The following is a 51308-nucleotide window of genomic DNA, read 5'->3' on the forward strand; positions in this document are numbered from 1 at the left end:
TACAAATGAAATTATGTCAAAGGGTTTTTAAATTTAAAGAATTGCTATATAGTAATAATGCCAAACTCTAGTAGGCCTATTCCTTACTGTGATAATAGTAATAATAAAGATGAAATTACATGTAACAATGGTGCTGATGTCTGCTGTTGTTGTTTTGTTTTGACCTTCACCATTGAGGCTGTTGTTGATGTGTTGTTTTGTTTGTCATGTGTCTTTTTTTCTTGATATATTAAAAAAGAAATTTGTTTCACTTGTTTCTTTATTTTGTTTTACTTTCCTTATTCTGAGGAAGGTATGTTCAGGGGAAAATATAAAAAAGGGAAAGAAACATGGAAATGTGATTCTTCTATAACAGATTGTCATGAGTTGAGTTTTTATAATTTACTGAATTATTTCACTATATACTGTACTTTTCTGTATTTATTTATATGCATTAATTATTCTAAAATATTCTTTATATCTTTATTGGCTCATAAGTACCATACTTCTAAAATGTACTCATGTCCAATTCACGGAACCTTTATCTTGTAGCTTCAGTTGGTTTCAGGGGACTTTATCGCAGACGGACTGTCAAAATGACATAAACACAGTAAGGTGAGTCTCGATTTGTGTTTTATTGCTTGTTAACGGCACCAGTTTCACCACAATACCAATACAGAGCCACCGACACATGATGGCTAAGACGTGAGTGAGCGAACAGTTTTATCTTGTATCAAAGTGACATTGATCAAGGATGGAGAGAGAGGCTAGCGTTAGCTGCTAGCTAACTAGCCCCCGGCTCACATCACATTAGCTGGGGATAAAAACAGGCCTTATTCAGTCATCTTTCAGAGTAGCTATTTTATTTATGCCGCTATATACATTGTGTGTGTCGTGATAAACAGCGCAAATGAACGAGGGTAGTTTACGTAGCAAGTTTAATGTAGCTATCAGAAAGACTGACCGTGGCTTCACCTCTGCCAGTGTTTACTGCTGAGATGCTGACTGTGTGTTTATTGATACAGGAACAGAGACAAACAAACAACAGGGCTGAGCCTTGAACCCTGTCGTTTTTCATTTCTGGTTGCTCTTAGCCATATTAAACTCAAGTATCATCATTGTGTAACGTTACTTTACTCTAATCACCCATTTCATGTATAAATATATTTAGATCTATATCTTTATATCAATTTAATATGCATTTCTTTGCACTATTTGTATTATTTACAAATAACAGAAACACTTGACTTGTGTAAAGACATTACATTTTGTTGGTCATTGTTGCTTTTTATATATACTATTTATATTAGTATATTAGTTTTTTTAGTTTTCCTTGTTTTTAGCTGTATGTTTGTCTATCGTCCTGTACATTTTTCTGTGTGTAAGTACATTGAGAGCAATTTTACACCCGAGTCAAATTCTTTTGTATGTGTACACACGCTGCTTCTTAGATAAGCCAGCCGTAGAGCTGAGGAACAGTGTTAGGTTCAGAGTCTTAATGTAAGCTTACTACTTTCTATTTTAAAAGTTTAAATTACATTTTGAGGTGTGTTGTCATTCCAGCTTTAAAAATTACAGCTTAATGAAGAATAATTGCTCTTAACGCCAAACCAAATATCAAAACATATTGTTGACTTGAAGTTGTATGTAATTTGAGTGTGAACATGTATACAGCATAGTGAAAATATAAAGCAACATATACAATAGAAATACATACACATGTGTATGAAGTAGCAATACAAATGGGGTGATGTGTGTGTGTGTGTGTGTGTGTGTGTGTGTGTGTGTGTGTGTGTGTGTGTGTGTGTGTGTGTGTGTGTGTGTGTGTGTGTGTGTGTGTGTGTGTGTGAGTGTGAGAGAGTGGATGGCTATAAGGTGTTCAGCAGCCTGAGAGTAAGACTTAATTATACATTTTAATTAAGCAGTAAACCATATAACCATTACCATTATGAGCTTAAAAGGCATAACTGATACAATTGTAAATGGTAAATACAGCTTGAATATGAGTTCAGGATAGCATAAAAGATTAAAAGGTGATCAAATATTTGTTGTGGAAAACGTAGGGCAACTGGAAACCTTTTTTTCCTTTCATGTGCGTTATATTTCTGGCCTACCTAAAAGTAGAAATCATTTTTGTTTGAAGAAAATACTGTATAGCTCTCACATAAAATAAAAATGTATTTTGTTGCACATGAATCTGCACAAAAACCCAAACAGATGTAGCCTTGTTACAGACCCCCAAATAGCTGTCCACATCTCAGATATTCTTAATGGTTTAAATATATTCAAATAATGAAGTATATCCAAAATGTCAGTTCAGGCTGATTTTCAGGCCAAATTAGATGTAACCTATGCAATGCTAACCCTAGGCAATAACTATAATGGCGTTTTTCCATTACATGGTACCTGCTCGACTCGGCTCGACTCGGCCACGGTTCCCCGTCCTCCTTTTTCCATTGCAGATTTAGTACCGCCTCATGCGTGAGGCGAGCGCGGCTCGTCGTCATAGCGCCGCCACAGGAAACTGCCGTGACATAACGCGACACACACGCAGAACGTCGAAGGTGTGTTGTTGTTGCCACAGCCAACAGACAAATTTTGTTTCAAAAGAAGCTGGAGGCAGCAAAAAAACCCACAGTTGGCTAAACTATTTATTTAAAAAGGCCGGGTTTGTTCAGGACACCCCCGTCTGTCGCTAGCAGTGATGACGCAATGACTAGTGACGATTCTCTCCGACCAATCAGTAGTCTGCAGGTTTTCACGTCACCTTTTGGTATCACCTCAGCTAGCTTGGAACCTTGACTGAGGTGGTACTAAAAAAAGTATCTGTTAGCAGGTACCAGGGACTTTTTTCTCAATGGAAAACCAAAAAAGGCGAGTCGAGGTGAGTAGAGCAGGTACCATGTAATGGAAAAACAGCATATGAGTGAAACTTGGGATAACAAAATGAACCAAATCAGAACTTGATTCAGTGATTTTGTTCCTTCATCTGCTTTCCTTGGGATGACCACAGTCCCTTTATGATACGTAAGACATAGTTTCAAAAATCATCATTTCATCAGCATCTAATGTGTGCTTTTCTGGCTATTGTTGCCTGTATTTGCTTGACAGCATGTGTGAGTCAACATGAGTTCAGTGGGAAGCTCGATGAGTAACTTGATGATGATGCTCATGTTAGGTCAGAGCTGTATCTGCAGGCAGATGATATCATGGTAAATATGTTGGTGTAGTACTGATCAGTCCTACAGTGGACATTTAAGCAAAGCTGCTACACTTGTATTTTTGCCACTAATGGTTTGTAATTTATAAAAAGTGACAGGTGAGTATAGAATAGATAGAATATTTATTAAAATGTAATGGAGTTTTGGCCCCTTTTATTATCCTGACACACACTCACATAAAGAAACTGCATTGCTAACTATGTCATCTAGGGATTAGTGCAATTTCTCAATCTTATTATTAAAAAATAATTAAAATTGAAACAATGAAACAATTGAGTGGCTCAGCAGTTTCAGTGTAATGTTGGAACTGTTTACCAGCACTAAAGTTCCTGCTGCTATGCAACAGTGGACTGTATGGTCTTACTCGTGTGTGTGTGTGTATAATGCATATAAGTTAATAAACGCCTAAATTGAATCCATAAAGAGCATTGAAGTTAGTGATATCTACGATAATATCTTCCTTTGTATCTCGCAACAAATGATCATCAATAAATCGTGAATAATCAATGAATCGCCTGGCCTGTCTAATTTAATTGCAGTGATGTAATGGTCTTTAAATAATTCATATGTAGAGAAAAGTAAAACAGACTGAGCTGTGGAGGAGAAGAAAATCAATGACGGTGAGAGAGCACACATGAAAAAGAAAGGGGTTTAAAGAGAGAGAGAGAGAGAGACAAAGACAGAGGAGTGGAGAGAATCAGAAGAGACAGGCGGTCAGGCAGATAGATGGGAACCCCACCCAGGCCTGCTTCCTCTCTGCCCGCTCAGACCAGTGATAAACAGCTGAGGAGGAAGTCAAGTATGATTTCATCAGGACATGGGAGGTAGAATGATCGTTTCTGTTTGCTGAGAAGGAATCTGTGAAGCGTCGGCTTCAGTCTAATGAAGATACTGTAGGTGGGTCGGTAGTTTGATGCTTAAAGTTGTTAAACTCGAGGCTTAATTATGTGACTTTTCTCTTGGCAAAGCCTCTATGTAGAGTCCGTTTTATGTATAATTTAATCACCGTATTCTCTCTTTCAGCCGTGCTTCCATTCTTTGTTTTTGTTCGGCATGCTTCCTCTTAACCATTTCCTCTTTCCATCTTCTGTTTGTTATAGCCAAGCCGCAAACCGTCTCCATCTGATGACTTCACAGCCACCTGACGGGCCAAAATTACCAGCCCCTTGAACATCGTAGTCTGTGCATGGGGATTTGACTGTTTTTTCTTGCCCAAACTGTGTGTATCTGGCTAAGTAATGTAGTTTGCCACCCAAATTGGCTCAATTTGGGGGTCCTAGGCTGCTGCCAGTCCTGTTTAGCTCTGGCATTAAGCCGCAGAAGCTTTCCCCCAAGAGAGGTAGTCGACTTTCCCTCCAGAGCTCGAGGCACACCACTGAAAAGGAAGACTGTAACCCTGGATGAAGGCCCTGTCTTGAGGAGGAGAGCAGGACTTGGCTTCAGACAACATTTTGTGAAGACTGCAAGGCTGCTTGGATCTTTCTTACCCCTTTCTTAGCTTGCATTTGACCAGCTGAAAGCCAGTTTGTTTTGTTGGACATGTGGATGCTGCTAACTTGGTTTTTGTGTCCATTTTGGAAAACTATCTAGTTGTGAGACTTGTAGCTCAGGGGCCTGGGCACAGCCATGGAGGGTCTTGAGCAGCTTGACATGGTGGGTGATATCAGCCCGGCTCTTGAGGCCACAGAGGACTTCATCCACTGCATAGATGGGATACAAGGCCAAGGTCCGAGCCGAGCTCAAATAGGGACCCTCCAGCCTTCCAGGAAACCTAAGCAGCTGCAGGAGGTGTCCAATGCGGCGCTGGGGAAGCTGAGCTCCAGCGGCGTGTGGGGCCTGCTGGCCAGAGAGCAGCCAGAGGTGGGGCCTCTAGGCCTGGCCTGGGCCGACAACTTCAGCGTGTTGGGGCTGGGGATGAGCTTGAGGCACGGCAAGAGAAGCCGAGCGCGCTCCACCAATGACCTGGCAGCCCATACCAAGGAGTGCACAAACAACACTGCCAACTCCTCGACCAACTCAGCCTTCAAGAAGGGACACAACCGGTCCAGGTCGGACGTCAACTACCGGCCGTCTGCATACACCGACAACGGCCTACCCACTGTGGACTGCAACACTCTGAAGAACATGATCCTCAACAACCAGCCAGAGGGTGAGTTCACATAGCAGTGGGAGTGTGATATGATGTAGAAAGTGGCTGTTAGGAGTTTGTCAGTCCAAATTTTAGTCTATGATAGAGCTAAAACGATTTTTTTTATCTTTGGGGTTTAGACAGTTGATCAGACGGAAGAAACATTTGTGATATTGGGCGATATGAAATTGAATGGATTTAACAAAACAAGCAATTTGAAGACTTTTGTTCACATCGCCTGTGGAAAATATTTGCTATTAAAGTTAAAAGAAACAGGGAAATCTTTTCACAGTTAGGTCCCTGGATTAGTCTTTATGAAATTGTCATTTCATAGCATTTTTACATACAGGCTACTTACTTCCTCAAATTTTTTTCTGGTGGTGATTATGACGTACCATGTGGTCAGAGCTTATACTGAGTACATGCAGATCCACTATATTACACATATTGACACACTGACCAGAGACATATGGCAGTAAAACGAGACTTTACCCGACACGATTACACTTTGGTGTTTTGTCTTTGGAGCATAATTTGCAGACATCTCAGCGGCAGATATAAATGTCCTCAACTACCATCTGCATCACTTAAGTGAAGTGGGAAATTATACATTTTCTTATTTGGGTGAACTGACCCTTTAATCGCATTAGATTTGCCTAATTAAGCATTTGTGACATGAAGAGCCGTATTTGCTTTGACTCCCTAAAGATGATGTCATGTCCTCTGGTGACCAACAGACCGGTCCCTACCTGTTAGAGACATGCACACCTCCTCCTCTGCTCTGATTGACCGTCCATTCACCATTCTCAGCCTTTGAGAGGCTTTGGAGAACAGAAGTCTGAGACTATTTGTGCTGCAGATTGGGGCGTATGCTGTACTTATGTTGAAGCATCCTCAGAGAAAGCAATAATGATAGAAGATGATGATAACTTGAAATGACACAGCTGTGCTATGACAGTCAGTATTGAGGCAGAGAGCCCAACACACACACACACACACACACACACACACACACACACACACACACACACACACACACACACACACACACACACACACACACACACCCCATTTGTTTGTGTGTTTTGGTCATCTGAAGGCCTAAGGAGATCCTAAGGGATCCTGAGGGATAATAGCCTGTAATCCTGTCAGCAAATGGACTCAAATGAGGCGAGAGAAGAGGCAACCCAATTACCCGGCCCCTGATACTGGCAGGATTATTTAGTATTAGCATATGTGTGAAAAGGCATCAGGCTATTTAGTTTGGCTCGATGTGCATTGAAAGGAGAGAAGTAGGAAAAGGACGGTAATAAGCAGAAGGCAGAGTGATTTTAGCTCTGCCTCGCTATCTTCATTCACATTGAAAGAAAAAAAAGTGGCCTGTTTGCCTATCCATAAGTGACAGCTGGGGATGTTTAGATGGTAAATAGAAATAATGATCATCATTATATGCACAATATTCATGTTTATATGTGACCAAAGAAAAGCTGTATGTGTAGCTTTTTATTAAAGCTCATATTTTGTAACATTGCCCACTGAAATTTAAAGGCGGCGTTCATCTGTTTGTATATTATGATTCTTGTAAATAATTGGTCTATTTTTGGTTGCACATTTCTCAATGCTTTTATATTCATAAAAGTTCAAGGTCCATGCAAGGAAATAGCTTTTAATGTCAGCAGTAAAAAGGTAAGCTTGTGAAAAAAATGGTTAACTCATCACTCAAGTTACTTTATGTGCTAAGGCAGTTATTTAGATGAATTCGCCAATCAACAAAATATAAATCACCATGAATATGCTGAGTGTGCGTGCGTCGTGCGTGCATGCATGTAGTACACAGTAACAGTACGTGTGCAAACAATAGTAATAAAGTAAAGGGAAGTCTCATCTTAGTCGTCCAAAGCAGTTGATTCTCTAATTTTTCCACCAGCCTGTCTGTTTTTTTGCCCCTGCTTCTTTACAATAATAGTAGGTAGACTTATTTTCTGCTTTTGAAATTTCAGTTTGCATCGTCATCATAGTTTTAGCTGCCTAGAGTCAATGTGGGTGATGTGTGTGTGTGTGTGTGTGTGTGTGTGTGTGTGTGTGTGTGTGTGTGTGTGTGTGTGTGTGTGTGTGTGTGTGTGTGTGTGTGTGTGTGTGTGTGTGTGTGTGTGTGTGTGTGTGTGTGTGTCCGGTGTCTGTGTGTGTGGTCCGGTGTCTGTGTGTGTGTGTGTGTCCGGTGTGTGTGTGTGTGTGTCCGGTGTCCGTGTGTGTGTGTGTCCGTGTGTGTGTGTGTGTGTCTGTGTGTAGCCTCCTTCTGCGGTCTATTTGTACATTTGTATCCAGGAAACGTGGGAGTCTGTTTGATTGTAAAACGGCATATAATATTTAGATTTTCTCCCTTATCAGTGGGTAAGGTTGCTTATTTAAGGTCTTGATTGACTTGAGGGCAGCAGTACTGGTTAGTTTGCAGCCCTGAGGGAAAAGTGTTAATTCTGGTTGAAGGCTTGTATGTGTATATTGGACTATTACCAAAGTGTGATGTCAAAACCTACCAGGTGGAGATGAAGGCTAATTGAACAGAGCAGTTTTCCTCGCCACAATGCCTAATTCTCATCTCAACCTTCCCAAGCGTGAAGACTGCCAATCAGCCAGTCTTGATTCCAGCTAAAAACTTATTTGCATATTCATTTGTTCCTTTAGCAAAAAGGTTTGTTAACATGCAAAGTCCGAGACCTGGAGTGACACCATGTCTGCTGCTGTTTTGATAAGATTGATGAGGCACTTGACTCGCCACCGGAGCTCTGAAGGATTTAGCGTTTTCCTTTTCCCTCCTTGAGTGATTTAGTATGTTACAGAAACAAAATGCAATATCTGCCAATTAGACTGCTCCTAGTGGGGGTTTAATAAGTTTGTGGGATTTGTTTAGGGGATGACGATTTTTGTTATTTTTAAGAAAACCTGTCTACCCATTAAAAGATGTCTAGATATTAAGGTTAAAACTGGGCTAAATTAGACTGTAAAGTTTTGACTTATTTTTTAAATGTCTAGGTTACATATAACCATTATTTAACTGCATTTCAGTAGTCACTATTTCAGTGTGAAGCAGGTCTTAACTGCATGTTGAAATATAGTAGATGAAATACTGTCATAATAATGAATTGTATATGGTCTTCTTGCAAATTATCAAATTCGTTGACTTGCAGACAGCTTATAGAATATGTCCCAGTTTATGAGTCCTTGCTGCCCAATCTTAAGTCCTAAAGATTCATGTGTTTTTCACCAATTTCATATATTTCACATATAGCTTGTGGTTTTTGCTGGCCTGCTCTGTGTAACCAGTGCTTCTCTCTCTTACTCTTTTTTTAGTGGACAGGAATAGCCAAAGTAGGGATTGGGCGTGGCTCCGGTCTTCAGATTAAGAAAGTGGGCCCAGTGGCCTCCTTAACAATACTGTGTCTTCCTTCCCTGGTGACAAGGAACATTTTAGGAGAAGCACCCACACATGGCTATCTCTTACCAAAATACCAACACTTATGTCAGAGCCGCAAGCCCCCGATAAGTTACCTTGTGTAGGAAACGGGCCCATCTAGATTAAGGTTTTCTGAGATCAAGTAGTGGTGTAAGGATTTAGGCGAACTGGGTGAAAAAGCTGCGTAATTCAAACCAAGAGGACAAATGATGCAGTTCATTGCAATAGATTCAGTCTTGATGTCCAAAAAAATGTGACTTGCAGTGAACCCAAGTGTTCTCTTAAGTCCAAGCAATAGATGCACTTTTTTAAAGGAATATGCCATGGAAAATGTCTTTTTGTATCTTGCTGCTTCACGTAGCTTGGATTCACAGCAGTTAAAGTGGATTCCAATGGAGACCCAGCGTCATGGCAAAAAGCATAAAAATGTCTATATAATTTCTCACATTACCTCTGCAGCATAATACAATTTTAAAATATTCCAAACACTCATAGTTTCTTCACAACAGGCCTAAATACACAAATTCTGTTGAGTGCTATTGTCTCGGCGTTGCCCTGAAGCTCTACTGGAAACACTTGGCCAGTATCTCAGTGTCTCTTATGCTGTCAAATTCAATTTCTTAAGTATATGTTATGTAACCAATTCCATTTCCACATGGATAAAAAAATATGTCAAGAAACCATCAGAAGATGCATGATTGCACAGAAGGATAAAATATGTACTAATACCATTAGCAATTATCCTGTATGTGGTTATCCTGAACACACACACCTTACTCATCTGTGTCTCATTTCTCCCTATTTCCCATCCTCCTCTGCATTTCTGTCCAGCTGATAAAAGCAGCAGTAGCAGTGTTTTGAAGCAGGGTGCGATGGAGCAGCGTGAGGGGCCTCGGGGCCGCTGGACACCTTGCCATGTCGAGCTGACACCCTGTGAGCTCCGGCTGTACACTCTGGACAGCAGCGCCAACCGCCAGCTGGGCACCGCCTACTCTCTGTCACACTGCCAGAGCATCATCTTTCCAGCACCCTGCAGCCAGCCCGGCCAGATCACCCAGCCTGCCGATCAACGCACGCTCCAGGCTTTGTTCTTCAACAGCACGCGTCTCCAGCTGAGGGCAGCCAACCAATGGGAGGCCATGGAGTGGAGACGACTGATGTGGGAGAAGGTGCAGGCAGTCAGACCTGGGAGAAAGGAGAACCACCAGCGTAAACCCGGAGTGGAAAAGCAACAGGTTGTCAAGTTTCCTGCACCCATGTCACCGTCCTCGTCGCCCTCTCCGTCAGGGCTTGACACCCGGCCTGATGGGGACAGCAACACCCCCACCTCAGCAGAGGCGTCAATCTCTCTCCAGTCTAATTCTTTCATCCTTAGCAGACCCACCACCCTGCCACTGTTCACCCAACGCTGCCAGGACGTCCTCAAAGCTAGTCTGCTCCACCAGCTGAAGGATCAGAACAACTGGCGGCCCTTCAACTTCATCCTGACCAGATCTGCTCTCAGGGCCTTCCCTACCGAGGGCCGTGGGTCTGTGTCCCAGCCTGTTCTTCAGTACTCCCTAGCCTCCTGCTTGGCCGTGCGGCATGATCAGGAGCCAGAGAACAGAGAGCCGTGGACAGAAAGAGGGGACTGCTTCCAGGTAGTTTTTCCCAAAGAGGTACTCAGACTTCGGGCGGACGATCAGCTCAAGGCCCAGGAATGGGTGAAGGCCCTGCGGGACGCCGTCGGAGCGCAGAGGCCTACCCAAGAAGAAGGGGGAAAGTCAGGGGAAGGAGCTTCAGCCCTCCAGGGAGTGCTGTTGAGATCAAAACCACCCAGGGAGAGGAGACAGCGGGAGGCCCAGAGAGCCAAGCGGCAGTCCGTCACTACCAGTTTTCTCAGTATTCTCACCTGTCTGGCTGTGGAGAAGGGACTGACTGCTCAGAGCTTCAGGTGTGCAGGTAAATGACACACACACACACACACACACACACACACACACACACACACACACACACACACACACACACACACACACACACACACACACACACACACACACACACACACACACACACACACACACACACTATTTTGTGTCTGTGGTGCTTCCACACGCATACAAACTTGAAAAAAAAACAAAACATCCATGCTGTTTTGAGTGAGATACGGGTTTCTGAGTGTATCCTGCCTTCAGTCTCCGGGTGAACTGGTAAGAATCGGCAGGGCCGTCTACGTCATCGGCCGAAACATTTGGTGTGTGCTAACCACTTTAGCTAATACCACATCAGCTAGCTGTTTCTCAAACTTCGGTCAGTACAAGGCTGGATTAGCTGGGAGACTTCTTCTAAACGAGGGCACACTTCCAACTTTAAGTGGAATACCTGCAGACGAGGGACATGTAAGTAGTTCTATAGTGTTGTCTAGCTAGTAGTCCTTACATAGCTACTGCGCATGTGCGTCTCCCAACAAAGATGGGATAGAAGTGTGATGCCTCACTCTGTAGCTAAAATAGAGAGCTCAACACACAGTGTAAAAGAGGAGCTGCAGCAATGTGCATTACAACAAAAATATGGTGTTATTGAAAATTAAACCATGTAAACCTATTCTGGTACAACCTCAAAATACAATTATGAACCTGAAAATGAGCATAATATGGGCGCTTTAACTCCTTATTCAAAGGGATTGTTTGGATTTGTTTAAAGGGGTTATATAATGATTATATAGGGTATTTCACACTGTTCCTTAAGGTCTCCTAATGGGGTATGTAACATTGGTTGGGCTGAAAATGTCCCAGGTGTTATTCTTTTGGCCCTTATGCATCCCTGTGGAATGTCTCTATTTGGAACGACAACTTTTCTTCCAAATATGGTATGCTCATGAATATTTAGATGAGCTGCGCGCTGATTGGTTGAGCGAACTACATACACATACATTGGAGACAAGACAGCAGGTCTCCTATTTCAGACACTGCAACGTTATACATTGTCTGCTATTTCGTTATTAAATTCACTTCTGAGACTTTTTTATGCGAGAAATCAACTATATAAAGCTCAAATATGGGCCGTTTTACGAAAATGTATGGCTAATTGCAAATTTGGTAAGATGTGTCTGACTTCAGGAGCTCCACACAGTCTGCCCCTGCTGGGCTCCATACCCAGGGAAAAGTCACTGTTTCTGGGTTACTGGACTACCGGGGCTCTAAAAGGTATACCACTAAAAAGGTTCAAAATATCCGCACACTTCAACGGTTGCATAATGAGGGTCCCTACATGTTAACCGCAGCATTGAGAAAAAGATTGAAGAAAGATAGATTATAAAGACAGTCGTGTTCTCGTATACAGGCGGCCGCCGTCTTGGGAGCTACTGTCTTTATAAACTATCTTTTTAATAAACTGTACACTTACAATGTTCTCAATGCTTCGGTTAACATTTAGGGACCCTCATTATACTACCGTTGAATTGTGGTGATATTTGAGCCTTTTTAGTGGTATGAATGGCGATTTGTTTTTACTTTCCCTGTGCCCCGAATACTAGCGTTGTAAGTTAATCAGCGGTCCGCGCTAGCTTCAAGCTACAAACTCATTCGATTAGCATGAAAACGTTTCCCAGAGAGCGATCGAGTGGGTACACATCACTGTTATAAAGGTTAGTTTTGCGCCGGAATTGTCCTTAAGATGATTAAAGGCAAGACGGAGGCTCAGCGTTTTGTTAATTGCTAAAAATATAAGCAGGAGAATGTTATCATTGCAAAGTGTTCAGGCTAATGTCTTGTGTTTATTATACTTATGGATAAGCTGTTTGATTTATAATTATTAGATTATTTTCAAATTTCACTTACCCTGCTGTGCATGAACATAGCTTCCCATTGATGGTGCTTCCACACGCATACAAACTTTTCCCATTTGTTTCCCATTTGAATGGTCCGCGTATGAGGCGGCTCACATTATGGCATGACCTATAGGCTTTAGCTTCAATTTTGATGAAAATTATTCTCTAATGGGTTGCATATTATGTCGTGGATATATCCCTCAAATGCATACTGCAGTCCCCTTTGTCTTGCTCTCTCAGATATTTCAACTGTTTGCCAAAAATGACTAATTATCTCCTTGGGAATGTCTGACACCGGTGCATACATACTTTAATAGACGTGCCAGGCACGAAAGCTTGTCAGGCGTGAATTTAGTGATAAAATAGCAGATAAACAATGTATACAATTTCTGAGATCTGCGTGAACTATTCAGAAGACTACCTGATCTCAGATCAGTGGTGTAGCCTACGTAAATGTAGGGGCGTGACAAAGATAGAGACTAGAGCCAAATAAGGAGGAGCCACCGAGTAGACGTCAACTCGGTGGTTCGTTGAGATTTGCCCGTTTTCAGAGGCAGTTTCAAATAGTGAGATTTGCAGAGGAAAGAGGTGTCAATGAGATTTAGAGGTTCTATGTATGTCCAGTTTACCCACCAAACTGTCGTTATTCAAATATGACAAGGTAAAATCGGTTTTGCATTCTATCACCCCTTTAAAGTGGGGTTGTATGAGGTACTTATCCATAGTCAGTGTAAAAAATGTGTTATAGCAACCTAAAAAAGGCCCACCTTAAAAGATCAACATCGATTTAAGTGTATGCTATATTTAGAATATTTTAACAATTCAATCTTGCTGTCAAACATCCCTGTGGGGGGGGGGGAAACTGGAGCCGTTATCTATGCTCTTGTCAAAGGCACTCCATTTATAAAACCCCTAATTTTACCTTGCAGAACATGCGAGTTGCTGGTCTAACGCTGCCTCTATTGGTTAGTTTGTAAGTTTTCTTAGTTCCTAACCCTTTTGAAACACAGAAGTCACACAATAAACAAAGGACTGTCTGACGACAAGGTAAAGCGGTGTATTTATTCTAAATATAGTATACACTTTTATATATTTATATATTTATATATATATATATATAGTGTACACTTTTTTTTTTTTTTGGTGGCTAAAATACGTTTTGCTGTTGCCCCCCACCCACAGCAGTATTTTCCTTTGCCTCCGTGTCGGTACTCCTGCCTGCTTCTCCAAACTGGGGGCGTGCCGACTGCCAATTACTGTAGGTAATACAATGACTAGGATAAAAAAGCTGGACTATCTTATTTAATATGAAGCCAAAAAGGGTGGGTTGAAGTGTTTGTATTATTTTCATCCTGTTGAACAGATACTGTATATGAAAGATGCTGCCTCTTTAAATGCATCTACCTATTCGATTTTGGGTGTTTCTTAGTATTTAGACCCTTTTTCATGTCCTGAACCATTACAGCCTCTTTCCCTCCTTTTGTTATCACCCCTGTTAGTTTCCATACCAGGCCCTTGGACAGCCCCATAAATGGCAGGCAGTGCTTTTGCTCTCCCTGGGTGTGAAATGTGGGCTCTCTTTTTTTTTTTTTTTTTTTTTTTTTTTTTTTTTTTTTTTTTTTTTTTTTTTTTTCTCTCTCTCTTCTCTCTCTAGGAGGGCTTTGAATAATCACCGCTCACCTCCCTTTTTTATTTGTAACAACTGGCTTATTAATGCAGGGGCTGTTTGAAAGGCCAGCTGAAACAGGAACAAGGACAGAGGCCGTCTGGGGGCAACTGATGATAATTGGTAGGCTTAAAGCACGGGAGGAGAGGAAAAATGGATGAATGAATGAATGAGAACGAATGAAAGCGGCCTGGGGATGCTACAGTGGTCAGGCTTGATCGTAGTTGTTTGATTGAAGGGTTTCTGGGTAAAGCTGGGTGGGAGGGACAGCTGGATATGTCCATTTTCTATACAGAGCACACCTTTGCTCACTCAATCCGTTTATTTCTCTCCTTTTCCTCCCTTTCTTTCTTTTTCCTTTCAACAGTTCATTCAGACCCACAGCTTTTCCCTCTTTTTGTCTCCCTTTCTTCCTCTGTCCCTGCTCTCATTTATTTGACTGTATCCCTTCTTAGTCTCCTGCAGTGTCAAAAGTCTTTTACACCCTTTCAATTCAAGGCCTAAAATTGCACTAAGTCTACTAGTTATTGTTGGACTTCTTGTGTCTATAAATCTATAATTTCATTTTTGTGGGGTTTTTTTCAGTTGGAAAATTGGTCTTTAAATTTCATTTTCACCAGCATTAAAATAAGAATCTAAAATGTAACTGTAGACAACCTATCTCCCTCTTTACTGTTTTTCTATCCAGGAGTGAGTGGATTGAAAGAAAAGTTTTGCTGATATTTTGGGTCAGTGATACATTTGCAGTAAAACTTAATATACCTGCTAGTCATTGCTAAAATTATTAGTTAATTGTTTATGTATCAATCGAAAGTGCCAAACATTTGCTGATTCCAGCTGCTCGATACTATTGTAAATTAAATATCTTTTTGGTTTATTTGACATCAACTTGAGCTCTGGAACTCTTATCACGGCAATTTTGTCTATTTTCTTACATATTTTATTTATTGATGGAATATTTATTAGAAAATAATCAACATATTTATTGATGACAAAAATAATCGTTGGCTGCAGCCCTACTGGTTTGTCACTGTCACCCGCCTGTTATGATTCAGTTTGTTACACTATTTATTGTACAATGATTATTACTGTCATTTTTAAACATATAGCTATATATTGATAAGCTGTTTTTGAAGATTTGAATCTTCAGTAGGAACCAATGGGCTTGGGGCTGAGTGCCACAGACAGGGTTGGGAAGTATTTTAGAGACAGACTACGGTTTCTTTTTTTGCCATACTTTGTTCAACTGAATCCAACCTAAAATTTAATTTTACGTGTATCGCAGACTTGAGTGCTGAAACCATTAAGTTGATAAACCAAGTAGTTGATTTGTTTGTTTTGGGCTTTTCATGGGATTTGTTGAGACTTTGAAAAGTACAATAATGTCAGCCTTATTTTTAAACTTGGCACAATATTCAGGTCAGTAAGTGAATGGATCTAGACTTGATGCTTTGATTGTTATTGTCTATTATTGATCAATATTTGCAGAATAGAACCACTATGCAAAGTGTGGCATGGGTGTTAAGGCCGTAGATAGCCAGTTAATACTTCCATCGGCCCTCAAAACCCCATAAGACTAATTCATCAAAAACATGAATCTTCTGTTGTTTACCTGAATGCATATCGGATTATTCATATATGAAGCCACTAATCTAAACGAGATCTTTTGATGTTCAGTATCCTACTTCCTACTTTCTTTTCCACAGGTTTCTCTTTGAACTTGTTTCAAGTCTGCCCTCTGCATATGCATACTACGTCCCATCCATACATATCAAGAGATTGGTTATTTAACATCAAAATGTAAAATGTATTCAACTAATTACAGATGAGATTTGCTGCTTTTTCTTTTTTCCTTTTGAAGGAAACGGTTAGTGTTCGTTTGAAGAGCATGTATCCCCATCACCCCTCATCTCACACACACACACACACACACACACACACACACACACACACACACACACACACACACACACACACACACACACACACACACACACACACACACACACACAGTGCAAAGTGTGTCCTCAGGTTTGGTGACCCCTATCGTTGCATTGGAGCACATTCTCAGGCCCCCAGGCTTTGGGTGAAGTGGAAATCAGTAGATATGAGGGAATTGAGGAAGTAGGAGGTGGTCTCACATCAAAAGATAGACAGTCTCTCTCTCTCTCTCTCTCTCTCTCTCTCTCTCTCTCTCTCTCCTCCCCTCGCTGTCTTAGTCATAGTACTCTCCATTTGTGCACATTTTTTTTGGTGTTTGGTCGGTGTAAATGAGACACATCAAAGCTTAAGATTCTCTCGTCTTTTCAGTTTTAATTCACACACACACACACACACACACACACACACACACACACACACACACACACACACACACACACACACACACACACACACACACACACACACACACATACACACACTCAGAGGTGTGGTGGTTTAAAACCAGCGGCGGGCAGATGAAAGCGCAAGCCCCTTTTTTGCCCTGATGCCATCTCTCTCTCTTTCTGTGTCTCTCTCTCTCTCTCTCTCTCTCTCTCTCCACCCTACACTCACCCCCGGGCAGGACAAAGTGACCCTCTCTCACTACAGAGAGCCGCGGTACAATCGGTAGACCTTTGAGCTACCTTTGAATTCCCATTCATCTTTTCCCTCTGTCCCGCTTTCTCTCCTCCCAGAAAGACCCATAATAGATCAGACGAGTAGAGAAAGCAGTTGTTTCTATGTGCTGATAATAGAGGAAGTAGTTAACAGCAGAAAGTAATAATAGTACACTAAAATTATTCATGAGGGCTGGAGTAGTTGTGTATCAGTTGAAAATTGAAAAATAAAAAGTAGTGGTTGCAGTTCAATGTTTATTTCTGAGGTCATAGTTAAAGGGGGTGTCGGAGTGGACTACATTATATTGAGAGTTGTTTTTAATTTTTTGTCTTTTCCATTTACATACGTGGGCAGAGCAGTTGCATTGGACTGCTTTAGACTATACAGGTATACCTAATAAAGAGGACACTTGGTGTTTATATACTTTATTTCCTTGTACTTCTTATACGTATAAACTTATATACTTTGTATATGCACTTACAGTATATACTTGATGTATTAACACACTTGCTTAATAGAGGGCACATATAGGGCCCTATCTTGCACCCGGCGCAGTGCAGCGCAAAGCCTGATGCAAGTGTCTTAGACCGACAAAGTTGTCATTTTCCCGTCCAGCGCCCACGTCGTTTAAATAGCAAATGCACCTGCGCCCATCTGTGCGCATCATGGGCGTGCTGATCTTACAGGGAGGTGTGTTCAGGTGTATTCTTGGCTTATGATTGCTCCATTGACCAACAAAAACTTGGTCTAAAGTCAATAATGCAGCATTTCATTATTTTAACAGCGCATTAGTAAAATAATGCACCTTTTGAGATTGTTTTACTGCTTGTTAAGGTTTTGGTCATTTGATTGGTCATCAAATGTATATTCTTGGTGTTATTTTATCTTCTTCCGTAGTCCCACATGCATAATCTGTTGAGGCTTTACTGCCCTTTTTTCCCTCCTGAACAGAGCTCATTATAGACTCCCTCAGCTTTGATAGAAGTACATTTACAGGATCTCTGTGTGTGGGTACGTGTGGGTGTGTTCTCTTCTTGTCTCATGATATAGAATTTGAGGTTAAGGTTAAAGGTTGTTATTTAGTTTGCAAATGTTTTCAGGCTACAGATGTATGTGTCTTTGTTCCTCTGGTCCCAACAGCAGCAGACCAAAATCAAGGCCACAGTTGGCCAGAAAGCCTGTCTGGTGGTCAGCTATTTCCTCGAAGTGACACAGTGTTTCTCTGACTGTTGACCATCCCCTCTGCCTGCTGGCTCCCAACCAGTGGACTGTGGTTGTTTTTGAAAGAGTATCCACCCCAACAACAGCATGAACTCACTGCTGTAATTAGCCTACAGAGTTACACACATGTATTCGATCACGGGTCCTTCAATGAGATAAGACTTTGTTGACTTTTTTTCATGTTATCCACAAGCTATAATTTTATCCAAAGGAAAAAAAACAAATATTCATTGTTTAAACGTTTTTGAAAGGGATGAAAATGGATGATTTATAGATTGCTGCCACGTTTGGTTTTAGTAAAGTGTTTTAGGGATACAGTGAAAATGGCAGAAAGTATCGCAATCAGAATGCAATCGGAACAGCCAGCCCAGACCACATCTGGAGGTGGTCCGACTCACACTGTGATCAAATGTCTGACGGATATAAAAGCAGTTTGTACAGTTTAGCCACATTCTTCAAGAAAGAAAAATATTCAAGTTAAAAGGAAACCTAACTCAAGCTGGCCTTCAAAAAGTTCCAGACAACCCTGTCCTTGGCAAAGGGAAAGTAAGTAGAGCCCATAGAGAGACCAATATGATGTGCAAGACGAGCATGTGACTGAAAGGGGCTGCTGAGTTTGCACACTGTAGCGTACCTTGCATAGCTTCCCTTGGCCTGGGACACATCATGTTTATAGACAAGTCTCCAGATCTTCCCTTGGCCTGGGACACATCATGTTTATAGACAAGTCTCCAGATAAATATGACTCTTATTATACCAAGTGTAATAAGGTTTATAGGCTTGTGATCCAGTGTCCATACGAGCTGGACATTTTTTATTTGAAAATAAACTTGCCAGTTCTCGCCGTAGGATAAACTATGTAAAATAGATGCTGTGTATTTTACACATTTTACAAATATTACCTGAACCATGTCTTTATACTTATCGACCGCCATTAAAATCAATACCGATATATTTCTAATAAGATTAGCCAATTTACCAACCTAGCTGATTTATTGGTCAGTCTGCATTGGTTAAGCAGTATACTGTTATATTCAATAAATATGGATGGCCAAAACTACAAAAATAAAAACCCAAATTGTAATTAACCGGAATTACCATTGTGGTTTTGGACTACTGCACGTACAAATCAAACAATTTACTTCATTTTAATTCACTTTCAACAAAGGATAAATCAATAATCTACAGTATAAATAAATCAACAGGTTAATTGATAGTTGGGGCATTCCTTTCGATCTGTATGATGTTTTTTCCCTACATGGTAGAGTGTGTCAGAACGTGGATTGATTCAACAAAATGAGCCACAATTTGGGAAACAGGCCCTCAAAGGTAACCCATATTGGACAACCACACCTCTTAAAGACACAGAAATTGGAGTTTAAACTTTTTTGTAAATTAAGATTTAAAGAAGACCTATTCAAATGTTTAGGTTCATACTTGTACTTTGGGTTTCTACTAGAACATGTTTACGTGCTTCAGTGTTAAAAAAGATGATTTTTCCTATAGACCTTTTCCACAGCAGACATGATGACATGTCATAGGAAATGGACAGGTGTATTCAAAACCATTAATGATGGCTGCATACCACTTAGGAGAGGCCCTGGTATTGTGCATGCTGACTCACTGAAATAGCTTACTGGGACACTTGATGGAATTGAGCCATCGTTAAGGTTATCAATTTCAGCTGTGCTTTTCCTACTAGGACAAGGCAAGGCAGCTTTATTCAGTCCCTCCAGGATTTTTCTTTTTTTGAGATTGTTGCAGCCCAAAATGCCTGATTTCGCAGGAGCTTTTGTAAAAAATTGCAATTAAAGTTGCGATGTCTTTTGTATGTTTGTTGCAATGAAGGGAGACCGTGAAAGTTGCAAAAAAGTTGCGTTTTGTTTTTGTATAGTTCTTTAAAAATAAAAAGGAAACTTGTTTTGGGGACAATAAAACTACTCTGGGCTGAGTTTTCCTAGTAACCTTACCAAAAAGGCTCAGGATGCTGCAAATGTTGGTATAATATGAAAAGACAAAAAGTAATAATTTATTACGGTTTGATAAAGTACTGACTTTAACTTATCATTGCACTTACAATAACGAGCGTAGCTGTCCTCAATTTAGGTCATTGTGTTGTCTCATCTCTGTTTTTTCCTGCATCCACCGTGTTGTTTGTGTGTGTGTGTGTGTGTGTTGTGTGTGTGTGTGTTTGTGTTTGTGTGTGTGCAAACGTCAGTCGCGGGGCAACGGAGCAGCAGCCCCGCAGGCTGCAGAGAGCCGACAGCCAGGATTGACATGCCAGCAACAACGACTTCTAAATCGTTACGGTCTACATTGATGTTAAAATGGATACAGGTTGGCAGGACGGTCTGAAATGTTTTGCATGGTCTTTCGCTGTACATCTTGTTGGTAAATGTGAGATGTTAGAGTTACACACACGTCTCGTACTCATATCACAAACGAGGAAATAATCATCCCGTGGTCATTGGCTCTCAGAGTGCACGTGGGACTGCTGTGATTGGTTGAAGTCACGGGAAACTTCAGGTTATTGGTCACATTTGTGGAAAAGTTGCGAGTCGCACCAAATTTGTGTTGAATTGGCGCGATCGCGACATCGTGAAATCCTGGAGGGACTGTTTATCCGTATAGCCCATTTTAGCAACAGGGCAATTCAAAGTGCTTTACATAAAAACAATAAAAAAAATTATAAAATACGAGAATAAAAGTTACAGTGCAGTATAAGAAATTAAACATTAAAGAGCAATTAAAAACAGTTAAACATATAAAAGCAGATAAAATACGAGATTTTAGGCTGCTAGCATGGGACAATGTATAAGCCGTTGCTCTATACACGCAATCCACCCGCAATTCTTGCCGTTTCCAGAACGGGCCGGTCCCACCGGTCTTACTTTTGAATTCTCTTTATATGCTTATATAGATTGTCATACAGTTTCAACAATGCAACTTCAGTATAAGAAATTAACAATTATTTAAAGAAAGGCAACATAAAAAAGTTCAGCCTTGATTTAAAAGAACTGAGACTTGCAGAGGACCTGCACTTTTCTGGGAGTTTGTTCCAGATATTTGGAGCATAAAAACTGAACGCTGCTTCTCCCTGTTTAGTTCTGACTCTGGGGACAGAAAGCAGACCTGACCCATACGACCTGAGAGGTCTGGGTGGTTCATAGTTTACTAGCAGATCAGAAATTTATTTTGGCCCTAAACCGTTTAGTGATTTATAAACCAGCTAAAGTATTTTGAAATTAATTCTTTGTGGAAGCCAGTGTAAAGACTTCAGAACTGGAGTGATGTGATCCACTTTTCTTGGTCGAGCAGCAGCATTCTGAATCAGCTGCAGCTGTCTGATTTGATTTTTTTAGGGAGACCTGTGAAGACGCTGTTACAGTAGTCAAGTCTACTGAAGATAAAAGCATGGACAAGTTTTTCCAAATCCTGCTGAGACATAAGTCCTTTAACCCTTAATATATCCTTAAGGTGATAATAGGCTGACTTTTTAATTGTTTTAATGTGGCTGCTGAAATTCAGGTCTGAGTCCATGACTACACCAAGATTTCTGGCTTTGTCTGTTGTTTTTAACATTGTCGTTTGAAGCCGAGCGCTGACTTTAAATCATTCCTCTTTTGCTCCAAAACCAACCACCTCAGTTTTTTTCTTCATTTAATTTAAGAAAGTTCTGGCACAACGTCATTAATTTGTTCAATGCACTTACTCAGTTTTTGTATTGGACTATAGTCCCCAGGCAATAAGGTTATGTAAATTTGTATGTCGTCCGCATAACTATGGTAAATTATTTAGTTGTTTTCCATAATCTGAGCCAGTGGAAGCATGTAGATGTTAAACAGAAGAGGCCCCAGAACAGAGCCTTGGGGAACTCCGCATGTCATATTTGTATGCTCAGATGCATAATTACCTATAGACACAAAGTAGTCCCTATTCTTTAGGTAGGCTTCAAACCAGTTTAGTAATGAGCCAGAAAGGCCAACCCAGTTTTCAAATCGGTCTAGTAATATGTCATGGTCGACCGTGTCAAATGCAGCACTGAGATCAAGTAATACTAAGTTTGAAGTTTTGCCACTATCTGTGTTTAAGTGGATGTCCTTTAAAACTTTAACAAGAGCCGTCTCAGTGCTGTGGTGTGGTCGAAAACCCGACTGGAAGGCATCAAAACTGTTGTTTAATGACAAGAAAAGGTTGAGTTGTTGAAAAACCGCTTTTTCAATGATTTTATTTAAAAATGGGAAGTTTGATATTGGCATATAGTTGCTCATTAGTGATGTGTCTAGATTGTTCTTTTTTAAGAATGGCTTGATTACTGCAGTTTTCAGGGCCTGTGGGAAGATACCCGAGAGCAGAGATGTGTTGACAATCTGTAGAAGATCTGAAGCCAAACAATTCGAAACATTTGAAAACACCTTTTGGTAGAATATCAAGGCAACAGGAGGAGGTTTTCAGATGTTGTATAATGTCTTCTTTCTGTCATTATAAATGTGAAGTCTCTCTATAGGTGTTATAATGGACCTGGAGATTAGTTTTTCGCCACCTACGTTCAGCTTTTCGACATTCTCTTTTTTTCTGTTCTCACCAGTATGACATTTCTCCATGGAGATCTTTTCTTACCAGAGACAGCTTTGACCTTAGTGGGAGCAATGGCATCAATAACATTTGTAATTTTACAATTGAAATTATCTACAAGCTCAGTGACTGAGACCCCAGAGAGGGCGGGTGTGGAGGAGAAAAGCTTCAGTTTCACTGGTGTTTTCAGTGATATAACGTTTTCTGATTACTTTTGTTTGGACACTTTTGTGCACAGAGATAGTGCCGTTAAAGAAAACACAGGAATGATCAGAGAGAGCAACATCAGTCACCACAAGTCAAAATATCTGCTGTGAAAAAGGTCGTTATTGTGTCTGAATATACCCTCCATCTGAAACGCTCTGTTTTAGCGCCTGTCTTTAAGCCCCCCTCCTGAAAAAGTCCAGTCTGCTCTGATTAAAGGACCTGATTGATTGGCTTGCCAGAAAAATGTGGTGCACCATTGCAAAGGTAGTTCTCAAGCCGTATACTCAGGTATATTCTAATGAGCCTGTATGTGACATAGGAAGGGGAGCCGGATCTGACTGGCTTGTTGAATCCCATGTTTTCTGATCAGCCCACAGAAAACTTGACTGGGTTGTCTTATTTCACAGTTTGTGTGTTGGTAGGCACTCCAGATACCCATATGTATGTGCACAAACACTGAAAAAGTGAGTTTTGTCATGAAATGTCCCATTTTAAGCACAGGATGGACTGAAAGTGTTGACATTGTGGATGACATTGTTTGTTAGCTTTCCGATGATCAGGGAATCATACTAATGTGTTTTTAAGAGGAGTAGTTGTCCAATATGGGTCAACTTTGAGGACCTATGTCTTTCCTCATCTGGTTAATCAAACCATGTTCTAACACTCTCATATAGGTTAACATGTAGGGAGGGAAAAATCGTTCAAATCGAATAGGGGTGAGGTCAGAAAGTGATTTTCTGATGGAATGCCCCAGTTAAAACTCAGTCGGTGTGGCTGACTGATGCTCCAACATGACTATTTTTTTTTCTTTAAAGCAGGAATCCAGCTCTCAGTGCTGATTAGACCATTGTCATTTTTTCAGACGATCAGATTCTCATCTATGATAGAAAAGTAGTTGACCTAACTTCTCTTTATTGTCCGCCTTCATCCGTCCTTATTTGATCTAACTCTTCTCTTTCACGCAGTTCCTTCGTTCCTCTCATGTCCCGATAGCCTTTTACTCATTCTGTCTTTTTTGTCTGTTTCCCCTTTGTTAGTCTGTGTTTCTTGTGTTGAAGCACAAACAGGCTGACACACGTCTCTCTTCCTCTGTCGTTCTTCTTTTCTTTAGCTTTCCATGCCTCTGTTTTCCAAAACCTTGATAACAATCTTCCGTTTCTTTTCTTCTCTACCTCTCTTCACTTGTTGTTTTCCTCCAGGCCCCATGTCCAAGGAGATTGTGTTGGATAAGGGACACCTGTCGCAGTGCTGTGGCGCTCAGCTGTTTGTGTGATCATAGACCAGGTCCGGGTGTTTGGGTGAAGAATGAACTTTAAAGAGTTGAGAAGACAATGCAGACAGTGGGGCAGATATCAGGCTGAATAGAGCTGAGGATCTGTTGGTCTTTTAGGTCTGCAAAACACTTTTCTATTGAAGTCTGCTTTGTTGTGACTACTGGAACAACCAAGACTCTGCTATCTAAGGGATTACTTCAAGGGAATTTGGCAGGTAGATTTAGGCAAACATGGATATTAATAGTAAAAGATTTACTAAACAAGAATATGAAAATAAATCGGTAAAATATTGCTCATAGTTTTGGACATTAAAGGAAAATGAAGGACGTACATGTGGTTTAAGAGTTTGAGGGCGTGGATGGAAACATTAAAATGATGTGGTTTTCCCCCCAAAAAAACAAAAGTTATGTTATTTAAATTTCCTGCATCTCCAGCAAATAACACATCATGATGAGATTGCTGATCATTGGTAGTTAAACATAACTTTATTTACGCACTTCTCAAGAACACCACATTTAGTTTTGTGACTTGAGATATAAAGATAGATTTATAACTCAAAAATACAGCAGACTTAAATAGTGTTTATAGCTTTTCCTAAAGGCCACACTTGAAGATGGGGAGTAAAGCCAGCAGTCATAAAGAGGGGCAAGAAGCAATAGATGTTTAAAAATGGAGATTTTTAAAGATGAGCAGTAAGAACACACTAAATCAAAAGACAGTGAAAGCACACAACCCCTAAAAAGCTGTTAATTATCACCACAAAGACTGCTGAAGAACCACATTTTGACATTTCAGTGTCAGGAAGTCACCTGTAGTGAATGTGGAGTTTACTGTTTTGATTTTTGCTCATGTTCTGTCCAGCATCCATTTATTGTTTTGTGTCATGTGCATTTTTTCTATCCCAACTGTAAAACAGGTTGGAAATTAAACCCGAGATCAGAAGAAAAAACTCAATTTAAGGATTTCTCTACAATTCTCTAATCAGTGCTAATCAAATCATAAAATGTCCCTAGTTTTTGTGGGTCATGATAGAACATATTATCTTTTTAGGGTCAGGGTTCCTTTTTAAACTTGTACTATCTTGTTTATTATCTACAGGTTTACTCGGCTGGATTAGTGTGGTATTTAGTGAGGGGCAATAATCTGACACATATTAACGGAAAGTTAAATGTTCTACAGCCTTTGTGTTCTCCTGATCATGACTCCAGCAGTCTGTTAACACCAAAAGATGACTTGTGCAACACCTTAAGACACATACATGGACACATAGAGCAGTTCTTCATTGATGCCATCATTTAGTGTGCAATAAGTCTGAGATATATATACGTACTTGTTTCACATTAAGAGTGTTGGTTTGAATCCCACTTTTGACACTTACTTAAAAGTGGTTTAACTGGTTTCTTCATAATTAAAGACGTTCAGAGACCCTTGGGTATGATATATGTATTTATTAATAAGATATACTGCATGCACACACATAAATACTAATACTTACCCAATGGCTTCCTCTTCAGGTTGTCAGCGTCCAGTTGGTCTCTCCAAAGGAAAGGCAAAGGTCTGCTACTACAGCGGCTGGTACTACTGCCAGAGCTGCCATCAGGACAATTCTTTCCTCATCCCAGCACGCCTGCTGCACAACTGGGACACCAGCAAGCACAAGGTGGCAAAACACACACAAACACACACACACACACACACACACACACACACACACACACACACACACACACACTACATGAAAACACTCGCCGTCTAAACATACTTACTTTACTAGCTTTGAAAATTTCTTATTCTGACCGAGTGGAACATCAGCAGGGTATCTTTGGGTTTTATAAAAGCCTTGTATTGTTTTCAAGTATTTGGATGCAGAATCAGAAAATGATTTATTGCCAAGTAGGTAACACTTATAAGGAATTTGCCTTGTTGGTTGGTGCATACATAAACAAACATATTAAACATTAATATGAAATGTAAACATTAGGGCACATCAGTGTGTTAAAATAAAGGTAAAATAGTTTTCTGAACAAATTACCTAAACTTTTCTATGGCTGTGTTCACAAACAAACTATAGTGCTCTCATCCATTTCAATGAAGCCAGTTTGGTGACACAGCAGGGATACCAATGCAGGGGGCCTCGCAAAAAAAAGTTTAACCTTGCTCAACTTTTGCTGTCCTACAACGCCAACGTCATCTGGCAAGGTGCTGCTGTGGCATATCAAATGCTTGCAAGCGCACATTCATGGTCGTTACTGAGTTGTGAAATATAATAATTATTTCGCATTTGTACTTTTTACCTGGTGATAAAATAATTGCAGCGATAACTGTGATAACTTTCCAGAGTTGTAAAATTCTGTCTCTGAGTATTATAAACCGCTGTGCAGTGTATTACCGTCTGATAAACCTTCAAACTATCTATTACTATTCTATCTATTCTATTACTTAAACGGACCTCCTGGATTGTATTTAATTTATCACCTCTATCTGAAACAACATGCCATCAACAACCCCTTGCTTTGTTTTAACACAGGGCTGTTTAAAGTAGGAATGCCTGCTAAAATCCAGCGTAATTTTTCTTGATTCTTATGCAGACTGCTGCAGATGAGAAGAAATAGTTTGACATTTTCGGGAAATGATTCACTTATTTGCTTTATTGCTGAGGTTTAGATGAGAAGATTGACACGACTCTCATGTCTGTTACCTAAATATGAAGCTAGAGCCGGGAAATCTTAGCTTTAGCATAAAGACTAGAAACAGTGGGAAACGGCTAGCCTAGTTCTCTTCGTAGATAAAGAAAATCAGCTTACCAACCTCTAAAGCTCAGTAATTAACACGTTTTATCTTGTTTGTTTAAAGGTGCTCTAAGCGATGTCACGCGTTTTTTTAGGCTACAACATTTTTTTGTCACATACAGCAAACATCTCCTCACTATCTGCTAGTTGCCTGTCCCCTGAACACAACAAAAAAACTGGCCAATCTGCACCACGAAACATAACAAACAAGAGTTCCAGCGTTCCAGCCAATAACCGACAAGAAGGATTTTGGGGTTGTAGTGCGCGGAAGCACGGAAGGGAGGGGGAGGGGACGGGATGGGGAGGAGGGAGGGGTGAGCTAGCCTCGTTTTGTTTGACAATACTTCGAACGTCAACAAGAAGCAACGTCACCCAACATCGCTTAGAGCACCTTTTTAATCCGTACAAAAACTGGAGGCTTTTGAACATACAACTTGTCAGGTATTATCCCTCGTAGTCTATATCTACGACGTTCAACTTCCGGGATTGCTCCGTTGCCACCGGAAATTGCGCCGGCTTTCACTCTTTTTGGCTGGATGTCCGTTACCTTCCGCTTTCTTTTTGTTGGAATTTTAAACTCCAGTCCATTTATGAGGACTATGGTTAACTGCTCCTTAGATCTCTGCAGGGTAAATCTAGACAGCTAGCTAGACTATCTGTCCAATCTGAGTTTTCTGTTGCACGACTAAAACAACTTTTGAACGTACACATGTTCCACCAAAACAAGTTCCTTCCGAGGCTTTTTTGTTGCGGCACCGTGGCTCTGTCCAGGGCTTAGCGCCGCCCATGATGATTGTGATTGGTTTAAAGAAATGCCAATTAACCAGAGCACGTTTTTCTCCCATCCTGGAATGCTGTGTGCACTAGCCAGACCCTCCTCTGCAGCGCTGTGGAGGAAGGTCTGGCAATACGAGACTATCCCTCATGTATCTGTTGTCCTTGGTGCAGCGATCCTGATATGAACCGTGGTGTGCTCCTTTAGGTGTCTAAACAGGCCAAGGAGTTCCTGGAGTTTGTGTATGAGGAGCCCCTGCTGGACGTCCAGCAGCTCAACCCTTGTCTGTATGAGCACTGTGAGCCTCTCAGCACTGTGCTGCGCCTCCGTCAGCAGCTCCAGTCACTGCGGGCCTACCTGTTCAGCTGCCGAGCAACCGTTGCCGAGGACCTCAGACGAAGGTAGGTTGGCGGTGAAGTCTATTGTGGTAGTGCTTAGAGCACTGTTGTCCAACCTCTTTTGGCTTATGACCCCTCAAAATGAAGCAATGTCTACTCGCATGTCACCATCATCCTATGTATTGTACATGTTTAAGGGTTGTGAGCACTTCTTTTTTTGGTTTGTATACAGTATTTAAATTTGGAAAGGTCCTCAGAAAGCAAATTACCAGTAATTCACAGGAAATAAAGCTTCACCCAAAATCAGAAAGACATAACAAAACTATCTGCGTGGGGCTCCACTGACAGTAAACAAGGGGATATCCAGCCATTTTTAAAGTTATTTTCAGCTACAACTATCATGTTTAACATTAGCAGCATGTGTCATTGAGTCACACTGACTGATGCACTACAATATTTGTTATATTCCTCTGTTGATTGATTGATTACACAGACTGTGTACATCTCCCTGTATGAACAGTGTTTATATGTGTGTGTTTATGTGTGTCTGAGTGCCTGCATGTATATTGCCATAACTTTTATCTGCGTGCATTCCTGTGTGTGTGTGTGTGTGTGTGTGGGGTGTGTGTGTGTGTGTGTGTGTGTGTTATATATATATATATATATATATATATATATATATATATATATATATATATATATATATATATATATGCTGTATACATTAAAAGATGTGTGTGTGTATGTGTGTGTGTGTGAAAATATGGTCGGGGGATGACTGTTTATCTGAGTGGGGTCCCACACTGAAAGCCTTGTCTGTGAGCTGATGGATGCTCCTTGCCCCGCTCCAGGTCACTAATACACTCTGATCGGACTTTTTCTAAAGGAGAATCATCCACCTCTGAAAACAGACTTGAATCTGATTAATACTCCTATCATGATAATTCACATAAAACATATTTTCTTACTTACCAGTAACCGTATCTATACTGAACAAAATTATAAACGTAACACTTTTGTTTTTGCCCCCATTTTTCATGAGCTGAACTCAAAGATCTAAGACTTTTTCTATGTACACAAAAGGCCTATTTCTCTCAAATATTGTTCACAAATCTGTCTAAATCTGTGTTAGTGAGCACTTCACCTTTGCTGAGAAAATCCATCCACCTCACAGGTGTGGCATATCAAGATGCTGATTAGACAGCATGATTATTGCACAGGTGTGCCTTAGGCTGGCCACAATAAAAGGCCTCTCTAAAATGTTCAGTTTTATTGTATTGGGGGGGGGGGGTCTGAAAACCACTCAGTATCTGGTGTGACCACCATTTGCAACCCATCTCCTTCGCATAGAGTTGATCAGGTTGTTGATTGTGGCCTGTGGAATGTTGGTCCACTCCTCTTCAATGGCTGTGCGAAGTTGCTGGATATTGGCAGGACCAGGAACACGCTTCATATACGCCGATCCAGAGCATCCCAAACATGCTCAATAGGTGACATGTCCGGTGAGTGTGCTGGCCATGGAAGAACTGGGATGTTTTCAGCTTCCAGGAATTGTGTACAGATCTTTGCAACATGGGGCCATGCACTATAATGCTGCAACATGAGGTGATAGTCGTGGATGAATGGCACAACAATGGGCCTCAGGATCTTGTCACGGTATCTCTGTGCATTCAAAATGCCATTAATAAAATGCACCTGTGTTAGGTGTCCATAACATACGCCTGCCCATACCATAACCCCACCGCCACCATGGGCCACTCGATCCACAACGTTGACATCATCAAACCGCTCACCCACACGACGCCATATACGCTGTCTGCCATTTGCCCTGTACAGTGAAAACCGGTGTGTGCCAAGACGCCATTGAATGTGAGCATTTGCCCACTCAAGTCGGTTACGACGACTAACTGCAGTCAGCTCGAGACCCCGATGAGGACGACGAGCATGCAGATGAGCATCCCCGAGAGAGTTTCTGACAGTTTGTTCTTTGGTTATGCAAACCGATTGTTGCAGCAGCTGTCCGGGTGGCTCAGATGATCTTGGAGGTGGAGGTCCTGGGCTGGTGTGGCTACATGTTGTCTGCGGTTGTGAGGCCGGTTGGATGTACTGCCAAATTCTCTGAAATGCCTTTGGAGACTGTTTATGGTAGAGAAATGAACTTTCAATTCACGGGCAACAGCTCTGGTAGACATTCCTGCAATCAGCATGCCAATTGCATGCTCCCTCAAAACTTGCGACATTTGTGGCATTGTGCTGTGTGATAAAACTGCACATTTTAGTGCCCTTTAGTGAGAGGCCTTTTATTGTGGCCAGCAACATTTTGCCATTAAGGCACACCTGTGCAATAATCATGCTGTCTAATCAGCATCTTGATATGGCACACCTGTGAGGTGGATGGATTATCTCGGCAAAGGAGAGTGCTCACTAACACAGATTTAAGCCCTGTTTACACGAAGGGAAGACGCAGATATTTTCCTGTGGTTTGGCCTCTCATTTACACGAAAACCCCATTTTTAATCACAGAAAACTATTATTTCTAAAAACTTTAAAGTGGAGATTTTTGAAATCTTCGTTTGCACGTTTGCATGTAAACTGAGACAAACAGAGGTTTAGGCAGCCGAGAGAGAGAAAGAGGACGTGATTGGTTGCTGTTGTTGCTGTTGTCGGGATTCTGATTGGCTAACGTGGGCTTGGCCTTCTCGTTACACTGCCACCTACAGATTTGGCGTGCTCTTGACTGCATTGACGGCATATATACACGGGTACATATAAACAAACCCTTTTCTGAAAACCGAGAGGTTGAAATGTCCATTTATGAAAATAGCCGGCCACGTGTAAACGTAGCATTAGAGAGAGTTGTGAGCAATATTTGAGAGAAATTAGCCTTTTGTGTACATGTGACAAAAGTCTTAGATCTTTGAGTTCAGCTTGTGAAAAATGGGGGCAAAAACAAAAGTGTTGGTGTTTTATAATTTTGTTCAGTGTGGTTTGTGAATGTCAGCACCACAAAACCTCTCCATAGTATTAAGATGGCAGGATAAATATCCAAAAAGGAATCTGCCGCTGTAATTTGGTTAAACTAACCCTTATACTATTTCTGGAATTTTGTGCTTTATTTGTATTTTTAATACACTTCACAGTTAAGTGTTATTAGTTCAATCATTTGTCAAGCAGAGTAAGAAGGCTGGACAATATAAAACTCGTATATATTTATATAGTTTCTATCGCAGTGTTGAAAAACCAGTGTTGCGTCATACTTACGTCATTTGGACAATGCTTTATGTTCTGATCCTTGTACATTAAGTTCATTTTGCACCTAAGTTCTTAATAAAATGAAAAAGTACTTTTCATTTGTCTAGTTTTTAATTCACACAGGAGTATACAAAAAGAGGCTTTAACCTGTGGTTATTTCATATAGACCATTTATTTATTAAATTACCTGAAAACATGCTATATCGTGATATATATATATCGTTATCGAGACACGAAATGACCTGGATAGAAGATTTTGGCCATATCGCCCAGCCCTTCAGAGTATACATTACAGACAAAGACAAAATGTTAAAGGCTACAGATGCAGAGTTGCACACACCTATTGTCAATGAATATCATCACAAGATGCTTAAACTGTAAAATCTGATTAATATAACTCATTACTTCTCCATTAAGCTGTTTTAATGTTCCACTATTAAAATGTTTTGTCTCTGGCTTGCCAAGTAGCTTCAAACCAAAACTACTGGTATTTTTTATCTGCCTTAAAAAGCCATATTAGCTGTTGCAGCGCAGAGACGAGCAGCATCTTGTCGTTCTGTGTTTACTTCTGTCCCATTAGCTAGTGCCGGCTAGTGCCCCAACACTTCCAAACACTGCAGGATTGATGAGGGCCGTGGCGCTAAAACCTTCCCCAAGTCATCAGTCTACTTTGGGGGTGGGGGGGGAATCTGAAGAGAGATGTCTGTTGCATACATGCAGAAAGCCATAGAAACACGATCGCACACACAACCACATGAGGCACTAAAGGCTGTAAGTTAGAGGTGTGTGTGTGTGTGTGTGTGTGTGTGTGTGTGTGTGTGTGTGTGTGTGTGTGTGTGTGGGGGGTGTGTTAAGAGAGACACATATAAAACACAAATTTACAGCATCCAAAATATTTTATCAACACTTCTTTGACACTGTCAACACAAGTTGAACATTATAAGTTTGACTAGGATTTGGTTTTTGGTTTGCATTAGATTGTAATGTTTGTGCCACCCTCTACTCACACACATACAAAACACACCTATTTGTAGGACTTCGTACATCTGCTGGTTCACACACGCTTACACAGGTCAGACCCTCCTTAAGTACACGATCATAATCTCTGAGTGATATTTTAATCAAAGGTGTGTCTGCTTCACCGGGGATAGTGAAATAAAATATGGAATTAAATAATCAAATACTTTCAGGGCTTAGACAAATATTATTGGTGTGTGTGTGTGTGTGTGTTTGCATATAAATATGAATCTGTGTATCTTCTGCTTGTAATCTAATTCCAAAAAGTACTTTTATTATGATCAGCACACTTTAAAGGTGTGTTCATCTGGGCACCGACAATCAACACAGGAGCCAGTGTGGGTTTGATTATTGTGTGCGTGCATAGTCTTATGAATGCTGATGTGGTAACCCTTGGCAATGTACCAAACAGAGTAGTTTATCAGTGGTGCCTATCCCCTTGAGGTGTCTGGATCACACACACACACACACACACACACACACACACACACACACACACACACACACACACACACACACACACACACACACACACACACACACACATTCTTGTATTTTGGTGACACTCATGACAGCTTAGACAGGATTTAGCATGGTGCCATCCATCTTAGTGGTCTGAGAGGAGGCCTCACAACACACACACAACAACACACACACACACACACACACACACACACACACACACACACACCCTTAGATTGATATTATTACTTTGTTTAGCACCATGGACTAAAAGGCTGGTGGTTAAACATTAAATCTGTGTAATGTTTGTATGTGATCATTGTTTCATATTCACGTTTGCAAGATTGAGCCTATCATTCAAAAACTGGCCTGCACAGTTTCACCTATTAAACAAAACTAAATTGTTTAATAGGTGAAACTAATTTAATTTATTCGACTTGTGCTCACAATTTGTGTTTAATCAGAGTCGGATTTATTGAGGCAGTCAATCACATAGCTCAGTTAATGCTAATGACCCAAGTTTATGTTTAACGTAACACCAATTTAGTCACAACATTAAAGGCACTAGTGCAGTGCATGTTGGAGTGCTTGTCTGTTCGGAAGGTGGGGGAAGCAGGCCGGAGAAATGTGTGCATCCGCCAGCAACAAAACAACATGCTGGAGAGCCCAAGAGCCTGGGCGTTCATCTAACAAGTGTTTGTGTTAATTTCACCATTTGCATGTAGGGTAGACAGCAATCAGTATTTGGCGGATGATCCCTTTTTGGCATGACACTGGTAGGCCACTGCAAAGACATGCTTGGACGACCCGTTCTCATTCCCAAGTCGTCAAATACTGATGCTGTCAGTGGCTCCCAGCTACCGACAGATACCGACTTAAAAGTCACCCTTTTGCGTCTATATGGGATGTAACGGACATAGCAGCAGCTTGACTGCGGCGCTTTGTAAGATTATTTTTATTTTTTACCAAGTTTCATAAAAATCGGGCCAGTAGTTTTTTCCTTATTCTGCTGACAGACAAACGAATCAACAAACAAATGGAAAAACCCAACCGGAAACATAACCTCCTTTGGTGGAGGAAATAAAACATAGTACATTTTACCTTGACAGTTTTTGTAGGAAAAGCAAGCTAGAAATGGTGGTTATTATTTTAATACTATTTTGTGTGTCTTTTCACAGGATCTTCCCCAGGGAATATCTGCTACAGCACATTCACCTGTACTCCATTGCTGACCTGCAGCAGGTACATACACACACAGACATGCTTACATGCTTTTATGTTTACAGTAATAGTGATGCCATTCACATTTCTTAAATGAACTAAAACTGGTATGAAAAAAGCATTGATCAATTTTAGTTTAGACCTTGGACTGGGCTGATTCTCACTTTTTCAAAGAGCCTTTTAATGATAAGGATTAGTTTAGGTAAATATGTAAAGGTTAATTTAGAATAAAGGATATGTTTAGTTAAACTTAACTGGGTGTAGCTTAGTTCCTGATCGTTTAATTGCTGCCCAGATCTCATATTTGGTGAAAAAATGGTGTTGATAAAGACATCCTGGCTATGCCCACTTGCTAACATTTTCTAGCTACCTACGTTAGCTAACATTAGTGTGCAGACTGCTCTAATCCATCTGTTTTTCCCCACATTGTTACAAAAAAATCATTAGTTAAATTCTTATTCAATGTAAGAAAACGGTAGAGTACAGTAGTAGACAGTAGCTAGGCTGATAAGTTAACTGCTGATTTAGCTAGCTAGCTTGCAAATGTTTACCGGCCATGAGGAACCCCTGTTGTCTAAAAGCTATTAAAAACACATTGAGTGAGCCACACTGTTGCACTGGGTGACCGTGAAAACACACACACACACACACACACACACACACACGCACACTGCAGTTTATTTTGAGTCAATCCCACATAAAACATCCTGTTGCCAGAAATATTCACACAAAATGTGTATTATAGTAATCCACAACTGAAAATAGTCCCAACATTTGTTGAAAACTACAATGCCAAGTTGATTTGTATTGAATAATAATACTATATATTTGTGAGCTTTAGAGATAGTTGGAGTTGGACTTTGTATTGGATTAGTTGACAATAGGAAAAACATAGAATAACGCTTGCCTTATCCTTTAAGTAAGCACAACCTGTCCTTTTGTTTCTTTGGCAAGTGTCCATGTAATAACAGTGATAAGAGAGGTTAATACCCTCTAATAGCCCTATTTGGAACAGGGTTAGCCCTTTCAAGTGTCCTGATCCAAGAAAACAATGGTGTCTGTGGAAGGAATTTATATCTGGCATCGTGGAAACCTTTAACTCTGCTATTATTCCTTATCTAATCAAAAAAACTTTCTTCTCATATGGCATATCTTTACCAATGTACATGCCATTCGTAACAGTTACACCGCCCAACGCAGCTTAAATGTGTTCAGTTGAGTATTTCTTTTTTTTTTTTTTTAACCAGAGCATTAAAAAAAGAAACACATCCTGGCCTTTCAGCGGTTTAGTATCTAGTCGTCAAACTGAGTTAGGGGGGGTCAGAGGAAAGCGACCACAAATGACTGAAAAGTTCTTTTGTTTGTCATTATGTTCATCATGTAGTACCATGCCCCATTTATTTTTCAACCCTCCCTCTCTGACTCAGAGCTCGGCCACAGACTCTCACGGTGAAAGAGATTGGACCCCCTCCTCGTCCTCGTCCTCCTCCTTCTCCTCCACTCCCACACTCTGTGTCTCTCTGCTTCACTAATTGGTTACATTCAGAATCAACAGGCAGGAAAACAAAGCGTGACATCCCTCCATTCTTCCCAACATCCCCTTGGCCTCACACGCTCTGCACACATGTGTGTGTGTGTGTGTGTGTGTGTGTGTGTGTGTGTGTGTGTGTGTGTGTGTGTGAGTGTGAGTGAGAGAGAGAGAGAGAGAGAGAGTCCTTCACTCTCTCTTTCCCTGCTAAACTCTGTGATTTACTCATAAACCCCAAACTGGTGATTTAGTACTAATTTTAACGAGAGAGCCTGCACTGCTCCCTCTTCTCTTTCCCTCCCCCTCTAACCTCCCCCCTCTCTGCCCTCTCTTGGAGATTCTCAAGCACTCTGCCTCTTAATTGGTTTTCCATATTAACAAGCTTGTTTCTTTTGATTTACCTCCTGAATAAAATGACGCTCTTAATCAACGTGGCTTTTTTTGTTCCATCTCAGAGGTCAGTGAAGGCTAAACTCCCTTGGCTAAACCCTGGACCACACTAAGTCTATTCACCTCCCGACAAATAGCCTCCACCCATATCCCCCATTAGGAGCAGTTCATTTGGAGAAAACATATGTGTTTGTCTAAGGACACTGCCCTTTTCCTCTGCTGGTTTTAGGGATTGTTTCTAGTGTTTTGTGTGAGGAATAAAGTAGTAGGAAAGTGCGTGTGTTTGTGTTTTGCAGCAGGCTTCCCACAGTGATACTCTGGCATTCCCTCTATGCCAGGCATGCCTCTCTGCTCACACTTGTTCAGACTCACAGAGGCCTCTTAAGTAAATGTTAAAGGTTCTCAGAAAGATTTGCAGTTTCTGCTCATGGCTTTGAGTTTAGCTGGAGCTTTTACCCTCAAATGCACAGTGTTATAGTTAAATGATCTGGTCAAATCGGTCAAAATGGAAGTCCTCCTCATCATCCTGGAAATTGGCCAACAAATAGTAAATGGACTAATATAAACAATATAGATAATAACATACTAAAATGTTTAGGTTTAAAGACAAAAGTGTACACCCTCAACACTAAAAGGATTAGGCTATATTCATAGGTTTGCATTAAGGGGTTACACCGTACCTACAGTATAGCGGCTATGTGTGTACATACGGAGGCTACGCCAACTGTGATTGATTGCCTTGTGTTTTCTCCTACAAGTTTCTGGTGCTGATTGAAAGTGAAGACACTAAGTGAGTTGAAGAATGGCTCAGTTATCTGCTCGCTACATCTAGCAAAACCATTCCCACGGCAAACCTTCTGCTCACTACAACTCCCTGCTCACTATCACCGTAAAATGAACGTACATCATTTTTTAATAATCTCTATATAGCAACATTGTAGTTGTCATCTTTGTAGTCATTTGAACTTTTTTGTGCCCACAACTTTACCTGCGTTTCATAACACCTGAAACTCAAACACAGGCAGAGAAACAAGACAGATAGTGGTGATGATATACATAATCACAATTACAGTTTTAATAAATTCAACTACTTTTATCTTGCCCCTGTTATCATTGTACACAACATCCAGATTGTTTTTTAGTACTCTTAATTTGGAAAGTTACTCAAAAGTTAATTTTGGGAAGCCCATGATAAGACAGACTCAACAAGCATACATCAAGTTGTGTGTGTGTGTGGAGAGGGTGTTATCCAAACAGAGCTGGTCTTTCCAGCCATGTAATCCCAGCTGGCTTTCTAGTTCCTCAATGGAGCTGTGTGTGTGTGAGAGAGGAGGGCAGGCGAACGGCTGTTAAACAGCAGTTTTAGGAGATTAGGAGGTTTTGGAGCACAAAGACTCTGCGTGGAGCAGAAAAAGAGGTTGAACTGGAGGGGGAGGAGTTTAAAAGGATGGTTGGAGGGATAGGAGGTAAAGTGTGTGTGTGTGTGTGTGTGTGTGTGTGTGTGTGTGTGTGTGTGTGTGTGTGTGTGTGTGTGTGTGTGTGTGTGTGTGTGTGTGTGTGTGTGTGTGTGTGTGTGTTGGGGCGTGTTTGGAGGGAAAGAGGGTAAAGAAGGGTTTGTCCTGTAGGCTGCTCTAGAATCATTTTGTGAATATGGACCTGTGAATATTGCACTGTTGGCACATTTCACATTGTTTTAATCCTGCTACAGATTTTTGCACAAGCTATTAAAGTTACATAGCATAAAAATCCATAACGTATTCAGTAATTTTGTAACGTAATTTTGTCCTCTACATAGTGCAATGTTTTTGGAAGTTCAGCTTTTTTCATCTGATTAGTTCAAGGAACTATTGAACCACAGGAACTAAACTCAAGAACTTTACTTCTAACGTTGTGCATTTCTTCACCACATTTGGAAAACCGAGAAAACTAGGCAATTTAGACACTATATAGGTATTAGAAAGTCATCCTGTTCTTCGTATTTAGTTTGGAGACTGATGTTTGAATTGCTGTAATGAATGAATGAAAAGGAGACATACTGAGTTGAAAAAAAGAGACTGAAAACTCCAGAGCACCTGTCTCCAAAGTAGGCAATCTGCAGAGTGTTTCATGGCTATTTATTTATGCTTTCTGCAATTGGCAAATTGAGTTTTATTTTTCTTGTTACTTTTTTAGATTTCTTTTATTTATATAATTTTAGATACCTGAAGAGATGAAACTATCGAAAATAGGAAAAAGAAAAAAAGGAAACCGTAGTCTGATAGAAATATATTTTATTCTTTTCCATCCTGTTAATCATCTCAAAATCCCTCCAATGTATCTTGCAACCTGTGCCGACCCCCTCGTAAGAACTCTTAAATTATTTTGCAGAATCCATAAATTCTGTCTGTTCTTGAGATAGAAGTTAGTTTGAACCAACCGACCCTGAACGCCCATCAGAGCAGTGAGAGGTCTGCCAGCGGGCGGGCTGCTGGTTGGCCCAGAAACTCAGGACAGTCATCAATATTTGGCTTCAATGGTGTCCTTGTTGGAAGTGGGCAAGTGTACAAATGTACAGGGTTGAAGTTAGAGGTTCCTGTCTAAATGATTGTCCCAGGGTGACTCTGCTGGACAGTGCTGCTTTGATACTTTGGAGTAGCAAATAAAATGGTCACTGGATATTTATATTTATATAGCAGCAACAGCAGATATATGGGAATTTTAAGAAAATGGAAGAATATGTGTTTAGAGAATTAAGTGTGATAATATAAGTGGTAGATCAGTCTTTAAGTAATAGCAATTCAGTGCTTATAGTGTGAGATTGCATCCAGGTAAGAAGTTGATTTCTTTATATTGCTATATCCCTCTTCTCGCCTCATTCGCCATCCATCCATCCTTCTTTCCCACCATCCCTCCAGAGTACCAGTCAGCCACCAGAGCTGTGCTGCCAGTTGTTTGATTCTGCCCAGTCCAATTATAGAGGGCCTTAATTACCAAGCCTGTCAGCCTCCATCAGGAGAGCCATTCGTCATGTGGACCGGGCAGGACCGGACTGAGCAGGGCTGCTTAGGTTTAGTGGAGACACATATATCTGTCTGTCACTCTCAGTACCTGTCTGTCTGCCTGGAAACATTTGTCATCTATACTGGACTAAGCTTGGTCTCACATACAGAAGAGAAACTTAGCAAGTGACACTTAAAGTTACACTGTGGAGTTTTCTTATAAAACAACACATTCTTTGAATGCAAAATGCCTAACAAGCATGGAAGCATGTCCTACCTAATAAGAGACAATTTTTGAATAAAAGTTCAGATCTCATCGCACACCAGCGACATTGTCTGCATAGAACATCTTAAAAAACTGGGTAAGACACAACCTACACGCACACAAAAGTAGTTTTTTCTGACCTTCACTTGCAAAGAGTAATGATAGATTCTACCAATTCTACATCAATCTGCTTGCACATGAATAGGCTCATTTTATAGACATGTACATTATCAATTATAATTAATTTGCTTGCTGTCATTTCTCACAGTTTGGGCTCAATTGGAGATAACACAGACTTTGTACAAGGGAGCTGGCAAGGTAAAGATGGGGCTTCTGGGTTTCTCCAACCTGGGAAACAGCCATCAATGACGCCATAACACCATACTTATTTGAATCGCTGAACAAATCAGATGTTTTGTCTGCTAATGTTGTACCCTGCTTGTTTTCTCATGTTTTGGACTTTTGCAAACACCGTAGCATGAATAATCAGTGGTTGCAGCCCTAATCTGTTTTACTGTAAATGTTGAGTCAAACAAGTCCTCTCAGAGGATGACTGAAAAAGATCCTTTTTTTAGTGAGACGTTGGTCTCACTATAGCCTAATAGCCTCCTGTTGGTCATAGATTGTTAAGGGTTGTTATAGGAAAAAACTTCAGTTGGCCATTAATCTCAGTATATGATTTTCTGTACACACGGTCAGTATACCTCTGTTGCCTCCGTGTGTGGCTTCTTCCTCCTCTCTCCATCTCACATCCTCCTCTTCTCGTCCTCGCCGTGTAACAAACAGCATGAAGGAGGTTATAATTGGGAGGTCCAGAGCTCTGCCAGGTGGAACCACTTGTGTCTGAATACAGGCTCTCGCTCTCTCTCTCAAGATCTCATGTATATTTGAGCTCTACCACTCTTACTTTATTTTTCACTTAGTCTCCCTCTGTCTCACATATGCTCTGTCTGCATTATTGGAATGATACTACAAAGCTTTGCAACCATATTGCGTTTTCAATTTCTGTAAGATTCTACACAGCTTTCTTTTCACAGTTTTTTCTCTTTGAGTCATCCACTGTCTTTTCACTACAATACAACTGCAGCCCCCCCGCCGCCAAAACCCCCGCCTCAGTTCTTAAAAGAACTTGCCAAGCGTTGCCATTAAAAGGCGTTCACCTCATTTACTGTCTTCCTCCTTCCTTCCTTCCTTCCTTCAGTTTCTTCTCCTCCTGTCTCCAGTCTCTTCTCCAAGCCAAAGAGCATTCCTCCTCTCTTGTAGTCATTTTGAAATAAGTTTTTTTTATTTTTAAACATTTGTTACTGATCTGAAAACTTAGCAGGAACTCCATTTGTAATTTTCTCTGCCAGAGTCCTACAGTTTCAAAATAAGTTCAGATTTTATGCACACGTTCAAACATTTCTTAGGTCGCACCGACCTATTTCTTTGCTTCAATTCACAGGAATCAGAATCAGAAACAATTCATTTTTTTTAAATAGGTTTTCACATTCAAGGAATTTGTCTTGGTATTTTGGTGCATAATGGACTAAGTAAACAAAGAGAAAAGAAAAAGTCAAATTCAATTTTACAATTAAAATATATATTCTAAAATGAAGAGCTGTCTTTAAAATTAAGTGGTTTTAATGTGCAAAATGTTGATTAAAGAATGTGCAAATGTTTACAGTTTAAAGAACAAAAAAGAACATAAGAACGTGCAATATGCGAAAATAAAAAGAGATTTCACACCAAAGTATCATCATTCCAAATTACATTAGATTAAAACATATCGTTTAAAAGTTGCAGACAGCTGCCTTAGGTCACATAGACGCTGTTTTGGACAATACTTTATTGACTACTTATTGGCAGTGTCTCTTTTAATTAACATCTTTCTAGATTAAAGGTCCCATGGCATGAAAATTTCACTTTATGAGGTTTTTTAACATTAATATGCATTCCCCCAGCCTGCTTATGGTCCCCAATTGGCTTAAAATGGTGATAGGTGTAAACCGAGCCCTGGGTATCCTGCTCTGCCTTTGATAAAATGAAAGCTCAGATGGGCCGATCTGGAATCTTGCTTGTTATGAGGTCATAACAAGCGAGGTTATCTCCCCTTTCTCTGCTTTGCCCGCCCAGAGAATTTGGCCCACCCATGAGAGAGAGGCATCATGGCTTTCAAACGAGAAAAGTGGCAGTTGGTCAAGGCCACACCCCCACCCTCCACCTTGCCCCCCCCTCTCTCCTCCTCAATAGCTAGAGACACAAAAATGGCACATCCTAAGGAAAGCTCATTGTGGGACTGGCTCTAGTGGCTGTAATTCTGCACCAAGGCTGAATTTCGGGAAAGAGACTTCAGATACAGTATTAGGGGACAACTAAGGTCTATATGAAAGCATCCAAAGAGCACCATGTCATGGGACCTTTAAAATAAAAATGTATTATATTTATCTGAATATCATCACCATGTCCATTCAGATCTTTTGTCAAACAGTAACTGGATTTTCTTTGACCCAGTCATGCATGTTTTACTACCTTGAATTAGCTTGTTAACAATTCATTTTATCTCATTCTATTGGTTACACTTAAGATGGAGTAGAATACTTTAGCTGCTATATCTTTTCAAAGCTCAGAAAATCATGTCAAACGGGGGTAGAAACTGCTGTTAAAGGAAGGGTCTTTGCTTTTAAAATGCCTTCAATCTAAATTCCTTGATTGGAATATTAATTTCTCATATTTCATCCACACTAATGCCATGTGGAGTTTTAGAAGATAGCTAATGCTTGTACATTCGTATGTGTTTGCTGTTGGTGATGTCCTGTCTTCTGTTCTTCCTCTTCTCCTCACCTTCCAGGTGATTGATGGAAAACTGGCTCCCTTCTTGTCCAAGGTGATCAAGTTTGCCAGCTCCCACGTTTTCAGCTGCAGTTTGTGTCGAGAGAAAGGCTTCATCTGTGAGCTCTGCCACAACAGACAGGTCATCTACCCCTTCCAGGAGAACGCCACCAAGAGGTACGGATTCTCAGATAACCTTTATACATTTGAACATTTACTTAGCCAAAGAAATCTAAACATTATCAATTTTGATAAGATAAGATTTGATTGATTTAGATTTGACTTGATATGAAAAGACTTGATTTAGTGGGAAAAGTCAGACAAAAGAGCCCAGTAAATGTAATTTAACAGAGCAATGTTTCGATCTTACAGAGATCTTTGTAAGGTTGTCAAATCAACACCACAAAGCACTACTAATGTAGTATGTAGACACAAACACATTCACAACAATTACAGTGAAGCAGTCGTTTCATTCAGTTCTTAGATTTTTAGGCTCACTCCAACACTGCTCATGCAAATAAGTACAAGTCACGTAATTAGAATCTAAGACATAAAAAAGTGCAGCAGCTAAAATATAGGAATAAAATACAGTATAATGCTGTGGTAAACAGGTGTACAGTAATAGTTAAATGTAGAAAAAGTGTGATGTAAACATTTTGAGCAGTAATGTAGTAAATGAATATACGTAATGAGAACATGTATGGATGGGTACGCACATAAATATATAAGATAAGATAAACCTTTATTAATCCCTGGAGGGAAATTCAGGTGTCATAGCAGCAACAGCAATGACTAGAAAAACAGAAGAGGTACAGGTAAGATAATAGAACTAAATCAAGATAAGAATAAAACATATAAGTACAAATGAAAATAAAGTCCTGTTCTGCAGATGCTTCTGGAGAGGTTCTTCAGAGGGTGATGAATTGTATCAAGAACCTAAAGGAAAAGCACCTGTATTAAAAAAACACATTATGTACTTTTCATATTTCTCTGGAAGCAGGAAAACTTACAGGGGGGAGAGGACATAAAGTGTAGTAATGTGACTGCCTGAGCTACTAGCTAGATTTATTTCTGTTCCAGGCCCTCCGGTTGAGCATGTGTTTGTACATGCTTGTTACCTGAATGTTTGCTCATGTTCTTTGTGAGGACCAATTTCAATGTTGAGAATGAAAGAGTGAATACATTTTGGTCTTTACTGACTTTATCAAAGTGCTGTTTCAATTCTGATGGATCAGTTCATCCAATTTATAAAAAAAAAACATATGTTATTTTTATATTTACGTCTAATGGTATCTAGCCCTGCAGATACTGCATGGAAACAACTTTGACATTATGACATTTTATCTCTGACATATTGACATACATATACTATGAAACTGTTTATGGCATATGGTACTCTATGGTATAGTATGACATACTATACTGTGGAATTTTTATATATTTTTAATGAATAACTACTTTTTTGACATACTGTACTATGACATTTTTATTTTATTCACTTTTTTTAGACAAATTTTTATAACTTACTATACTATGACTTTAAAAAAAAATTAAGACAGGATACTATACTAATGCTTTTTATGACATACTGTACTTTGACATTTTTGTTACATTTTTATGACATACTATACTATGACTTTTTATGACATATTTTCATGGAATACTATTCTATGACATTTTTGACTTGTTTATGATATACTATACTATGATTGTTTTTTTTACTTTTTATGACATACTATACTATGATTGTTTTTTTTATGACATACTATACTATGACATTCTTATGACTTTTAAAGACATACTATGACTTTTTTATGACTTTTTAAGACATACTGTACTATGAATTTTTTTTAAAAAATTTTACGACATACTATTCTATGACTTTCCACCACCATACTTTTGGTCTGTATGGGGACTTGAACCAGTGACCCTCCGATTCCCCAGCTCCCTACAGACTGAGCTACTTTTTTGACATTTTTCACGACATACTTGCTTTTATGACATACTATACTATGACTTTTTTTTTTTGACATACTATACCATGACTATTTCATGACATTTTTTACGACACGCTACACTATGACTTTTTTCACATTTTTTATGACATACCACATACTATACTATAACGTTTTTTTGTTTTGTTTTTCATGAAAAACTAATAGACTTTTTTGACATACTATACTATGACATTTTTATGACTTTTATGAAATACTATACTGACTTTTTGAAATTTTTTATGACATACTATACTATGACTTTTTAAAAAGAATTTTACTACATACTATACTATGACTTTTTTCACATTTTTTAGGACATACCGGTACTATATACTATGACTTTTTCAAATTTTTTCTGACATACGATACTATGACATTTTTCTGACTTTTTAAGACATACTATAGTATGACTTTTTTGACATTTTCACGACATACTATACAATAACTTTTTTGACATTTTTTACGACATACTATACTATGATTTTTTTCACATTTTTTTATAACATACTATACTATGACTTTTTTGAAAAAAATTTACAACATAGTAAATTATGACTTTTATATTATTCATGAAAAAGTATACTGTAACTTTTTTGACATACCATACTAGTAATTTTTGTGACTTATTAGACATACTATACTTTGACCTTTTTTTTACTGTACTATGTCATACTATAGTATGACTTTCCACCACCGTACTTTTGGTCTGTATGGGGACTAGAACCGGTAACCCTCCGGTTCCCAACCAAACTCCCTACAGACTGAGCTACTGCCATCCCACTTCACGACAAATTATCCTTTGACTTTTTTATGAAAAACTATACTATGACTGTTTAGGACATACTATGATTTTTTTTACAACATACTACTCTATGACTTTCCACCACCATACTTTTGGTCTGTATGGGGACTTGAACCAGTGACCCTCCGATTCCCCAGCTCCCTACAGACTGAGCTACTTTTTTGACATTTTTCACGACATACTTGCTTTCATGACATACTATACTATGACTTTTTTTTTTGACATACTATACCATGACTATTTCATGACATTTTTTACGACACACTACACTATGACTTTTTTCACATTTTTTATGACATACCACATACTATACTATGTTTTTTTTGTTTTGTTTTTTCATGAAAAACTAATAGACTTTTTTGACATACTATACTATGACATTTTTATGAAATACTATACTATGACTTTTTGACATTTTTTACCACATACTAAATACTGACTTTTTTCACATTTTTATGATCTACTATATTATGACATTTTTTATGAATTTTTAGGCATACTATACAGTAACGTTTGACATTTTTTACGACATACTATACTATGACTTTTTTCACATATTTTATGACATAATAAACTATGACTTTTTTGAAAAATTTTTACTACATACTATACTATGATTTTCTTTTACATTTTTTAGGACATACTACAGTACAGGCCAAAAGTTTGGACACACCTTCTCATTCAATGTGTTCCTTTATTTTCATGACCATTTACTTTGTAGATTCTTACTGAAGGCATCAAAACTATGAATGAACACATATGGAATTATGTACTTAACAAAAAAGTGTGAAATAACTGAAAACATGTCTTATATTTTAGATTCTTCAAAGTAGCCACCCTTTGCTTTTTTTGATAACTCTGCAAACCCTTACTTTCCACCACCATACTTTTGGTCTGTATGGGGACTTGAACCTGTAACCCTCCGGTTTCCAACCCATCTCCCTACAGACCGAGCTAGTGCCTTTTTATGATTTCTTTCGACATACTATGTTATGACTTTTAATGACTTTTTCGACATACTATACTATGACTTTTTTTGACATACTATACTATGACTTTTTGGACACACTACTATGACTTTTTTTACTTTAAGACACAATATACTGACTTTTTATAACATACTATGACATTTTTATGACATTCATTACTATCACTTTTTTGACATTTTGATGGCATACTATACTTTGACTTCTTATGATATTTGAAGAAGAAAGAAAGATGAAACTTCATTTATTCGTCACATACAATCGTACAATACAATGTAAGGAAATGTAATCTCTGCATTTAACCCATCCTAAGCATTAGGAGAACTGGACAGCCACATACAGCGTTCGGGGAGCAATTTGGGGTTAAGGGTCTTGCTCAACGACACTTTGACATGCGGCCTGGGGAGCAGGGGATCAACCCGCTCTACCTCTTAGCCACAGCTTGTTATGACACCATTTGATATGACATACTATACTACGATTTTTTAAATTAAATTTACCTCAAAATTGTACTTAAGTGCGGTACTTGAGTACATGTACTTAGTTACTTTCAACAACTGTCCCTTCTGGAAAAAGCTGTTGCTATTTATTTTGAAAATGTCATTATTCAATGCTGTGAGTAGCATAAACTAAACTCCATTCCCCAGCAGGCAGAAATACACATAAAAACATAATCTGCAGAAATAGACACCAATTTAGCAAAGAGATGAAATGTGTACGTGAGCAAATGCTCGCTCTGGGTCTCTGCTGCTTGTCGGTAACACTGGTTGGCGTGAGGTGTGTGTGTGTGTGTGTGAAACATACTATACTATACTATAAGAACATCCTGGAGGCTGTCAATACCATCCACAAACATGGAATTGTCTACATTGACTTGAAGCCAGCAAATTGTGTCATAGTGAATGCTTGGCTGAAGTTGATTGACTTTGGCATCGCAAAGAAGTATCCAACCAGATGTTACAAGCTGTATCGTGGTCATTCACGACATGGGCAGTTAACACAGTCCAGAGCCTCGTCCTTGTCACTGAAACTCAGAGTAACAGACAGCAGAAAGATAAGACTAATTCCTAGAAGAAACACTGACACACTTTCTGTACTATAACTCACACACATACACACCTTCCTTGTTGAGTTGTGTTTTATGACTTGTGAAGGAACTGTTAACTGATAACAGCTGTATCTACTGTAAGACTTACTGGAACTAAGCTGGACTTTGTTGACTTAGTTATTACTCAGACACGGACGGTGCAGGAAATTAGCAATAACTGATTGTAAGCAGCCTACGGTACCATGCTCCATGGATCATTTTCTATCCGTCCGTCTTTCACATTATCGTTACGTTTTTATTTGCTGACGAAAAATGTAATCGATTGTGTCATAGTTTACATATAAAGGTTAACTTTTATTTAGTTTTAGTCACGTTTTCGTCATTAAAAAAAGCTTGTTCAAATATTTAATAATATTAAATAATAGTTTTTTATTGACGAAATTGATGCTTGCAAGATTCTGCAAAATCCCAAATACGTTATCTAAATCTTTTAACATTCTCACTGGTAAGTGGTTTTAGTAAAGTTTTTGCTGTGAAAAAAAGGTCTTTAACGAATATATTTCTTCGTTAACAAAATGAACACTGGTATAGGAGGGAATTGTGTCACGTGGAAAATGTAATACATTGCGTAAATTTTGTTGTTTGTTATTTTACGTGCATGGATATTGTAGAAATAAATGACCGGTATTCTAAAAGGTTTTGGCATTGAATGTTCAAAAATGCCATATCATGAAATGTATTTGGGATTTAGTAGACTCTTTCAACTTCTTACTTGCAAGAGGTTTTAGTTGTTAATAAAAAAGTTGTGAACGAAAATGAACACTGGAGTAATATGGAATTGTGCCACGCCAATAGTCTTCTCATACAAATAATAGCTTGATGACCGATCTGTGTGTTTGCAGGTGTGACGGTTGTGGCGCCGTGTTCCACACCGAGTGTCGACAGAAAGCTCAGCCGTGTCCGCGCTGTGTTCGCAGAGAGCTCCACCACAAGAGGCCGTCCTCCTTCTGGTCTCCGGACGACGACAGCCCCGGATGCTTTCACCTGCCGTACCAAGACACCCCCCCCCCCCCCCCACACACACGGACACACACAAAAAAAAACACACACACACACACACACACACACACACACACACAGACACACACATGCACAAGCAGTTACAATTAGGGCGCTGCCATGACACTGGACAAAGTGCCTGTTTTTCTGATTTGTGTGTCTAGAGGACAAATTCTGTGACAGAGCTCGGGGCTCGTGTGTGTACCTGTTAACACAAACCTGAGCTAAAGTCCCTTTGTCCTACTGTAAAGAGCAGGGAGAAGACCAACTGAAAACGGCTGCACCAGGCTTTACAGACTGACCAACATGTATTTTGTAGTCAAACATCACACGTCATGGTCATCTTCTGCCATCCATTTTCCACCTCACTACTTTCACTTATATTCAAAATCACAGCTGATAAACTAGAGACATTCAAAGTAATAATTGGAACATTTTGGTGGTTTATTCTAACAAAAGTCTTACATTGTTTTTTAATTTGTTGGTTGGGGGGGTTTTTTTTGGAAAGAGTTTGTACCTCTGGATTCATGTTTGTTAAAATGGAATAAAATATTAAAAGGATAAGTGCTCCTTTTTTCAAGTCTGTCTTAAAACAATAGTTAAGCTCATATGAGCAATAAAAGGTTCGCTGGCAGTAATAATTCCTCCTGTTTATACTGACCATTAAAAAGATCCCTTTATACATTGATTTCAATATAAGTTAATGTGAAGCTATAGCAGTCTTAGTCAGTCTGTGAAGTATAATTTTTTTTTCTTTGTTTTACTATCCCTCTGCCTCAGCTCAGCAAGGAATCACTGTGCAGCGAAACAAAAAAAGGAATTCTGTACAAAAAAGGCTGCAACTTTGGAAGTTCTTCTCTTGATTTGTATTTATTTATTTATTTATGAACATTTATTAGAGGATCAGCCCCATGAGATGCAACATCTCGTTTTCATGGGGGTCCTCCGGATCATGTATAGAGCAACAGAACCGCAGAACAACAGAGTAGATACAAACAAATAAAAAAACAAACATAATAAAAAACACGCATGCACACTCTACACACAAATAAGCTCGTATATATTGGCTGAAGCATCATATTAGAGCTGGGCAATATATCGATATTGTGATATGAGACTAGATATCGCCTTAGATTTTGGATATCATAATATGACACAAGTGTTGTCTTTTCCTGGTTTTAAAGGCTGCATTACAGTAAAGTTATGACATTTTCTGAACTTACCAGACTGTTGTAACATTTCTATTATTTGCCTTTACCGACTTAGTCATTATATCCACATTACTGATGATCATTGTGTAGATATTTAGTGAAAGCACCAATAGTCAACACTACAATATCGTTGCGGTATCGATATTGAGGTATTTGGTCAAAAATATCGTGATATTTGATTTTCTCCATATCGCCCTGCCATACCTCATATACAATTTAAATGGACTTTGAAATATACTTTTAAACAGACGAGGACTGTGGATTTTATCCCCCATTACTAAGTAGTAAAGGATCTTTTAAGGGCCAGTATGGACAGAAGGAATTATTAGAGCATGCAAAAACCTTTTCAATATACATGAGGGTATGTGAGGATTGTTTTAAGACTGACTTGAAAAAATGTGAACCTGTCCTTTAATCAGTTTTCAGAACATCAATAGAAACTTCTCAAACCACAGCTGCAGCACAATCCACGATATCACTGGCTGTCTGTATGCTCACCAAGCACATAATGGCCATTTTGCCATAATATTGCTGAATACACTTCTTTGCAAGTCACAAATCCAATAATGCCATTTTGGTTTGAGCTCCAGGAGACTGGCATGTTAATTAAGGTACTCGAGAGATGATGAAAAATATTTTGAATGACATTTTTTTGTCTTAAATTACAATAAACTGAATATATTTTGGTGTTGAACTGTTGGGCATTTTGTTTACTATTTTCTGAAGTTTCAGAGACCAAGAGATTTATCGATTATGAAAATAATTGTGAGTTATAGCCCCAATAAAGTTATGTACTGGTCATTATTCCAGACATACAAGCACTACAAGATTTCAAGTGTATTTTGCAGAAAATATGTGTTTGAAATGTAGGGATCGACTGCGGAAAAGTGGATTGTGCTGCTGAGAAAGTTTCATAAGTTTCTGTGGATGTTTTAATAATTTTCATTCCAACGGTGACAACTTGTCACCATTGAAATCCATTGTAACTGACTAAATCCAAACGTTTTACAGTCATACGCGAGTATTTGATTACATTTTGGGTTCACTTGGGATGTAACTGGAGCCTTTAGATTGGGATGTTTTACCCAATAATTATAAAAGTAAAAAAAAAAATCGCTGTGATTAAACTATAGAAATCCATCTTCTATCAGATCTCATTCTCCTTTTCTTTAAACTTTATTTAACTTGTAGATGTGGAATAAAAGATGCCTTTTAACTTACTCATTCTAAATCAGTGTTGTTTTAATGTAAACAAACTTAAATTTAAAAAGATGCTGCGCACGTTTTCCTCCCTCCATCAATCTAACTATAAAATAACAGGCAATAATACACTGTAAAATATACTTTCATTGTTGCATTTTTCCTCTGTGATTCTACTTCCTGTTGTGCTTTATTCCTGCAGAATCTATCAAACATGATAGCAGCTTTAGCTTTTAGTATCTCTATGCAAACTAGATGGCCTTTATAACCCACTGCTTTTCCATGTGTAAAGGTCTGGAAACACTTTACGTTTAGGTTTTCTTCACACTGCAGCACCAGCTGTGTTTCCATCGTCAACATAAAAATCAACATATTTTCAAGATTTTATAAAATCACAATTTGCTTTGTGTAAAGTTTATAGTGGATCTCAAATTATTGATGAGGCTAATCCAACAAAGTAATTATTTACAGTTGGATTTATTTCTTTATTTAGTTTATTTTTCCTACACAACACAGTGTTGTTCTAATCAGAAATGAAAAAAAACCCTTATGGGAAAGAAAGTAAATGCTGCCTTCATTGATCTTTTAAAGCTGCACTCCCTGATTTTGTTACACAGTCCGAAAATCGCTAAGTTTGCTTCCAGCTAACAGTTGGAAGTTTCTAAATATCCATAACAAGCATCATAACAAAGTCCAACAGATTATTACTCCCATCTCGTGAAATACGGGCACTTGGTCAGGTGCCTTTGTCGTTAATGACGCTAAAAGTCTTCTTTGGCGTCATATAACGCGCTTTATCTAAACGCGCTTGGTCGGGACTATTGGCGTCCCTTTTGACGCAGTTATGTTAAGGAAAAGGTCGTGGATGGGCTTACGTTTCCGTGACACGCGGGAGGAACAGGACGGTTGGGTTTAGGAAAAGAAGAAAGCAACTTTAGGAAACGTGACACGCGGGACACAAAGCCCGGTCTCCTGGGTGAAAGTCCTGTGTTTGACCCATCCACCACCCCAACCAATCTCCCTACGTGGAATTTCGGCCTTACAT

The 51308-nt window shown here is 39.6% G+C and overlaps 1 protein-coding gene across 1 annotated transcript; it reads left to right on the top strand.

The window, feature by feature from the left end:
- Positions 1 to 518: 518 nt before the first annotated feature.
- On the top strand, positions 519 to 35581 carry plekhm3 (pleckstrin homology domain containing, family M, member 3). The gene is made up of 7 exons (XM_039818162.1): positions 519 to 594; positions 4301 to 5349; positions 9611 to 10720; positions 25649 to 25794; positions 27906 to 28099; positions 33946 to 34009; positions 35416 to 35581. The coding sequence occupies exons 2-7, from the start codon at positions 4827 to 4829 to the stop codon at positions 35518 to 35520; spliced, it is 2142 nt and encodes a 713-aa protein (XP_039674096.1). The 5' UTR covers positions 519 to 594; positions 4301 to 4826; the 3' UTR covers positions 35521 to 35581.
- Positions 35582 to 51308: the final 15727 nt, after the last annotated feature.

The sequence above is a fragment of the Perca fluviatilis genome, chromosome 12 (assembly GCF_010015445.1).
Source record: "Perca fluviatilis chromosome 12, GENO_Pfluv_1.0, whole genome shotgun sequence".
NCBI classification, from domain to species: Eukaryota; Metazoa; Chordata; class Actinopteri; order Perciformes; family Percidae; genus Perca; species Perca fluviatilis.

Coding starts and splice junctions, on each gene's coding strand:
- plekhm3 (XM_039818162.1), top strand. CDS start 4,827: ATGGAGGGTCTTGAGCAGCTTGACATGGTGGGTGATATCAGCCCGGCT. Junction 5,350..9,610: donor CCTCAACAACCAGCCAGAGG/GTGAGTTCACAT, acceptor ATTTCTGTCCAG/CTGATAAAAGCAGCAGTAGC. Junction 28,100..33,945: donor GCCGAGGACCTCAGACGAAG/GTAGGTTGGCGG, acceptor GTCTTTTCACAG/GATCTTCCCCAGGGAATATC.